Genomic DNA, 71854 nt, shown 5'->3' with positions numbered 1-71854 from the left:
ATTAATATAGCCTCTGTGTGTTTATTTGGGGCTAAACAGCTGTGGGACCAGGTGGGACAGAAAACCACAGCTCACATCAATCACACAAACATGAATCTATGACATTCATTTATATACCAACCAGAAAACATAAGAAGATATGGGACTCATTGGCAATAGCAAGCAAGAATATCCCCACAAGAAATATTCAAGAACTATGTGAAGAAAACAACAAACTCTTACAACATCATGTGCTGTGCTCCCACACAGGAAATTTCCGTGTGGAGAAGATGCTCAAGCTTTTCATTTTTCTAGCATTATTTGGTAATGTCAAGTTAGCCAAGTCAAAATTCCAGCTAGGATTTTTAAATGTACCTTGATGATTTATCATATTTGTACTGAAGATTTGAAAAAAATGTATTAAATGTGTTTTAAAGCAAAACCTGAAAAAAAAATCAAAACAAACCATGCCATTATAATGCTTGAAATTGTGTGACATTGATGTGGAGACAGTCAAACAGATAGTAAAATTGTTAATAACATGCTTTTGCATAAGGGAATTTAGTCAGAAATGACTGTGTTTTTTCAAAGATGTCTGCTTCTTATTTGGGAAAGAAATGAAAGTTAGATTCTGATTTCTAAAGAATAGGAAACAAACCCCAGAGACAAATGTAAAAAAAGAAACCTCTGGATAAATAATTAAGAAAATACTGATGCAATAAAAAGCTTTTCTTACCGAAAGACAAAAATCCATAACTATGAAAATAGTTTTATACCTAGAAACTCAAACTTCTATACCCATGGCATATTTAACAAGCTATAAATCAAACCAACATAATAAATTCCTATGTAAAAATCATTTATAACATATCAAACAAAGGATTAAGACTTAAAATATTTGATCTGTAACAAAAGTGTGACAGAAAGTGAAGTATATGAACTGACCAACCAGTTTATAAAATGATATTCAGTTAGATAAGTAGCCAGAGAAACTTTAGATCATGAGATAGTCTTCAGTCATAAGAAAAGGTTGGGTCTATTCAGAACCAGGCATGCATTACACAGTCAGTGGAGAGAAACCATGTGCTTTCCTAGGGAATAACTTTTATGCATATAAGCCCCATTTGCCCATTGATTCCTTTGCAAGAAGTAGTTGCACATATTCCTGAGCAAAACTGTATCTCAGCCCATGAGTGAGTGAGAGTTTAGGTGCAACTATGTGGAGTCTACCTCGAAGTAGCTTTCAGGAGGCCAATATTTTTGCATTAATTTTTCACATCTGAAGTGAAAAATAAGAGCCCATGGAGACTGCTCAGTGGGTAAAGACTCACTGCCAAGCCTGACAACCTGAGTTCAATCCCTGGGACCCACATGGTAGAAGGAGAGAACCGATTCCTGCAAGTTGTTCACTGACCGCCACAGCATGTAGTGTGACATGTGCCTGGGCACGCAAAGCAAATAAATAAATACATGTAAAATCAAAACAACAAAACAAAAACTTGGTAAATGAGAATAGGATATTGCCTTCTAGAAGCTAGTACAGGAGCTGGCACATAGGCAGTTTGGCATTAGTAGTGAACATTCTGAAGTGGTTCCACATAGATATTCAATATGTGAAAGGACTCTATTATTGTGGGAAACCCATACTAACCAAACACACACACACACACACACACACACACACACACACACACACCTTTTTAATGAGATATATTTATAGTGACACAGCAAAGTGGTTTTTTTTTGTTTGTTTGTTTTTTGCTGTTGAATTACTCATATGAGTGTTTATGTCATAGGATGCAAATATTTGGGGTACTTTTTTTTAGGTGGTTAGTTTTCCCCCCTTTTAAAATTGTTTTATTTTAAAATTTCTATTCATTTTACATACCAACCACAGTTTTCCCTTCCCCCTCCTCCACGCTCCATTCACTCCTTAAGAAAGGGAAAGGCCTCCCATGGGAGTCAACAGAGCCTGGCACATAAAGTTAAGCCAGAACCAAGCCTCATCAAGGTTGAGCAAGGCATCCTACTATAGGGAATGGGCTCCAAAAAGCTGGCTCATACACCAGGGATAGACCCTGGTCCCACTGCCAGGGGCCCCATAAACAGACAAAGATACACAACTGTCACCCACAGGCAGAGAGCCTAGTTCAGTCCCATGCAGGCTCCCCAGCTGTCTGCCCAGAGTCCATAACAAACGCCCATAAACTCATATCAGCTGTCTCTGTGGGCTTCCCTCTCATGATCCTGATCACCTTGATCCCTCTTTCTTCGATTGAACTTCTGAAGCTCAGCCCAGAGTGTGGCTGTGGATCTCTGTATCTGCTTCCATCCGACACTGGATGAAAATTCTATGATGACAATTAGGGTAGTCACCAATCTGATTACAGGAGAAGGCTAGTAGAGTCCTCTAAACTATTGCTAGCAGTCTTAGCTGGGGTCACCCTTTTGGATTCCTGGCAATTTCCCTAGCACCAGGTTTTTCCCCAACCCCTAATGGCTCCTTCCATCAAGATAGCTTTTATTGCTCTCCCTCTCCATTCGTCCCCCAACTCAACCATCCTGATCCCCCATGTTTTCATCCCCATTCCCAAACCTCTACTACCCCCATCCCCAGTTTACCCAGGAGATCTCATACATTTCCCCTTCCTAGGGCAATCTATTGGTCCCTCTTAGGCTCCTCCTTATTACCTAGCTTCTTTGGGGCTGTGGATTGTAGACTGATGATCCTTTGCTTTACATATAGTATCCAACTTATGAGTGAGTACAAACCATGTTTGTCTTTCTGGCTCTGGGTTATCTCACTCAGAATGATTTTTTTTTCCTGGTTCCAGCCATTTGCTTGCAAATTTCATGATGTCATTGTATTTTGCAGCTGAGTGATACTCCATTGTATAAATGCACATGTTCTTTATCCATTCTTTGGTAGAGGGAAATCTAGGTTGCTTCTAGGCCCTAGCTATTATGAATAATGTTGCTATGAACATAGTTGAGCAAGTGTCATTGTGGTATGATTAAGCATCCCTTGGGTATATATGCCCAGGAGTGGTCTTGAGGTAGATTGATTTCTTCTTTTCTGAGAAACTGCCATACCGATTTCCAAAGTGGCTGTACAAGTTTGCACTCCCACCAGCAGTGGAGGAGTGTTCCCCTTTCTCCATATCCTCTCTAGCATAAGCTGTCATTTGTGTTTTTGATCTTAGCCATTTTGACAGGAGTAAGATGATATCTAAGAGTGGTTTTGATTTTCATTTTTCTGATGACTAAGGATGTTGAGTAATTTCTTAAATGTCTTTTGGCCATTTGATATTCTTCTGTTGAGAATTTTCTTTTTAGATCTGTACCCCATTTTTAAATAGGATGATTTGGTATTTTGATATCTAGTCTCTCTTGAGTTCTTTATATATTTTGGAGATCAGCCCTCTTGTCAGATGTGGGGTTGGTGAAGATCTTTTCCCATTCTTTAGGGTGACATTTTGTCTTATTTTTGTCTTATTTACCATGTCCTTGGCCTTACAAAAGCTTTTCAGTTTTAGGAGGTACCATTTAGGCACAGGAAAGTTTTAGCCAACAAAGCCCTTACTAGATTTGGATAGTTTTCACGGCAAAGGGTAGAGACAATGTAAGCAAGCATATTTTAAAACTTCAACTCATTCTAGGGTAAAACTTCTGCATTCAGTATGGCTCCAGGGATAGACCTGACTAGGGACAATAGAGGAATGAGGAAATGACAGACAAATGAACACAGAAAAGCTAGGTTTGAGTGGACTAGGCACTCTTATGGAGAAACCAAGGTATCCCAGTGTATTTATTATGCAGAGTTGAATAGATAGGTAATTGTATACAGCTGCACAAGAAGGGAGGCCTTACCGTATGCAGCTGGATCAAGGAGACAGATCTTGGTAGGAGCAGTCTATATGCAGGAGCAGTTGTTAGGCCATAAATATCCAAAGGGAAAAAGCTACTGTGGAATTTTCTGCACACACTGTTGGCATCCACACATGGACCATAATGCAAGACTCTGCCATTTTCCCACGGGTCTAAGACTAAGGGTCCTTCACATGGTTGTGCCTATGTCAACAACACACATTCACTCAGGACTTCATTCATTCACTGTAGTTCTCTGCTCTCCACATACAACATACACACCCATTTGCACAAAACCAATCTCTCCTCACTGGAAAACACTCGAAGTCACATAAATAAGGGCTTGAATACTCAATCATATTACAGAGAAGAATGTGGATGCTTGAAAATAAGTAATATGCCAAATCTGGGAAATCTAGGAAGCTGTTGCTTTGCTAAACGGTCACATTGTTAAACTGCCTTCTACAATCTATTTTTATAGGTTAGTGTTCCTCTAACCTTGGCTAGAGAAGCTTCCCTCTTCAGTGGCCATCATTGAAAACAGGGAACTTACTGTATCTATGGACCTCCCCACAGCTAATGAGATTACCACTGAACCTCAACAAGGTGGGATAACTCTCTTCTTCTTCTTCTTCTTCTTCTTCTTCTTCTTCTTCCTCCTCCTCCTCCTCCTCCTCCTCCTCCTCCTCCTTTCTTCTTTCTTCTTTCTTCTTCTTCTTCTTCTTCTTCAATACATGGTTTCTCTGTGTAGCTCTGGCTATCCTGGAATTTTTTCTGTAGACTAGGTTGGACTTGAACTCACAGAGATCTGCCTGCCTCTTCCTCCTCTTCCTCCCGAGGGCTGGGATTAAAAGTGTCTTCCCCCACCCCTGCTTGAGGGATAACTCGATTGCACTGGTGAAATCCAGACACTGTGTGATTCTGTGCTAAAGACACTGGGTCCTTCACAGTGCTCTTGGACATTCAGATTCACAAGTAGTTCTCTCCTTCTCTCTCTCTCTTTCCTTTCCTCCCTTCCTTCAGACTCCCCTCCCTCCTCTTTTTAACTTAAGCAGCCTTTAATGAAATTTGTGCATGAGATGCCCCTACTCCTGCACCATTTCTCTCTTGTGTTTGCCGGTCTCCTTTCCTACTGTTGAGACTTGGTTTTCCTTTCCAGGATCTTTTTGTGGTCTTTGTCCAGCTTTAGCCTGGTGATAGCCATCTTGCCCGGGTGGATGCCTATAGACAGTTGTGCCATTAGCTACCTCCCCACCACTGCACTCATTCCGTGTAGATGGCATATTTCTCCCTGTACACTTGGACCACTTCGCCAATCTGCTAGCCTTCATAGTGTCCTTGGTCAACCTGAACTTCATCATCCTTTCAAATGGACATAGATCAAATGTTGCACTTCTATTTCAGCTCTCTGGAAAGAGGGGAGGAAGACATGATGTTTCTCTGAATGTGGGAAGGTGCGCTGAAATGCTTTTTGCGATTGGTTCTTGTTTCAGTCAGAAGTCACAAAGGGGTTGAATTTCATTTTGGCCTCTGTGATTCAGCCATGGCCACCAGGTTTAGTTCCTTATAAATTAATTCCCCCCCTTATAGTATAGGTAACATTATTCTTCTCATTGAAATGACTATGTCTGGTGGGCTTTTAGAAGCATCTTCCAGTGGCTAAAACTGTGTGATTATAAAAATTCTAGTGTATGGAAGTTTTCAACATTGTAAAGATGGAGAAGTCCCTGGACTCCACATTCTAGTTGTGTCTTAGGAATGTGAGCACATGTGTACCAGGAGTGTTCAGCTTTCAAAGCTAAGATTTAGGCTTGATGGGTAAAGGCATAGGATATCTTTGGGTTCCTGCCAATTAGGAAAGAGAAAAGGAAGGTGGGAAGAATTCTTAGGGTCGTGGTCGTGGTTAGAGAAACCAGTGTCCAAAAACATTTGAGAACCATTTTGCCTTCATTCAACCGCATTATTTAGATAACCTTCTCTTTATGTGGAAATGTGTTTGAAAAGCTAAACTCCAAAGTCAACAAGCTGAGAATCTTTCGAGGCTAGTGAAGTGGGATGCACAGACAGTTTACTGCTCCACAGAGAACAGAACATGTGAAATTGAATAGAACTAATTCCATGGCAAGGAATGATAGGCAAAGTGAAAAAAAGAAATCAGGCATTGCCATGGCAAACAAAAACCCCGAATGTAAATCTCAGTTCAGAACTGCCTACAATATTCGAGCTATCTGTAAACATACTCGGTCGCATTCCAGTATTGTGCCCTTAATAAAGAGGGATATCAATTCTCTGAAGTGACTGGGTTTTTAATTTATTATGTGCTATTTTCCTACAATACTGAGCTTCCAGGCAAGATTTGCTGACTGGTACAATAGCAGCATGAAAGCTGTGAGGGTAACCAACTGATTTTGTTTTGGATTTGAGGCCTGCAGGAGGGAATTTACACTTGGTGAGAACTCTGTGGCTTGGGATGCCATAGACCCCAGTGGGAAATCTAGGAAGCTGTTGCTTTGCTAAACGGTCACATTGTTAAACTGCCTTCTACAATCTATTTTTATAGGTTAGTGTTCCTCTCAAACTTGGCTAGAGAAGCTTCCCTCTTCAGTGGCCAACAGTCAATGCAGAGTCTCATAACTAGTCAAAGGGTTAAAGTGAGTGAGTGCTGAGTAGGTTCGTATCATCACCTATCCACTGGGAAGGTTCACGGGACATCACGGGAGAAGAGGTGGGAGGTACCTAAGAGCCAGAGGATGGGGGAGAGTGCAGTGAAATTCTGCCTTTTAGATATGGCATGGCTACTGCACTCATGAGCTCACAACAGCTCAGGTTACCTGCACAAGATCAACAACAGGATCACTATATCCTGTCAGGCATCACTAATGGGACTCAGTGTTTCAAAAGGAAGGAGTATGGGGCATGAAGCAGAGGGGGATGCCTTATTGGTATCTGGGAGAGGACATGATTGAGACACATTGTTTACATGTGTGAAATTGTAAAACCAAAAACAACAACAAAAAACCAAACCAATCAACAAACAATCCCCCCCCAAATATATTATATGTTATTTGATGCCAAAGATGTATAATTATATTAAGGTCAGAATGTAATATTTTTGTTGTTGTTGTTGTAAAGAAAGCCCAAGTCTCTTTCATTCTAATTCACTGTAGGGTACTGACATCATCCAAAGTCGAAACGTTTCTCTGTGGTCGCATCCCTAACAGCCTCATGTCTGCCTCACTGGATGCCAGTGACCCACTGTTAACCCACAGAGCAAGGACACAGAGGCTAGCAAACATAACCTGTGTGTGACCTGTGCTTGATCAAGCTTGTTTTTGTAGGCGTCGCAAATGTTATGGTTATCAAGGGGGTGATTTAGTGACCATTAATCTCATTGAGTTGCTTGCCAAATGCTTGCCTACCTCTGTGGAGGAATAGAGGAAAAACTAAAATAAATATCATGATTGCACAACCAGACCACCAACCACAAAAGCATTCGAACTATACGTTACCTGCCAGTTAAGGCTAACACAGTAGACCCAGCAGCAAGCTTCTGAAGCTTCCTGGGCTTCGTTGGCCTACCTGTGGTGTGTCTTCTCTGTTTCTTAAATTTTAACAAACACAGGTCCTAAATTTGAAACTGTTTCCAGGCACCTGGCTCAAACATTGACAGGTACTTAGGGCTCTTAACTCTGGGGCAGGAACTGATTTGCAACCATAATGCAAACATAACCAACACGATGGTATACTTCAATCACGGCCAGAACAAGGAAACTTGTACTGCCATCACCTCAAACATAGTTCTTTTGAGTGAGAAGCATCCATGATTCTTTCTATTGGTTCCTTTGAAGTATTAATTAATTATTGTCAGGCACTGGAACCTTGCTGTGCAGAACATTAAAGATTCTTCCTGTCCACTGTCTGTTATATTGTGTGAAATCTTTCCACTTATGATGTTTTATGCACATTATTTTTACCATATTCTATGTATGTATACTTTTCTTGTATTCAAGACATTTGTATATTGATACAATTTGGGATATTTATCATACTTCCCTTTATAGTTCTACCTCTTGTCTTGACATTTCTACTCTAGCTTTATTTTAGGGATTTACATGTATGTATATGTAAATAGTTATATTGTTTAAGTATTTGTTCCTGCTTTACTCAGGGGAGTTTTAATCAATCTTTTAGCTAAATTTCTGAGTATTACAGATTATCTTCACTCATGTTTCCTGTACCTATGAGATTAGTCAGATATAGACATGCAGAACATGACATTTAAATGTTTTAATATTAGTACTCCATTGACATGAGACACTGTTGCTCCTGACAGCACCTTGCACTTTCCCGAAAATATGTTGGACACTGTTGTTGCTCCTGCTAATGGCCTATTGGGCAAAGAATTGCCCCCACCTTGACCACTGATTTGGACATGCAGTCCTATGTGCTTGCAGGAGACAAATATAGAAGACTGCTTGACCTTGCCAAGTCAGGGTAAGACACCCATTCTACCTCCCTGTTGTTGTTGTTGTGGTCTGTCAAGTTCTCTTGGCCTTAGCCAAAACTGGGTGTACCAACATTGCTGTGAGACCTAGGGTGACTGTCCAGGTGGCTTGCTGTTTCTGTCCTTGCTGCACCTTTTGGAAGTTATCCATACGCACTTCCTGTCTACTCTAGTATCGTTATTTTCTTTCTCAGGTCTTGATGAGGTTGAAGATTAAACTATCACAACTATTATTCTCTCTTCCTAGTTAGATATATTAGGTACTAGACTTACGTTTTCCAGCTTAGGAGAACTCTATTGTAAACTCCATTATGCCTTCACCCTAGGACTAGATATGTAGGTCATTTTGTTCTCGATTTTCCTTTTCTTAGAGCACACTTGTTATTCACTGTTTTGTATATAGTTTTGTATTAAGCCTAAATCTTTTCTTTAGACTAAAAGGGGAATTGTAGTGAGATAGTTCTTCTGTGGCACTGACCACGCCCATTGGGGGGGTGGAGCCATGGGCGGAAGTGACCTGTGGAAGGAAGTCGGAGGGAGAGCCGGGAAAAGCTCTCTTGCTGGCGTGACTCGGACAGGAGAGGATCGGGTTGAATTTCCTGGTGTTCATCTGTCTAGGTTGTAAGTTATTTCTCCCTGAATAAACATCTATTTGGCCTATTTGTTTATCCTGATCCCCTGTCCCTCTCTAACTGCCCACCTCCATCATTTCTCCATCTCTTCTCTATGTGGTGCTTGGAATGAGAATCCAGCTGGTGGTGCTGCCTAGGGAGGTTTAGGAATTGTGGCCTTGATGCTGGAAGTGTGTCACTGGAGAGAGTTTTGAGAACTTAAAAGAGTCAGACCATTACTAATTTGACTGCTCTCTTTTTGTGCTTGTGGTTCAAGATGTGTGCTCCATGTGACGATGATGGACTCATCCCTTTGGAACCATCATCCCAAACAAACCTTCCCTTTTATACTTTGCCTCAGTCTTAGTGTCTTATCACAGCAACAGAAAAGTACCTAAAACACTCTAGTGGCCACCACATGCTCTCTGTATCTATGACGTCAGCATGCTTAGCGTCTGATTTAACTGAGGACTTTCAGCATTTGTCTTCCTGTGCCTGATTCCTTTTATTTAACATGAGACTTCTAGCTTCATTCATGTTGCTATAAAGGACAGGATTTCATTCATCATGTGTGTGGTAGCACGTGTCTGCAATCCTGGCACTCTGAAAGCTGAGGAAGTAAGACCAAGAGTTCAAAGCCAGCTTAGGCTACATAATGAGTATCGCCTGGGTTACACAACAAGACTCTGTCTCAAAACAGGACATACATATAAGTACACATACGTGCATGCATACAGATATCTATATCTGCTAATTACACATGTATGTATACAATGTATGTATATATGCCCCATTTTCTTTATGCATTTATCCACGGAGAGATATCTAGGCTGATTGCACATCATGGCTATTGTGGAAGAAAGCAGCTTCAATGAACACAGGGGTGCAGAAGCTCTGAATCTGATTATCTCCTCTTAGATATATAATTAGGGGAACTGCCGGATCATGTTGCTGCTCTATTTCTAGATGTGTGAGGAGCCCATCATTTTCATATCTGTGCTAATTTGTGTTCCCACCAATAGTGAATGGGAGTCCCTCTACCTTCATGCACTTCCGGCACACACGGGAACTCTTGAGTCTCCAAATCCCTCTTTTTGTCTTCTTTCCTTCATGGGACTTCCTTTGTACCATGTACCCAGTCTGAATCCCAAAAGCCAGCCCTCACCATTCCACTTGTCTACCAGGGACTCCTACTGCCTTGACCTGCTCAGTGTAGCTACTCACAGCTTCCCCGAGTCATGCTGGCGATGAACCACCATCTCCTGCCTTGGCTTTTGTAATGTTCTCCTGTCTCTCTGCTTCCATCCTGCCCTCTATGCATTCATTTCATATAAGACCCGGGGTAAATCGTTCGTGTGCACACCCCGGGTTTCTTAGTTACCTCTTAGCTGTGTTTTAAATGCTGGGCTCAATGTGTCAACGGTCTACTTAGCTTAAAGCTAGTATCTTATCTCTGGATTACTTTAAGTTTAAAAAAAAAAAAGGCTCTTGATTAAGTGGCAAGTGGTTGACAGCGTCTGTCACTGCTTTAGCAGATTAGAATCTGGAGGGTGAAGTCAGACATTGAGACTAGGTGCCAAATCCTTCTAGAAAAGATCTTGAAAGTCACACATCTGTCACAAGGTTTTGACTGATATAGAAAAGTGTCCTACAAAATCAATCTAGGCCCACTACCCACTATGCAAACAGCTTGCTTTTGTTCAACATCAGTCACCTTTTTTTTAAAAAAAAATAATTCAGTTTTATTTATTATTGAATTGAGGGGAGGAACATGCACCACAGTGTGTGTGCGTGTGTGTGTGTGTGGGGGGTCTGAAGCTCACCTACGAGAGTCAATTCTGTCCTTCCACCATGTGGGTGCCATGGATGTAACACGTCTTCAAGAATTTGTGGCAAGCCATCTCAGGGACACTACAGCAAACAACTAATTAAGCCATGGTTAAGGCCAAAATATGTGGCCTTGGAGTTTAATGTTAAGTCTCTCACCCCCAAACTGGAACTCTGTTCCTCATGGAGCTCCTTATAGTTCATTTGCACAGAGCATGATTTAGGAGAAGTCACCCAGACCATATCTTTAGCCCAATTTAAAATTCTGTTTAATCCCTGAAGATGTCTGTAAGATATATCTTTTGAGCTATGTAACCCCAAAGCCACCTAAATCATGTGGCTAGCTACTGTTGAGACATTCAGGCAAGTCTGTCTCGATTCCCAAGCTTAAAATCTACAGTATGTATAATCACTTTCTCAACAAATCTTAAACTTGGCTTCATACATTTTAAACTTAAGCAAAGACAAGCACCCGTTACACATGAATGAAGAGCACTTCAGGAGTACTAGAACACCCCAGGCTACGGCTAGCATTGTCTGCCTGGATGTTGCCGAATTCTATTCCCCCAGCACAGGAGTACTCTGGCACTTGATAGTCATCAATGTTGGTTAAATACACTCACAAGCCAACTCCTTGGTGAACATTTCAGCCAATCAGGTGATTTAGGGATGCAAGAGACCGGTCAGAGGTGCTACCATTGTTTGATTTTGGGGCGTCTCAACAAACCAAGTCCAGCCATTTGCCTCCAAAAAAAAAATCAAATGGAAAAAAATAACAGCGAAGAAAGGAATTTATTCAATACGGCTCCATTGGGAAAAGACGGGTGGGGGGGCAAGTGTGCTCAGCTCCACTGGTAAGGGACAGATGACACACTGTATCTATCTCTGTGAGAGCCCACTTGTACTTCATATTGTGAAAAAGAATCTGCATGTTTCTTTGTTCTGAGTTAATCTGTAACCCAGATGTGGTGTCTTGATTCCAGAGGGATGCAGGGATTTGAGATTCAGTGACCTTGGTGTATCTGACACACCTCCCCTTTGACCCGGCTGGGTCTGGTTCTGTGTGTTCCTGGAGAAGCCTTTATAAGGGTAAATTCCCTTAGTCATTACAGGACTGTTTCTACATAGTGGGACAGCTTTGGTCCATCATAGGACAACATGACCAATAGTTTTTACCATGCATGGACATTGCGTCTGCATGGCTACTCTTGGAATCTTGATGGGGAGAAAAAGCTCTCTCACACCTCATGTATTTTTAAGACAAGGTTTTATGTACTGTAGGCTAGTTTTGAACTTGCTATGTAATTGAGGATGACCTTGAGTTGTCCTGAAGACACCTCCCCACCCAGTGCTAGGAGTACAGGTACCCACAGTCTTGCCCAACTAACATGGCACTGAGTATCAAACCCAGGGCTTGGTGCATACAAGACAAGCATTCTGCTCAACAAGCTTTGGTATTTATTATTTATTGACACATCCCTGCTACGTAGCCCAGGTCAGACTGAATTCTCTGTTCCCCTGACTTGCCCTTCCTGTGTTAAGATTACAGAAATGTACTACCAGGTTAAGTGTCTTGTCACTAACATATCTTAAGAGATCAAACAAAGTTAGTCTGATCTTGGTGTTTTCAGCCATAAACGAGGAAAGAGAGGTAAGTTTAATCGAGGATTAATCCACCTTGTATTACCAGTTTTTAGGTATACACTGAACATATGCAGAGCTGCTCAAGAATCTGACCCAAAGTTTGAAGGAGAGATAAGAAATGAAGGCGGAGATTGCCAAGCTTGGCGCCTGCTGTTAGCCAGCCACCCGCGGAGCCCAACGCCAGCCTCTTAGCCCTTAGTCACTGATGCACCCCTAGATCCGAGGCCTTCCGCGCCTGCGCGCTTCGGGAGCGTGGGAACGCGCGCGCGGTGCGCCCTCTGGCGGCGGTGGCGCGCGCTGCACCCGGCGCGCGCAGGAGCGAAGACGCCGGGCCGCGGGCCTCTCTGGGGATGGCGGGTGACTTGCCGCGCTTCCTGCTGGCGCTGCCGCCCGAGAGCGGACCCGAGGCGGTGCGGACGCGGGTGCAGGAGCAGGACTTACAGCAGTGGGGTCTGACGGGTGAGCCGGCCGGCGAGGCGGGGGCGGGCGGGAGCCGGGAAAGCGCCGGGCGGGACGGGCCCACGCGGGGACGGACCCGGCAGCTGGAGCGCCCCGGCCACTTTAACTCCTCCCAGTTGGCGTTTCCCCGCCAACTGTGCATGCGCACTCACTTGTTGCAGCTCCATAATTAACCCTCAAGGCTGCGTCGGACGTCGTGCTTCCCAAAGTTTGTCCTGTGGTTCCCCCACCCCCACTCCGTGCTTTCGTGTTAATACCACTTGCCCTCACGAGCTCCAGATGTGCAGACCCCAGGTGTGCAGACTCCAGATGGACCCGGAGTCGCCGCTTCCCGGGAGCTCATTCTATTCAGCGCCCCCAGCTCCCTCTCCTTACGTATTTGCAGGGAACGTAGTGCTGGTTTAACGGAAAGTCAGAATGGCTCACCGAGTCGACCATGTGGTCGTTACGTTTTGCGGTCGAGAGCAGACTAACTGTGAGGTGTGGGGTGCAGAGGAGCAAAATAAATACCGGCCCCGGGACCCAGTTTCTTAACTAGCAGATAGGTGCGTTTGAAAGAATACAGAAGCGTTCACTTAACACGGTTTGCCAAGTACCAGGAAAATGTGAGGGTTTGTTTTGTAAAGGCAACAGAAGGTGCCTTTCTGCTAGGCAGTGGCACACATCTGGAGCAGGCGGATTACATAATAGAGAGACCCTGTATTTATTTATTTATTTATTTATTTATTTATTTATTTATTTATTTTTAAATGCGTTTCTTTTGGCTTACAGAAGGACTGATGCAGATGATGAGGGTGAAGAGAAAGGTGACTCCTAGAGTCCTGCAGATCAAGCAGTTCACAATCAGGGTTTCCCCTGTATATTCAACTTTTAAAGTTTTACTTTTGAGATTATAATTATAACAATTCTCTTCCACTTTCTTCCCTCCAAACATTCCCATACTCTTCCCTGCTCTCCTTCAAATTCATGTTCTCTTCCCCCCCCACTTAGTTGCTATTGTATGCACATAATATATACAATATTGCTAAATAGTATTTGTTCTGTTTAATGTTACTTGTATGTTTTCAGTGCTGACCGTTTTCAGGGCATTGGACAACTAGTTGGTGTGCCTATTGTTCTCTGTGCAGGGTTGAAGCCTCTTGGGCTCCTCTGTCCATTTGACCAGTTCGTTGGTATCATCTCATGTTTAGGCAGTCATGTTGGTGAGACTGTAGCTGTAACTTCTGGTGTTGCTAGGAGACACAATTTCACCGTACAGTCCCCCATCCACTGGCTCTTACAGTCTTTCTAACCCCTCTTCCACAATGTTCTTCCAGTCTTAGTGTGGGAGCCTTTTATAGATGTATCCATTGGGAGCTGGATTCCACAAATGTACAGCTTGATGGGTTGTGGTTTTCTGTGTTGGTCTCAAGTCTGTTGCAAAGAGAAGTTCCCTTGATGAGACATGAGGACTGCACTTACCTGTAGGTACAAGGACAGATGTTGATAGATCGATAGGGATTATTCTGGCTTAGTAAATTAGTGGATATACATTCTCCAATAACCGTGACTTCATTAGTAGAGAGTAGTTAGCTTGGTTTCCAGTACCAGGCATGGTCTCCTTCTTGTTGAGCAGGTTAGAGAGCTGTTGGTTACCACCAAGGTATGCATGCCACTACTGTGTCCTTAGGGTTGTTATATGCTGCTTGTTGATGTGCTTCAGAGGTGGCCTAGCTGGGTAAGACTGTTGTTGCATTCCGCAGTTGGAAGTTTGCATGGTGCCTTCTGGTACTGTGAAAGCCAGTCCTGAAGGGACATTCAGGTCAGTTCCAGTTCAGGGGTCCCTGGGTCCTGTTTCTGAAGTGCATGGTGTCTCCAAAAATAGAGATGTACCTTCTACCTTTGGTAGGCAACCAAGGTCAACAGCAGTGGACTGTGTGTTTGGGAATCTCTTGGAAAGAGGGCTTCTCATGTCTGGTATTGGGGCTTTTGTCAGGTGGTCTTTGGCCCTGGGAGGGAGCATTGTCAGTCCAGATGAGGCTTGCTAAAGCTACATATGTATATTTATACCCATAATTAAGTGTATTATGGGTCTGTTTTGTTTTTACATAGTTAATATTATGATTCTTTGTGGCTTTTTCGGATACATTTATTGTTTTTATATCCTCCTCTCTCCTTCTGGGAAGTTAGCCAGGTTTCCAGTGCCAGGCTTGTATTCCATCTTGTTGAGCAGGTCTCCCCTCACCCTCCAAAAACCTCCCCTGCGTTACCTTTCCCCTTATCTGTGTACTAAATCTAGCTTTGTGGACTGGCCTTTGTTTGTTCAGCATATCTTGATTAATGTTTGTCTGTGTATCTGCCTATTCGCTTGCCAGTGGCCTTGGGAATGATTCTTTGAAATATGCAGAAGGCCCAGAAATGCCAGCTGCATGTAACACACCAAGAGGGGCATATATATCTGTAGATACATTCTTGTTGAAAGAAGTGAGCAGACAGGAGCTTGCAGGTTTGAACCAATGGGATAGAGTTGTAAGTGCAGAAGCACGTGCTGGGTATCTGCTTATGAATGGTTAGCACAGGAAAAGAAGGAAACAGATAGATTGAGCCAATACTCAATATTAAAATTTACAGTTGTTTTCTGTTTGCCAGAATAAGTGCAGTATTCTGAGTTGTCAATCCATTGAAAACATTTCTGGCCTTTCCTTCCAGTATGTGTTCATGAAATAATTTATGCCCACAAAAAAGAAATTTTTGTACACAATCCTCTTGCTGCCAGCATGTCAGTCTCTTGTCTACATACACATTTATTATCTGTGTATGATCTCTGCCTCTGCCCTCCACCCCGTGGTTAGGGAGGCTCAACCCTGGGGTTCCATGTAGATATGTTGTTGAAATCATGATATTGGATGATTTCTTATATTAATCCATAGTTTAGGCAGACCTTCTTGGGTATTAGGTTATTTTTAATTTTTGCTTTCATAGGTAATGCTGATAGATATTTCACAGCCAAATATTTGTTATAGTTATGGATTTAATATATTAGATTTTTTAATTATTTTATGTGTATGAGTGTGTTGCCTGCTTATATGTGTATGCACATGTGTGCCTAGTGCCATGGAGATGAGAAGAGGTCATTGGATCTCCTGGAACTGGAGTTACAGGTAGTTGTGAGCCACCATGTGGGTGCTGGGAATCCCAGGTCCTCTGCAAAAGCAACAAGTGTTTTTAACCCCTGAGCCAACTCTCCTGGCCATAGTTATGGACTTTTAAATCTTCCAGATAGTGTATCTAGAAAACAGAGGGCAAAATATTTGTACATTTCCTTACATTGAGCAAAACTGGTTATTTTCAATTTGGGAAGTTAAAATGGCTATTTTATTGCGTACCAGAATTTTTTTATGTGGTTACTAGTAATGATGGGCATTTGGTTGTTTATCTTTGCATTCAAAAGGCACCTTAGGGACATTTTTGGGGTGATAATGTGCAGACCAACTTTTTTGTTGTTGTTTATTTGTTTGGTTGTTCTGTTGCTTTGGTCTTCTGCCTAAGAGCGAGGGAGAGACTCACCCAGACCCTAGAGGTTAGGAAATAGCATGTGTTTCTCGATTCCTGTGGTTCTGTCATGGCATGATTGCATGAAAGCAAGCACATGATTTGGAGCAGGACTGCCGCAGGCAGCTTGGGTGGCGTTGATGTGTTCTGCCGGTTTCTCTCATGACTGTTACCTGTGGGTTTTGGTTAGGGTGTGGAGCACCTATGTTGGCATGGATTAAGGCGGGAGGGAGGTGGTTGGTTTTTGGAGCTGCCAATGCAATGACCTGTTTTTTGTTTTGTTTTCTGGCTTCCTGTTCATGGAGGTAGACACACTGATGGTGGGTCAGTTCTGTCGTGCTGGTACTGCATTCTACCCAGATGCTAACCATAAGACCACTCCTCCATCCCTGCAAATATTTTATGGTGACCTAATTCTCTGTATCAAACTTGTTTCTGTTTAAACTACTTAGAATAATTTCTGTCTTTGCATTTGACTCTTAAATGTTAGTGCTGTTGTCTGTGTAGATTATTTTATGTCATTTTTAAAAAATTAAACTTTTAGGGATCAGAGAGACAGCCTACAGTTACGAGTGTGTACTACTCTTGCAGAAGACCAAGTTTTCCAAGCACAGACAGCGCAGCAGCTTCCAACAGACTATTATTCCAGTTCCGTGTGTCTGACACCCTCGTCTGGCCTTTCCAGACATCTGCACTCACATGTACATAACCAGACACAGCCACACACACATACACACATGTAAAGAGTACGTTTTTTCCTCCCGCCGCCTGGTCTTGTCCCACCGCCGTGCCAGCCCCAATTTGATATAATTTTGTTGGCCCATTACTAGTTTTTTATTGGCTAGCTCTGTGTTAATTATTAACCCATTTCTATGTATTTTCACGTGGTCTTACTGAGAGCGGAGGAATGGCGGTTCTGTTCTGTCCAGACTCTCCATCTTGACCCCTCCTTCCTACTTCCTCTTTCCTCCTCATCTCCTAGTCCCTCCTATCTCCTTTCCTACTGGCCAACAGTGCTTTATTCATTAACGAGTATGAGAAACATATATACATAATGGCATCTCCCATCATCCACATACACACACACGCACACACACACACACACACACACACACAATTAAAACCAAATCTTTTTTAAATAGGAAAATTAAACTATTATATTACAGCAGTCACAGAGTCAGTCACATGCAGTAGCAGGAAACAACACAGGAGCTTCTCCTGTGGACTCCATCTTGTTTTCCCCAGTGTTACCAACTTTGCAAAATAAGATGTGAGTTAGGCGTTGATATCCACCTACAGTCAAGGTCCAGAACCGTAAGCCCCTCCAGCTGCCTGCTGACGGCCCCACTTACCGTAAGCCCCTCCAGCTGCCTGCTGATGGCCCCACTTGTTTTCTTACCACCATTGTCTTGATCCTTTGCAACCACTGTCTTCTGCCTTCTAGTTTGTCTCCCCCTCCCTCCCCCACCTCCCACCTGCCCCTCCCTCTCTCCTTCCCTTCCTGCCCTCCCCCTCCCTCCTTTCCTCCCTTCTCCCCCCTCCCTCTTCTTCCCCAGTGCTGGGGATTGAACCTATGATTTTGCTGACATGGGCATGCACTCTGCCACTAAGCTACCTCCTAGTCCAGTCTTTTCTGTTTCTATAATTTTGTCTTAAGTGACGTATAACTCCTGTCGAATGGTGTATAATCTCTAGAGGTTGACTTTCCCCACTATTCTATTTGATTTTTCTTCTTGGTGAGAAGCATGGATTTCCCACAGGCTGTTTGCCATCTATACACGGAAATTATGTGAATTGTTCTAGATGTTTTGCTTTTAGCCTCCTGCCTCTAGGGTTGAAAGCATTTGTTTGCTGTTTTGATGTGAAGATAAGTTTTTATTGTGACAAACACTGGGGAGTGCTGTGCCTGGGTCATGGGCTGGTTGCATGTTTAAAGGAAGCGTCTGTGCCACTGTTTGTATAACTGCCCCCTCCATTCTAATAGTGGTGGTGATATCTACGGTGGTTTAAACATGAATGTCCCTATTGCTTTTCTCTTTGTCCTGCCCCCCAACCCCCCCACCCCCCCACCCCCGTTTGTTTTTGTTTGGATTTTCAAGGCAGGGTTTCTCATATAACAGGTCTGGCTGGCTGTCTTGGAACTCACTTTGTAGACCAGGCTGGCTTTGAGCTCACAGAGATCTGCCTGCTTCTACCTCCTGAGTGCTGGGATTAAAGGCGTGCACCACAGCTACACAGCTTATTTTTGCCCAGTTCTTAACTTGATTATTTTTTTTTCACTTGACATTTGAGTTCTTTTTTATTCTAAATAATAAGATTTTTCTTTCAGATATATGGGTTTGTAAGACAATTATTTTGCTCAGACTTAATCAGATTTATCTTACTATAGCTTTTTGCTTACTTATTTGTGGTGTGAAATGTAAGAATTTGGGCTGTCAAGATGGCTCAGTGGGTAAAGGTACTTGCATATACAGACCTAATGGCCCAAGTTCAGTTCCTGGATGCCACAAGAAGTAAGGGACTGGCCCTAAGAGTTGTCCTATAAGTATTCTACCACTCATGTGTTTGTGCTCACACACACACACACACACACACACACACACACACACACAAACACATATATGTACACATATACATAACTTACAAAGGAAAAAAAGAATTTGTGGTGGTCTCTTTACAGATCCTAAAAACTTTTTGTCATTCCCCTCCCCATTTTTATAATTTTACATTTGAACCTGTGATCCATTTTTGACTTAATTTTTGTTCCATAAGGAGTTAATAGAGTTCTGTTTTAGTTCAGATTAGTGTAGTTCTCTCCCTTGAGACTCATGCAGTGGATTATTTAGAAGCTTTATGAGTGTTTAGTTTCCAGGATTTCCGAAGCTCCCTTCTTACATTTCCATCCGCGGGTTCCAATTTGACTGCATTGTGAGCAGCTCCTGCACATCTCCTGAGGCTTGTCCGATGGCTTGCGGTGTGGTGTGAGTTCCATAGCACTGAAGAGAATGATCAGCACTGTTGGGTGTCAGGGGGCCTGAGGTCCCATTTGGAGGCGCTTTGGGAAACACATTCCCTTGTTCTTTCTGGCATCCAGAGGCTGACCCTGGCTTGCTGGGAATGCCTGTGCTCCACCCATATAGCCAGCATCTTTGCATCTCTTGGCTTCTTCTTCTGCATCATTGCTAGTGCTCAAGTGTTTCTCCTTTTGATTTGGTCTGACAGTTAGGGTGGGTCCTCCCACCCCAATTAACTTAATCTAGAAAAACCCTCACAGACATTCCCAGAGAGGTGGCTCCAAGGCGATTCTATGTCTTTTCAAGTTGACAGTACAGACCAAAGCACTTTATATGATAAAAGTTACGATGCCTTCTTCTCCTGTTTGAAAGTTTTTAAGTCTTCTAATGATCTGCAGGGATAATAGTCTCAAAATGAAAGCTTTTCAAACAAGCTTTTAGCTATATACCCTGGAGGCTTCCGCAGGGCTGCCCTCTTCTCTCTTATTTAAACTTTGAATTTGCCCAGACACCCTCGTTTGCCAAAGTGTACATTTTCCATATTCCTGGAACTCTTTTATCTCTGGATTCTCACTGTAAATCTGACTGCAATCAGCAAGCAGAATCCATGCCACAGCTTAAATGCTGGGCCGTGTTGAAATTCCCTAGTAAGAACTTTAATCCGTTACTTTTGAATTCAGCCTCTGGACCCTGACAGAACAGAGCTGGGTTGATTTCCCAGCATGCACCAGGTAGAGTCCTGTCCCCCCTGAAACATCCATACCCTGACCTGCACTCCTGAATTCCTGCACTCTTCTGGATGCCCAGCAGCATCCTCCTTACAGTATACTCGGGCTCTTTAGACCACAGCTCTTAACCTCCCTCCTGCAAACGAGTTCTACAAACAGCAAGCCCAGATGGGTCATAGCAGTGACCCCATTTTCAACATTAGTTGCTTTTCTTATCTCTGTGACAAAATATCTGATAAAAGTAATTTAAGGAGGAAGGACAGACTTACCCTGAATTATGATACAGATATAAAGTTCATTTCGGGAAGCATGGTAGTCCGAGCAGGTCCCAGAGATGGCAGTAGGAGATTTGAGGCCGCACATGGTATGTGGTAGGTGAGCTTGGGTCAGAGGTGGAACCAGGCTATAACCCTCAGGGTCTGCTTCCTAGTGCCTGCCTCCACTCCCTCCATAGGCCACACCCCCTCAAGCTTCCACAACCTACCTGAGTGAAAAAAAAGAAATAAAAAAGGAAGGGCATGGCTGCTCCTAGGTATGGAGGAGGAGAAGGTTTATTGTAGGTGACAGGGAGAGCATAGGCAGAGGCAGGGACATCTGGGAGAGTCCAGAGTGGTCATGACCCTGAGCCTGACCATGTGAGGAGAGGGTGTGAAGAGCCAGCCTGCCTAGTTTGTAAAGACAAACTAGGTTCATTCCTGTTTATGATTAAAATTCTGTTTCTCAAGGATTGGGCTACGCTCTACCTGTAACCTTAACTACAAATGTCTCCGTACTGCCTATTCTAGGAATGGCAATCATGTCTTTGTTTCAAAAAGTTGTTTATAAGCATCTTGCAATCCCACCTTTTTTTTTTTTTTTTTTTCAAAAGGTTATAGAACTATCTGTTGTGATAACTACCTTATTATGCCCACCTTGCAGCCATGTCTGTCTCAGGTGGGACTAACTTGTTGTGTTTATGTTCTGCTCCTGTAACTCTCGCCTATCTTGCCCATCAAATCCCCCATTTGGAAAACCCCCTACCCCTGAACTATAAAATCCTGGTCTTCCTCATAACTAGCGCTGACCTCTCATATCCACCTTAGGGGGAGGCAGCCCACATATAGGAATAAAAAACCAGGATGATTTGGGTTAGTGGTCTTCTTCCTCCCTCTTGGGATTAACGGGGAGGTAAGAGTAGCTGCTGACCAAGAGGGGCAGCCTGGGCCAAGAGACAGGCCAAGAGAGTAGATGAAGCAACCAGGTAACCCACATGGCTGATTATATAGCAGGGGAAAGGGCAACCCAGCCCTGGGCTGGAGAATTAGGGTAGGGGCTTGGGCATGCCAACCAGGAGGGCCCTGTGATGGTGTGCCCTTTGTCGATGAGTTGCTTTGGTAATGTTCACTTCCGGGAGTGAGTAGTAGTGGAGGGAGTCTCGGGCAGCAGAGGTCAAAACCTTAGGCTTCTGTCAGAGGGTTGGGTGGGTGACAATGACAGCGTGCTTTCGGAGTTTGAATGAATGATAGGTGGTAGCCCGAGTCTGCATAAAAGGTAGCCAGTGGGAGGTGAGCAAGCGCTACAACTGGTCAGGTTTGGCTTGTGGGAGACGAGGCCGTCTTTGAACCTGAAGCCTGATGAATTTCAGCTCTTTGGACCGCTTCTGTTTTCTATTTCTAGGGATTCATCTACGCTCTTATCAGCTGGAGGGAGTCAATTGGCTGGTCCAGTGCTTCCATTACCAAAATGGCTGTATCCTGGGAGATGAGATGGGCCTGGGGAAGACCTGCCAGGTACCCTACCGCTGCCGTTGAGCGAGCAGAGTTCACCTCCACACGGTTCATGGTTACCCTCGCCCCCTCATTGCAGCAGTGTGGGTTTCTTACCAGGATGTGAAATACATAAAGGAACGTGACAAGAGATTGAGGTCTTCTTTGAGTTGCTTTTTCTAGTTTGGGTTTTAAAACTTGTGCCACTGCTCTTGTTTGACCGGTTTTGTTGTTTTATTTTTTAAACATGTGTCTGGGAGACACATGCTGATGCCTCAATTAGGAGAACATTTGATGGGCCTGGGCCAGGGCTTTTCTCTGTTGAAAAGAAATTTACCTGCCCTAGTGTCAAGTTGGCTTTGACTTCCTTAGCAGTACTTTATGCGGTACCTGCTTTCTGGATCTGTCTCCAGATAGTATAGGGTGAGGGTAGTACCCTGTGGTTTCCAAATTCACTTAGACAACAGATGGCCTCGACCTGGAAAGTCAGATGTGATAGGCATTGTTAGGCAGGTGGATTATTGATATTGACGTATCTGTCAGGATGATCAGCCTTGGGTTGACATGTCATTCGTGGGTTTGGGTTGATAGAGAGTCCAGTTACATCATACCACATGGTTAATCACATGGGTTTCCTAATCTATAGAATATTATTACAGTCAGTGTTGTTGATATACACGGCAAAGGCCAGCCGATTGAAAACCATGGTGATGGGCATTTCCCAATCCAGAGAGGTTTCACAAGTGACCACTAGGAACAGTCAGGGGTCTTATCAATCCTGTTAGAAGCTAACCACCTCCTTCCAAAACTCACGATATTTATACAGACCTCAGTCTGAAGTCATGCATAGGCTAGCCTGGTCTTAGGTTGGAGACTACCTCATTTAAGGCAGGCACACCTTGCTCATCAATCTCAGAGTTACTCAGAGAGCGGCATGACCTCTGGAGAGGGTACCCTGGCTGCCTTAAGGACCCAAACTTGACAGACTCTTGGGTCACTGAAGGACCCTTCATGTGTCACCTTTGTTTCAGTCATTGGCTCTGTCCATTGACCCCATTCAGCACACATTCTCCTTGTCTTTCAGACTTTAACTTTCCCTAAATATGTCACCTCCAAATCTGGTTTGGTAAAAGTTTGTTTAGAATTTATGCATTTAGCCGGATGTTGGTGGCATACGCCCTTAATCCCAGCACTCAGAGGCAGAGGCAGGTGCATCTCTGTGGGTTCGAGACCAGCCTGGTCTACAGAGCTAATTGTAGGACAGGCTCCAAAGCCACAGAGAAACCCTGACTCAAAAACCAAAACAGAATTTATGTATTTATATCATGAAGGTCATATTGGGCTGAAGGGCCCTTATAAAATGTCTGGTGCTCACACTGGTTGAGTGCCACCCTTATAGAATGAGTGTTCAGTTTTCTGGAAGAGTTTATGCAATATTAATGTTTTTTCTTCGTTTAAGGTTTCTCAGAACCCTCCTGGGCCTACAGACTTGCTATGTTGCCTTCTCTGGTGGATAGTGATAGACAGAAACTTTCTCAAGTGCCATCTTGAGGGCAGCTAAAGAGATCTGCTTGATGCAGCCAAGTCACTCTGAGAAGCTTGCCCTGTGCAGCTTGCGCTGAGAGGTCCAGTCACATAAATCATTTTAAAAGGACACTGTTTCTGTTGTAGACTGATATATCTTATAAACCAGTTGTCTCTCATCACAGCATTCCAACCATAGTCTCGAACAGCAGTGAACATATAGTTCATACAGTTTGAATTTTGTCAGTCTGATAACTGCCATTGTAATTTTGCATTTTATATTTTGCAAACAACCCAATTTAATTAAATGTTTTATAGGTGAGGAAAGAGGGATCCATATTGTGCTATGTAAATGAATCTTGAAAAATCTTTGGCATGTAGCTTTCTCAGGGTTTTGATTTATGTTTACAGTGCCCCACTCCCCAACACCTCAGCATTTGGGCACGGCTCATGTACCCTCATGTCTTTATTTTTCCTGTGCAGTGTGGCATCTTTCAGAACTCATACAGGAGTGTCCTGAAGGAAGCCTTTGGACTTTACAAAGCAAGGAGTCATCCTTTGTTATATGACTGGGAGCAGACTCTGACTGAGTACATGTAGGAGGGAGGAAAGCTGTAGGGAAAGAGGGGAGGGGTTTAGGACGGAGGACATCACAGACAGCCACCACGTGTGGGCCATTCTCGCAGTCATGTCTTGGCACAGCTGGTATTTTATTTTAGAGTATTGCTGAGCTGACCTCGTCCACCAGGTGCCTCGTTTTCTTTGATTTCTATTCTTTCCTGGCTTTTTTCTCTGCATTAGAGGTTCAGTTACATAAATAACAATCCTCACGGCTTGGTAACTACTTTAGTAACTGAGTGCCTTAAATCTCTTTGGCAAGTTTACCGAGGCTTCCTTGATTCCCTCAAGGAAAGGCAAATCCCTAACACAGAAAAGAGCATACATAATTTCATTGTAAAACAAGTCACATGTAGAGGTGCGTCTGTGTGCATGTGTACATGTGTATGTGTGTTCTGGTGGCTGTGAGGACTTTGTGGTTATTTTTCGTGAGGAAATGGGATCAGAACTGACGTCTTTTTCTGTGTTCCAGACAATCGCTCTCCTCATTTACTTGGTGGGAAGACTGAACGACGAAGGGCCGTTTCTGATTCTTTGTCCCTTGTCTGTTCTGAGCAACTGGAAGGAAGAGCTGGAGAGGTACAGAGTAAATTAGATGAAGTTTTACTCTTTGCCCTGGTTAAGAAATTCTGGCTGGTGTAGAAAAGATGATAAAACAATAGTGTCTTATACAGTTAATGAGTCTATTCTAGAAAGGCCTGAAATGAAGCAAGGTAGGTAGACACTGGGTATCCAGCATAAGAGAATCCAGGTGTTATGGCTACTGTTTGACAGTTTAAAGGTCGGTACTCATTTTCAGTAAGGTTTAATGGACGGAAGGAGAGCCATCCTTCTCACTGATGTAAGAAGTGACTAATGTGGGAAAAGTTTCTGTCAACACAAGGCTTTTAGACATGCCACTATGGGTGAATGTTTACATCAGAGCCTCACCTGAGCTTGGCTGTGACCCTAGGCTTGATTTGGAGACCCCGGGACTCTTTCTGCATGGCCTCCCAGGGTCTGCACAGTGAAGTGTGTTTTCCAGGTAACCCACACTGTCCTGTGGCTCTGACATTGCTCTGCTCATCTCTTTTTCTGCCCCAGATTTGCTCCAGGTCTTTCCTGTGTGACATATGCAGGTGACAAGGAGGAAAGAGCCCGCCTTCAGCAAGACCTCCAACAGGGGCCTCATTTTCACGTGCTGCTGACTACCTACGAGGTAACATCCGCTTCTCCGGCAAGAACCCCTGACCTGGGCGGAAGAAGTTGTTAAGACCACTACAATTCTATTTAGACAGGGTGTCCTTTCGGGGTCTGGGGGGAGGGAGGTGACACTTCATCACATTCTCAAAGAGACTTTGTGATCGTAAGGTAAAGGATCATGGGACTTCATGCTGGTTAGTTTCCTTCCCTCTCATTCCTGCTGCGTCATGGGGCGTGGCACTTGAGCTGTCTCTTGGTAGATGAATGGAAGTGGTGAAGGAAAGGGGCTCCTGTGTGGTAACTGAAGCACAGGGATGGAGGACACTTAGTGTCTTAGTTAGGGTTTCTATTGCTGTGTTAAACGCCATGAGCAAAATAACATGGGAAGAAAAGGGTTTATTCTTCACTGAGGGAAGTCAGGGCGAGAAATCAAGGCAGGAGCTGATGCAGAGGCCATGGAGGGGTGCTGCCTACTGGCTTGCTCCACCCACTTTCTTACAGAACCCAGGACCAACAGCCCAGGGATGGCATCACCCACAGTAAGCTAGGCCCGCCCCCAACATATCAATCATCAATCAAGAAAACGCCCATAGACTCTCCCCAGGCCTATCTGGTGGGGTCAGTTTCTTAACTAAGGTTCTCTCCTTCCAAATGACTGGCTTGTGTGAGGTTGACTTAGAACTAGCCAGCACACTTAGCTACAATCTCCTCTTAAGTTCTTGTTGAACAAAGACTTGGGTCCTGTTAGGAGACCTTCCCCTTAGCCAGACTCCCTTTTGTTTGGACTTAGGAAGGATGCTCAGAGCTTTGTAAGGCAGGACTGGACTGCTCTAATTGGAGAGAGAAACTAAGACAGGGAGTAGCTTGTTGGCACTGGCGTTTCCTGGCACTGACCTTTTTAACTTGTCTCCCTTTCTTTTTCAGATTTGCTTGAAAGATGCCTCGTTTCTAAAATCGTGAGTAGGCTGTACGGCCCTAGGAACTGCAGCATGAACCGTGAAGTCACGTGTTCCGTTCATACTGTGATAGTCTACCCTACTCCTGCCTGTGTCTTTTCTTGAAGTATTGATGGCTAACGTAGATTTTAGGACTTCTCATTAGTCTTTTGTTTCATTTAAGTGAGCATGTTATCTTTCCCACGAGAGGAATGTATGCTTTCCTCTTTTCCTTTCTATTTTAATGCAGTTTTATTTGGTGAGGGCACTAGAGATTAAAACCAGGGATTTGGTTATGCCAGGCAAGTGTCCTATCACTTCTCTTTTTTTTAAGTGGTCTGTCTGCCTGCTTGTCTGCCCTCTCTCTCTCTGTGTGTGTGTATGTGTGTGTGTGCGTGCGTGCGTGCGTGTGTGTGTGTGTGTGTGTGTGTGTGTGTGTGTGTGTGTAAGTTGATTCTCTGTCTCCCACTGTTTTGTTTATTCTCTTCTTCCTGGCACTATGTGGCACACTCCAGACTAGCTGACCCTCAGAGTCTGCCAGATTCTTGTCTCTCTATGGCCTGTTTTACTGTAGGAGTGTTAGGGTCACAAATGCACTACCGTATGTATCGGCTTCTCACATGGGTTGCAGGGATCAAACTCGGGCCACTGGGCTTGTGCATGAGGGCTCTCCCCTGCCGAGTCAGCCTCTCACCACTCTAACGAGTGTTGGTCTGCCTCTGGAAATTGGAAACTGGGAGAACGCCCAGCGGGACCGGGGAGGTTGGTTTGAGAGCAGACCCTACAAAGACAAAGTCCGGTTAGGGAGTGAGAAATCTACCAAGGGACGGGGACGGGAGAGGTAGCTCAGTGGTTAGAGTGCTTGCTGCCTTTCAGCAGATCTGAAAGAGCATATACATATGTGCTCTATTACGGAAAGTTGCTCTTGCTACTGTGCAGCAAATCACGCTCTGCATGGTGTCAGCAAAGCAGGAGATACGGGGCCTGGTCCCCTTCAGCACTTCTTACTTAAATCCCGCCTTTTTGTCTGTTGTGGCGCAGCTGTCGCTTTAATTTTTCTTAGGGCTTTGACTCTCATTTCTGCCTTCTGAGCCTGACCAAGTCACCTGACCTTTCGAAGCTTTCATCTCCCCATTGGCCCGATCCTGTCTGTTCCTTGTGTTCTTTTGTGCTAAATACCCAGAGCTGCAAGTTCAGTGCCTGGCACGTGGTTATAAATGTTTCTGCTTTCTCTCTGGCTTTGGCTCCTTCCTTCCTGCCATCTTTTCTGCCTGAGGGGGAAGCCCCTGGGATGTAACCCCGTGTGCAGCTGTTGTCCGTGCACATGGCTGTGTCTCAGTGGGAAGGAAGGGGATTCAGACGTGTTTCTAAGGCCGGACTTGTGGTTAGCCTGTCTAACAGTACTTGTAGCCTCATAGCGAGGTGGCTGTGAGACATGAATGAGTCGCACAAAGCTGAAAGTGGATTTTCTCTCACAGCTTCTCTTGGAGTGTTCTTGCTGTGGACGAAGCTCATAGATTGAAAAACCAGAGCTCCCTGCTGCATAGGACACTTTCAGAGGTAAATTCACAGGGTAGCCTAGGCTTTCTTCTAACTGCCTGCTGTTAGAGATAATCTTTTAAAGAGTGGTTTTAGTGTTACAACAAAATTGAGCAGAGGATGCAGAGATGTCCCGTGTGTGTGTGTGTGTGTGTGTGTGTGTGTGTGTGTGTGTGTGTGTGTGTGGTCGTGTCGTCCCCGTGCGCCCCCCCCCATTCATTTCTTCCCCTAATTTACCAACTTTCCATTGGAACAGTGAATTTTCCATTGGAACAGTGTATCTGTGAATTTGTTGCAGGTGTCAGGACAGTGTTGACATTGTCACCGAGAATCTGTAACGCAGAGGAAGTCTGTAGTGTCAGAGCTTTTCAAAAACTATTAAAAAAAATAGTTTAGGCCTGAATAGTATAGATTTAGTTGAAACTTTTCTTTTTTAGTCAGATTACTGCAGGGCTAAATGAACATTCATGCGGCGTACCAGGAAGTATGTAGTATCTTTCATTCTGTCTTTCATAAGATAATGTTTGGAAACATTTCGGCTCTCTTTGGATCATATTGGGTTTCTTTACAGAGTCAGCCTCACCATAAATCTCTGTTTGTGGTAGCAGACATATTGGGCATATTGTGCCTCTCCTATATTTACCCATTTGAAGAATGTAATTACTCACAGGAAGACCAACTCCATGCCATCTCATATCACCTTCATCCTCTATGGTCTTTGTCTGTTATAAAATGTGATACATTGTTCTCATTCTCCCTTGGCTTCTCCCACTATTCTGGAAGCATGGGAATTATTTATTTTTTTCTGAGGTGCCCATGGATAGTGGACTCTCTTTCTCCCAATTGGAAGCTGTGTTCATTCATGAGACTACACATTAGGTTTTCTGGTGATTAAGTTTGGTAATAAATCACTTGTATTTGAACGGAAACCTTTGATCTGAGTTCTGTAGTCACCGGCGTACAAGTTACAGTGTAGGAGTTTGAGAGCAGATACATTTTCTAGATTGCTGTCCCCTCATGGGGCATCCTCCCTGTTACTCTCTGGTGCCACTACCTTCTTTTTAGGGACCCTTAGCAGTGTCTCCTTCCCAAGAGGTTTTTATTTTAGTCCATGTGCTGCTTTAGCGCTGTGCCACGGGCTGGGTCATAATGAACAGACATGTACTCATCACCGTCCTGAAGGCTGGGAAGCCAGATCGAGGTTTTAGGGACTGTGTTATGTGGCGGATGGGCCAGAGAAAGAAGCGAAAGCTAGCTCACTGGTCCTTTGAAGAGGCCCTTGATCCCCTTCCAGAGGAGCCCCTGTGCCTCGTACCTCTTGGTACTTTGGAGGGAGCACATTCGCGTCCTAGCAGCTGTCATATGCTAGGTGTCTCTCCTTGACAGAGAAGGCTTCGTAAACTCCTGTGCCGATTTACTGATGTACGGAGTGAGAAGAGACGGGTGCAGGGACCGTGGCTTGTGGGTTGGAAATGGGGAGACTGAGTTTTGTTGTCATCTTCAGAGCCTACGCGTATTATTCATCAGGAAACCAAGGCTCAGAGGGATGGAGCGGGAAAATTGCTCTGGGGCATGTCAGTATTCTTTTTTAGGTGAGGTTTGGATTGTAGATCACTAGGTGCTTGAACAGAAAATACATTTATGTAGGTGAGGCATGCTGACACAGATCTTTAACCCCAGCATTTGGGAGGCAGAAGCAGGCAGCTCTCTATGAGTTTGAGGCCAGCCTGGTCTACAGAGTGAGTTCCAGGCCAGTGAGACATGCCCTCCCCCTCCCCAAAGGAAGCAAAAAGCCAAGCAACCAAACAAAACCATTTTTTTTTTATTGGACTGAGAGGTGGGAAGGAGAGATTCTGTCGGTTTTCTCCCTTGATACTGTCTGTGAGACTTGCAAGTGACCTGAATGTGAAAATGGGAGTTTGTTCTGGGATTTATGTTTCATACTTACAGTGCTTGTACAACCAAAGCTGCCATAAAAATCTATGCGGAACAATACTTAATATATGATAAGGTGTGTGCTAATACAGCATTTTATATGCAAGCCTTATAAAGTACTATAAAGACAGATTGTCTCTGATTTGCTTTTAGTTGTAAGTTTTGATACCAAAGTGGACAGTGCTTAGTCCACTTTGTTTCTGAAAATTTCAAGAAATCCCTTCTGTTTGGGGCTGTCATGTGGCACAGAGTCCAGAAATGCCATAAAGTTTTACAAAAGGCACTGTTGTAGTATTGATCTTGCATCTTACCTGCAGGGGAGGGGCCTGGTATGTTAGCGTTTTGCTTCTTCAGCTCCGTGTGCATGCGCACACTTGTCTCGGTTGCTTCGTATGCTTTCCCATGTAGCCTGTGATTTAACTCTGCAAGATCAAGTAACAGCAACACGGGTGACTGCTCTGAAACACGTGTGCCGGAAGTGACGTGACTTACATACATCCTTATAGCACTGTCTTTTTGTAGGACCACTTTCTGCTTCTTAGAGCTGAAACCAGAGTCATTTCCTTCATCAAGTAAAACACACAGCCTGCCCCCGAGCCTCCTGGCGTCCTGCCCTGTTGGTCGTTCCCACTGCACCGTGCTTCTCTCTGTTGGGCAGCCCCCAGTCTTTGTTCCCGCCGTGGGGGACTTTTCATTTTGTTGGTTTGTGTTTAAGTTCTCAGTGGTCTTCCGTCTCCTGCTCACTGGAACCCCCATCCAGAACAGCCTCCAGGAGCTCTACTCCCTCCTCAGTGTCGTGGAGCCTGATCTCTTCTGCAGGGAGCAGGTGGAAGACTTTGTTCATCGTTACCAGGACATCGAGAAAGAGTCCAAATCAGGCAGGTTTCTCTTCCTATCATCCCCAGGAGGGCTTGGCACCCAGACTGCCTTCCCGTCTAACAGCTGTAGATAGAAGACAGACAACCAGAAGCCCAGAGAGGTAAAGAGCCATAAACAAAAGGCTGGTGCTAGATACCCTGTTGTCTTCATTGGTCAGCCTGTGCTCGACTCTCTGGGACTCATAGTTAATTTTTGGAAGAGGTAGGAGGTGCCTAGTACAGGACCATACTGTCATTGGGTGTTCCTTTTTAACCATGCACCCTAACTAAGAGTCTTAAAGAGAGATGAGATATAGAAGTGTGTGTGTATGTGTGTGTGCGTGTGTGGTGGCAGGGGCTGGTGGTGGTGGTGGGTGGGCTTCATCATTCTTGTGTGGGTGGCAGCTTTTGCTTGTACCTTTGCCCCTCTGTCTCATAGGATTATGTGACTATTCCTGTGATATTACTAGGATGCTTATACAGGATTTTGCTTTTGTATGCATGAGTAAGTATGAGTTGGAGGGGTGTTTCATAGTAAAACGCCCCAGACTATGGGCTAAAGATTTTCCCCACGTAACTCCCATGGTTAGAGTTGCCAGAGAAGTTTCAGATATCCAGTCAAGTATTACTTGGTCATACTGTACTAAAACGTCGTTTGTTGTTATGTGAAATTGCAGTGTATCTGGTTACTTGTCCTGCGTGTTTTATTTTCTGTATCTGGCAATCTTGACGTGGAGTGTAATTCTGATTTAGAATGGGTTTTTGACATTCAAGATACCTATCGAGGGAACAAACGATTTGAGGTCAAATGAACCAGATTTGGCCGGGAGGTGGTGGCACAGGCCTTGAAACCCAGCACTCAGTCTCAAAAAACAAAACAAACAGACAAACAAACAGAACCCCCTAGTTTTGAATGGTAACAGTATTGGCCTTCAGCTCTTTGGCTTGGATCAAAGGTTTGGCACTGGGAGCTGTACTTGACTCTGACTCTGCTGTTAAAATGGGCGATTACTTGCCTACCTTTCTATGCACTAAAGCTGGTCAATATGGAGAGTGCAAAAAACACCCCAGGAAATAGAGAGCCTCTGGAAAACAGGATGGTTAGTAAGACTATAGAGTTCTTAAGTGTTCCCAGTTCCTGGGTTCAGGGCTAGTGACAGGTGGAGAAGGAGCTGGGACCCAGGGAAAGGACAAACATCGTGCTACTTATGGCTCAACTTGGGTTTTTTATGTTGCAGAGCAGTGCACATTCAGTGGAAAATGTGTGTGAACTTTGACCTGCTGTTGACACCTAGCATTTGTACAGGTTTTTGAGGTACAGTGTAGTGTTTTGAATTGTGCATACATTGGGTAGTGATTAGCTCAGGTAATTGGCATGTCATTGGTTGAACTTTTACCATTTCTTGATGATGAATGCTTTCGAATGCTTTTTTTTTTTTTTCTACCACAGCACATGTGTATGAAGTTGTCAAAGAAGAAATCCTGGAAAGGTTTATAATTGCTTCCTCTTCCTACTTTGAGCTATGTAACACAGCACTATTTTATATGTTTAAATGCTCAGTATCAGTAGTTGTTACAGAAATGTAAATCAAGGCCACAGTGAGGGCTGGAAATTGCACTCAGTGGTTAAGAGCTCTGGCTGCTTTTCCAGAGACCTGGGTTGGCTTCCCAGCACCCACATGGCAGGTCTGACCTCTGTAGGCATTTCACACACATGGTACTTTTTCATACATGCCACACTAGTACACGTAAAATTAAAATAACTGTAAATATATAAAAAAAAGACACGGAGGCACCTACCATTCACCCCAGTGGAGTGGCTCTTATCCTCCTCGCTGTGGTGGGGTGAATATAAACTAGTGTAAACAGTACTGCTGAGGTCCTCAGAAAGCTGAAACTGTAACTGCCTACATATAGCCATCCAAAGTGGTTCCAAAGGGAATTAAACTGACCCCACATGCCACACTCTTCATAGTAGCCAAGACAGAGCTAAGCTAAGTGCCCACCATAGGTGACCCGGTAAAGACCACATGCTGGGGGATATTGTGTGGTGGTAAAATCCATGAAGGAAGTCTCTCTCTTTTCCTGGGGGAGATGACATAAGATTTTCTCTCGTCAGGCTGAGCAGCATTACCACTCATAGCTTCCCAGTCAGCCGAGAGAGTGAGACTTCACGGTGCTCCAAGTTACCAGAACTGCTTGACTAGAGCTGTCAGAGAATTATTTCTCTCTCTCTCTCCCTTTCTCTCTCTCTCTCTGTATATACACTGTAGCACACATGTGGAGGTCAGAGGACATCTTGTGGGAGTCCGTTTTGTCCTCCTACCATGTTGGTTCTAGGGGTCAAGCTCTGCACACACCTTTACCCACTGACTGTCTTGTTAGCTCTCAGCACTGAATTTATTTTTTTTTTTAATTTTAGTAAATTGGGTTTATTTTGCCCAACTAAAGTCTAATGAAGTGTTTAGAGCATTTTAAAGGTTTGTTAGATTAAGTATAATAAGCATATTTCTCAACTAACAATTTTTAACTTGGGATGAGTTTACAGGGACATAAATCCTGTTGGAAGTCCAGGAGTGTGTGTAATATGAAAAATCACTGCCCTGACTCAGAATTCAGACTGTATGCTTTTTAGTTATTAAATACATCGATTCTACACTATTTGTTTTTTTTTTTTTTTTTTTCTTATGCAGCAAATGAGCTACATAGACTGTTGCAGCCATTTCTCCTAAGGCGGGTCAAAGCTCAGGTAGCCACAGAGCTTCCCAAGAAGACAGAGGTGGTCATATACCATGGCATGTCAGCACTACAAAAAAAGTACTACAAGGCCATCTTGATGAAAGACCTAGGTATGGGCGTGTGTCTTCTGAGAAGCTGGATGAGTGTGGTTTTCTAGGAAGTGCTCAACAGTCAGACGCCCTCCCTCTGTACAAGGAGGGGGTGGAGTTCTGGAATCTATTGAGTCTCAGGTTGGCTGTAGTGTGTGGCAGGGGCTCTCAGACAGCTTCCTTTTTTCCTCCGGCCATATCTGCTCACTGCCTTGAAGCAAGCACTTCTGAGCCCCCAATCCTGCCCTCTCTCTTTCCAGCCCATTGGATACTTAATGAGCTGCAAAGGACAGTTGACTCAAATTCACCGGGAGGAATTGGGAGTGAGAAGGGAGAGGCAGCAGAATGATTTCCATTCTGTAGTTGTCCCTCGACTCCCTAACAGTTACAGTGGGAAGTTTAGAGGTCTGAAAAAAAAAAAGGGTGACCATGTTCGCTACGTTTAGTGCTCCTTCTTAAAGAGATGGCTAAGCAGATCTCACCAGGTGTCCAGTCCAGTCTGGGCAGTTACATAGGTTTGAGGTGCCAATGATTAAATGTCGGAGGCTGTGGAGTTGCTCTGCTAATCCATATTTCTTCCTGTTGTTTTTACGATTTCAGATGCGTTTGAGAATGAGATGGCAAAGAAAGTCAAACTGCAGAACGTCCTAACGCAGCTTCGGAAGTGTGTGGACCATCCATATCTGTTTGATGGTGAGGGAGGCAGGTCACCGTCCCTCTCCATTACTGTTTTTGTGAACAGTCTGGGGGTGCCCTCCACCATGTCATTGTCCGTGCTCAGTCTGTTGTGTCGGTGTTATTTGACACATCTACTCAGATTTTAAGTTCTTCTTAATATCCTTTGAGGTTATAAGTTTCTTCTCTTTTACTCCAAGATCTGGTCACGACCTTGTGCTGTGTTTGTCCCGTCTCTATTCTCCTAGGAGGTGACTTGTTTTTCTCAGGGTCTCGATGGTTTTGGAGATCAAAACCAGTAGCTCTACAGAGTCATCGTCGGGTTTGTCTGAGTGTGCCCTCACATTTCATGTGTCCCTGTCCCGAGCCCACTCAGGCACCACTTCACCACCACCAAGGATGGCCGGGAGCTTGCTGGGTAGAGCTGACTGGCCTCTAATCCACTTGCCTCTGAGTTGTAAGTGCTGGTATTAAAGGCCTGTGCCAGCACACCCAGCTAAACTGGGAATTTAAAAACATGCTCTGATTGAAAGTTCAGGGACAACTCGAGGACTTCTGGGCATGAAGCTTCCATCATAGGAAGGCGTAGCGCAGAGGTTTGTTACAGTCGGGTGGGTTCCTAATGCTGGAATTGTTTAAACAATTCACAGCATCTTCATTCGATGCACATTAGGGCATTGTCTTCACGAATGGAATGTGTAGATTTTAAAGGAAGCCCTGTAGGCAGTTCTGACTGCCTTAGAGTGTGCATGCCACCTCTGAACTCAGAGAGCCCAGACTCCAGTTTGGGTTTTCTTGACTGTTAACATCAAGGTGGGTTTGCCCCTTAGGTTTTTGTTTGCTTGTTTGTTTTGTTTTGTTTTGTTCTTTTGGGGTATGCTTGCCTTTGTGATTGGTGTCAAGAAGTATTGGGGTCATCATACAAACACATAATCATAAAATTCCTCAACCACACACGAGCCTGGCACATTATCCCGTGTAAGCAGTATGGGGCTCCTTTATTGGTGGCCAACAGTCAACGTTTCTCCTCAGGGAATCTGCTCCCAGCAGGACACACCAGTGGAAATGGGTTCCTTCTTTCCTAGGTGTGGAACCGGAGCCCTTTGAAGTTGGAGAGCACCTGATTGAGGCTAGTGGGAAGCTCCACCTGCTGGACAGACTGCTGGCGTTTCTGTATTCAGGGTAGGCAATGGGTTGACATCTGCTGTTCTCAGCTAGTAACCGTTAAAACTAAATGGCGAAGAGCTGGCAGATTTCTCTAGAAGGATCCAAGTTTTCTTTCTTTAGGACCTTGATTAAGGTTCCACTCTCTGTGCAATGATGCTCCTAGCCCTGCCAACCCCACCAACACCCCTCCACAGTCATCTTTTTCCATACAGCCATTAGGATCCCAATTCAGCATTGGCAGTGTCCTCCTCTGATAGGCTGTCTGACTCATCAGTATTTGGCCTCCTTACCACTCCAGCTTTCCTGTTCCTCCACACACACACACACACACACACACACACACACACACTCACACACACACTTGGGGCTAAGTGTTCCAGGAGCTCTCCCTAACTGTTGTTCTGAAGCATATTGCACACAGAGACCAGGCTAATTCTCTTGATGAGAATTTTGTCTTGATGGCATTGTGCTTCTTTGTTCATGAAATTTTTAAAGTAGTTAATAGGAGCTCTAGGCTTGACTTCATTCATTCTTTGCTATTGTTGTTTATTCATTTTTTTTTTTTTTAAAGACAGTATTTTCTGTGTAGCTCTAGGGGCCTGGAACTATTAAGTACACATCAATGTAGACAGACCCTGTTGGTCTTGAACTTGAGATGTCTTCCTGCCTCTGCCTCCCAAATGCTGGGATATCAGGCATGAACGACCACACCTTTGTTTGTTTTTGAGATGGGGTATCACTTTGATTTCATTTTTTTATGCATATGGTATGTATGTGAGAGAGAGAGAGAGAGACATACAGAGACATACATACATAATACATATATACACCGGAAGAGAACTTCAGGTGTCATCATAAATACTGTCCACACCCTTTGAAACAAGGTCTCTTAATAGCCTGGAGCTCACCAGTTAGGCTGGACTAGTTATCCAGCAAGCCTAGGGATGATCCTGCCTTTGCTTCCCTAGAGCCGAGATGCTAGGAACCCAACATTTTTTAACATGGGTTCTAGAGATCAAACTCAGGTCCTCATACTTGTGAGGCAACCAAGCACTTTACTGACTGAGACAAACTCCCCACCCTATCCCCAGCCCCTTAACTTCATTTTTTTAAAACTTTATTTGTTTTATGTGTTGGGGGTTTTGCCTGCATGTATGTCAGTGTCAATATACTACGTATGCGCAGTACCTACAGAGGCCAGAAGAGGGCATCATATCCCCTGGAATTGGAGTTAATGTTAGTTGTGAGTTGCCATTTGGGTTCTGGGAATTGAACCCAGGTCCTCCAGAATAGAGTAGTCAGTGCTCTGGCCCCGAACTCACAGAGATCCACCTGCCTTTGCCTCCCGAGTGCTGGGATTAAAGGCATGTGCCATCACCGGCCGGCTCTTCCTTCTTAATCCATCATTTTATGTTGTCCTTTTTCTTCTTTCATCATATATTTTGGGAGATGAGATGCCATTTGTTCCTTTCTAAAGTAATACTTCTCAGAATTTTCAGTGAAATAGCTATAAATGGTACTGACTTTCTCCCCAAGTAAGATTAGTGGTAGGTGACTGACCATGGCTTTCAAGGTCGTGTGTGTGTGTGTGTGTGTGTGTGTGTGTGTGTGTGTGTGACTGTGTGTGACTGACCATGGCTTTCTAGGTCTTGTATGTGTGTGTGTGCATGTATGTTTGAATTTTGCATTTTACTCTTTATATGTATGTATTTAGCTCCCTTTTCACATGAAAGCTAGTATTTCTTTCAGTTGACTGAGTTGACATTCCAGTGAGTTCTCTGGCTCTTCTGGAGTTTTTCATAGCCTGTGATGCATTGACAAATGCCCCTGGGAATTTCTCCATTGTAGTTTAAGAACTGCCACTTCAAAGGGGACAGTGCTGGTAGTTTACTTACATTCTTGACATAAAATACTTAAAGAGTTTCTGAGGAAGTCTTCAAATTATATTTATATTTTAGCATTGGATTCTTTTTTTTAATTTTTTTTTTTTTGCCAAAGAATTTTGCTTGAGGGTAATACACCTTAAATATTACTAGAATTGTTACTTTCTCCTTTTTTTTCTTACCAGGGGCCATCGGGTTTTACTTTTCTCCCAAATGACCCAGATGTTGGATATTCTACAGGACTATATGGATTACAGAGGTGACTCCCCTTGTCCACTATGTCACCTAAGTCATTTGTAGCTGTAACGGTCACATGTGTAACATGAGTCACATGTGTAATATATGTAACAGTGAGTCATATGACCTGTGGGGATTGCAGAGGAAAATTATGTCACAGCCTTATTCAGAGTCAAAAGTTGAGATGTGTGGACTAATACCTGGGGGCATGGAGAGGTACATGGGCAGAAATGAGCAGCCACATTCCCACAGTTACATTGTTTCTGGTTATGGGCTCCAGGGCAAATGCCATGGAAACGTTATTTGTATAACAGACAGGTTTCAATGACAAGAACTTTGGAGTCATAAAACAACCATCGTAGCAGCTGAGCACTTACTCAGACTCACTAGACAGGTGGGATATCCGATATCCCGCAGATCAAATGGGGAGAAGCGAGGCCAATCATTTCTATTTAGCAGTAGGGAGTGCGGTTATTACCTGAGTACTGTTTGTTTACTGTGTAATAAACGGATGTGAGATAATTGGGGGAAACTGTACCTTTGGATGATCTCAAGCTCTCGGACCTTTCCGTTTAAGTCTGGACTAAACCTCAGAGCTGTACTTGATGTTCCTCAAATACTATGGGAAATGTAGGCCGGTCACCCTTGCAGGGTTCAATTTAGAGCTGTCTGGGTCTGGAGTATAACGACAGGTGGGAGACCCTCCGGCTCCAGAGAAGCCAGACACTGGGTCACCAGACACAGTCCCTCACATTCCCATACTTATGCTTGCGTCTCATCAAATGCAGTCTGCCATAGAGCGAGCTTTCAGGATTGCTTGGGAATGGTCCAAACTACATATTAACGTTACTTCAACCATGTTTAAGAGTATGAATGTGTTATGATGTGTTCTTTGTAGAATGGTAGCTTTGCCCAGCTTAAATTTAGACCCGCCCCCATGGGAATTATTAGAAGTAGGGCTTTTGCCTGTATATGAAAAGGGTAAAACTGATGTCTTCTTTTGGATTGACTAACTCTTTTGTTTCTCAGAATCCTTGAAAAAGAATTAAGGTTGCCCATTTTCTCCTCTTTGTCAAGGCTATAGCTATGAGCGTGTGGACGGCTCTGTGAGAGGAGAAGAGAGACACCTGGCCATTAAGAACTTTGGAAAACAGCCCATTTTTGTTTTTCTCCTGAGCACCCGGGCAGGTAGGCCACACGGGTCTTGACGAAAGCAGAGCGTCCCAACGATTAGTGCATTTCGCCTAGTTCTCTGAAAGGCAACGTTATTACCAAGGAGTTAAGAAGGAGGAAGTTGAGGCCATTGACATGGTGGATTGTGGGACTGGACTTCTAAAAGCTTGGTGATTTTTTTTTTTTTTTTTTAATGTTTCCTATCCAAGCTATGATCTCAAGGACCTTCAGCTGAAGTCTTGCATTCTTAGAAACTGTCCTAACACGTGTTGACTCCTGGCCTGGGAATGTCCTGAGAGATTTCTGTGGGGAGTTTTATTTATACTCAAGGGGTGCAGATCCCCATTTGGGGAATGGGATAACCTCTTTGCTAGTTGCCTTCCTCCAGAAATACTTGTCTAACATAGCAAAAGCTTAATGAACATTTAATTGCTTTAAAATGTGATTATAGTAAAATTGCTAATAAAAGTTTTGACAATGTCTATATATAACTTCAGTCATAAATATTATCTATCACATTTGTCGTATGTTATCAGTAAGAGGGTGATTTTTTTTAATGTGTTATTAAACATTTTGATATTAGCTTTTTGAAATGATTTCTTTTTTAAGGTTCTGGATCATCCTTAAATTGCTTTTTAACTCATAGGCTTAGTTTCATTATTTTGTTTTTTTTAAGAAAACTTTTTATTTATCTGCATATGACTGTTTGTTTCTATGCGTATCATATACATGCTGGTGCCCTTGGAGGCAAGAAGAGGGTATCAGATCCCCTGGAGCTGGAGTTACAGGTCATAGTGAGCCACCAGATATGGGTTTGGGGAACAAAATCCACGTTCTGTGCAAGAGCAGTGCATGCTCTTAGCCAGCTCCCCAGCCCCTCGTTATTCTTCTTTCTTATAAAGTGGAATCCTCCTGGAATAGATGTGGTGAATACAGAGATATGTGTTCCTCTATTAAAGGGAGATCAGCATCTCAGTGAAAAAGCTTCAGTCTTATTAGGAAGCATTCATTGAGTGTCTAGTGTGATAAGGGCATATAAAAGGACACTAGATACGATCCTTGGTAAGGGGATTATTTTGCCAGCCTTTGCCTTATCTGTCCAATAAAGAATAATGCATAATGTAATCAGATTCTCTCAGCCTCCCTCTCTCAGCCCTACACGCATGTCATCATCTGTCTCTAGTAGTCTCAGAAGAAACGCAGAGTCAGGTCAAATGTAGTATCAGAAGGCAAACAGTCAGTTCTACTTGTGATATTTCAAAGATTTCATCACTTCCGTACTCACAGGACAGCCTTTTGTTTGAAATGCCTGAAGTTAAGAAGGACGGGCCATCCACATTAGTTAATTTCCCTGGAGGACCCTGAGCAGATCCTGGGGGAGCAGAAGCTCTGGGCATTGCCTTTTCCAGAAGCATCCTATGGGGCTTGCTGTTGTGTTTCTGCTGCAGTTCTGCAGCATTCTCATGTGTTCAAGATTGTATGTGAATGAATCATATTGCCACCAGGGGGCAATGGTAGCTCATGAATATATCTCCAACAGTTATAAGCAGAGCTTGTTAAAAAGGTACCACTCATGGGCTGGAGCATAGCTCATGCACACTCTTGTGTAGCCTCTTCCCCAAAGAAACGGGGAGTCACCCTTTGGGAAGAGCTGCATTTTGATAGCCAAGACCCAGGAAAGATGGCATACATTTCAGCATAGTGTGGATCCTAACCACTAGACTACAAGGGGTGATACTGCAAATTTCTAAATGAGACAGGTACCTGGGAGGTGTTAGAGTGTAGTCAACAAAACAGGCTCTGGAGCTGGTGTGATGGAAAAGCCTGGCTGCTTAGCAAGTTCAGTAAAAGGGACTGCTCCAGCCCATAAGGCAGCGGTCATCCTAGGCAACGCAGTAGGACCCCTTTCAAAAAAGGAAGGGAGGGAGCGAGGGAGGGAAGAAGGAAGGAAAACTACAGTAGCAACCACCACAAAAGCCCAGAAAACGTACCAGCAGGTTCGAGAGCCAGCCATGGGAGACTGAATCTTAGCTCCTTTGCCTCCTAACAGTGCAAATTCAAATAAGTGTTTCACTTCTCTGTGTTTCCATCTCAGTATCAGGTGATGAGTAGTCAGAGCCAATGAGGTTGTTGTGCAAGGTGTTGGTCTGTATAAAATGCTCAAACCCTTGCCTCGCAACTGACAGATAAAGCATAAGTGTACTAGCCCTGTGAGGTAACCCAGTACCAATCAGTAATCAGTTCTTATCAGCTCTTCGTTCCAGATTTAATTTTATATGAAAGCTTAAACTGTTCCCGCCTGGCGTGTCTTGAGACCTGGCTGGGCATCAGTGGCTCCTCTGAGAAAGTAGTCTTTAATTCCAGCTCTTGGAACAAGCCCCTGTCAGGCTCCCTTGTTTCAACGGTATTCGCTGATGCCCCTGGCAAGAGCCAGTCCATTTTGTATTAGTTTTCACATTAATCAAGGAGAAGGCTGTAATTTGCCTTCATGGTTCTTTTAATTCCTGAGACCGGTGGCTGCGTCTCACCCCTTTTCCTGTTGCACAAAAGAAAACCCAGAAAATTGCTGCAGGAGGTGCTGGCTTTGGTTTTGTCATGCTGGGTCCGGTCGGGGTGGACACAGTTACAGAACGCCTGACTAAGAGCAGGAAAGGCGGTCTCCCGTCCTGCCCAGCAGCAGCAGCACCACCCACCCCTCCTTTGTCAATGAGAGTCAGAGATCTTGCCACTGAGTCTGGCCTGCAAGTGTGGGTAAGGGCTCTTCCCTTACGAATGCCCGCACAGGATGTGCCGTGCCCACAGCTCTTTTCCAAAGGAGCATGTGCCCATTTCTTTGTAGACTGTCCTAGGCAAAATGCAGTCAAGTGCTTTAGATCTGGGAGAGTGGAGACTGCTTCACACTCCTAAAGTTTAGCATCTTCCTTTGCTGCTGACTTCTTCCAAGTCAGGCAGGCAGCAGGAAGTTAAGGGAGCAAGTGTGACCATGCCAGGCTCTAGAGTTGCACATGAGTGTCTGTCTGTCTGTCTGTCTGTCTGTCTTCAGTTCACTAGTGTAGCCCTGTCTGAGCTATCTTTATTCTCCCAGTCCTTGTGTGTGCCTGGGATGACTCTCTCTTGCCTTACTTGCAGGTGGAGTGGGCATGAACTTAACGGCAGCAGATACTGTTATTTTTGTCGACAGTGACTTTAATCCTCAGAATGACTTGCAGGCAGCTGCCAGAGCTCATCGAATTGGCCAGAACAAGTGAGTGAGTCCAGCATCACAGATTTTCCACCTCCTTGGTTTGCTAGACACTCCTTGGTTGGGAAGGAGGGAGGATCATAGTCCTAGTGACAGCACCAAACAGCAATTGAGAGACCCCGGTATGAGCCCAGCTTTGCTGCTGGCTCCCACAGTGTCATTGGCTGGGTGGCACTGTAGTCCAGACTCATTTTGTTGCGCAAAAAACCAAATTATGAAGAGTTAAACAGAATCTATAGAAGCTGTTCCCTGAATTCAGGGAACTAGAACCCACCTTACTAAAAATGAACAGAATAACTGGCCAAGGCTAACATGAAATGAACTCAGTGGTGTTTTGATTTGTCTTATATTGCTTTGTTTGGATATTTTTTTTAAAACTTATTGGTGTTTTGCTTGTATATTGTTTCCAATGTTTTTATGGGTTTTATTTGTGTTTATGTATGTTTCTTGTATTCTGTTTTTTGTTGTTGTTTTGGGTTTTTTTGGTTTTTTTTTTTGTTTTGCTTTCTATTTTATTGCGAGACAAAGAAAGCCTGGAGTTGGAGGGGTGGGGAGGACCTGGGAGGAGAAACAGTGATTAGACTATTTTCTATGAGTCAAAATGCGGGATGTTCTTCTGTATATATGTTTCTCTTATTGGTTGATGAATAAAACACTGTTTGGCCAATTGAGGCAGGAAGATAGGCTGGACTAGGAGATGAGAAGAATTCTGGGAAAGGTAGTCAGAGAGAGACCTCAAGAGATGCCATATAGCAGAGGAAGGAATAACAGGTCTTGAACCACATGGAAAGGCATAGATTAATAGAAATGGGTTAACAATTAAGACAGAGCTAGCCAATAAGAAGCCCTAGCCATTGGCCAACAGTTTTATAATTAATGTAGCATCTGGGTGCTTATTTGGGGCTGGAAGGCGGTGGGACCTGGCAAGATAAGAAACTCTAGCAACAGATGTTATAGAAATTTGCAAAAAGTCATGTGTTTGTCTTGGGCGTAAGGATAATAAGCACCTAAGAGGTTTTTCTTGGCTACAGGTGACATGTCACAGTTCAGGTCACCTCACCATCCTTTCATTCACTATTTGGAAAGAAACAGGGACAACCAGAGGCCAGCTCTCTCTTGCAAGTGCTCGAACTTCCTTGCAGGTGTCCTTACCTGGTGTGTCCTTCCCTGGCATCATATGCACTCACCACACCACTGTTATTTGACTTGTACACAGGTCTGTTAAAGTCATTCGGCTGATCGGCCGAGACACCGTGGAAGAAATTGTATACAGGAAGGCAGCCTCCAAATTGCAGCTTACCAACATGGTCATAGAAGGGGGCCATTTCACTCTAGGAACCCAGAGACCGTCCTCTGTGGCCGACTTCCAGGTTAGAATCTGTTCTTACCCATAAGTTCATCATGATCTGTTCCTGCTTTGCTGCTGCTATGTGCAGGGGACTGTAGGAGTCAAAATTAGGCACAATAGATGTAGAGTAAAAATGGAGACAGTTGCTGTGCTGTCTATGTTGGATTTAAATACAAGCCTCATTACTCCAAACATTACCTCAGGGATCTTCCTTTGCTTAAAATGAGGTTTCCGTTAGTTATGTCTGAGGATGCTGAGAAAATTAGAGAATTAGAAAACAAACGAAAAGTTGATCATAGCAGGCTATTCTGTACCTCTGTCTTAGTTTCGTTTCTTCTTGCTTTGACAAAACACCAGACAAAATCAACTTGAAGACGGGTGTATTTTAGCTCACAGTTCAAACCCAACGTGGCCAGGAAGTCAAATCGGCAGGAGCTTGAAGCAGCTGGTGACATCACATCCACAGTGAAAAGGCAGGGAGCCATGCATGTTTGGGCCCAGCGCACTCTTTCCTTTTTATACAGTCCAGGAGCCACACCCAGAAAGTGGCTTCCCATCTCATTTAACCTAATCAGCATGAGCTCTTCCAGTGTGCCTGGAGGCATGTGTCTGGATGCTGTCCTCCAGCATAGGCAGACCCTTATCATAAACAGTGGGCTTTCTTTGGGTTTTGGTACCAGATGCAAAGCCAGTTGCGTTAGTTATATATAACAATGTTAAATATAAACATACCCAGATATTGTGCTTCAATGAGCTATGTAAGGAGTTTGCATATTATTACAGCCTACCCTAAAGGCTTCCAAGTTACGAAGGAGATGATCTAGAGGTAAGCAGTTCAGTACAAAAGGGAAAGATGCAAGTGAACCTGAGCTATTGTTTGGGAATATGCAGAGTTGGGAGCTTCCGGGGAGCTCTAGGAAATGCCTGCTGTTGTCATAGTGAGTGGATGAGGGGCTCAGGGAGAGTTGAAGGATGGAAACTGAAGCGTCTGACCAGGTATTGGTGCGGGGTCATTGCCACAGTAGTGTCCACAGAGCACTGTGGTGAGAAAACAGATTGGCAGGGAAGTAGGCCGGTGGTGGGATTAAGAGGTTTAGCAGTGAGAGTTGGGAAAATAGCTGAATCTGACTTCTCTTGCTTTTTCTGGAAAAGCTTGTGATGGTGAGTTGGTGAGAAATGCTATAGGAAATGCTTGAAATTACCGTTACTCTTAAAAAAAAAAAAATACAGAACATCAGACTCGTATCCATATTGTATTGTTACAGAGAGTGTCAGAGTCAATAACTCGGATAATCCTTTATCACCATCTGCTTAGCCATCACCCAGCTGTTAAAAGCCTGCTTGGTGTCAGCTGTGATGGACAGCAAGTGCAGGCTGTCTATCAGAGAAGGAATGTCGTAGCATTAGCAGTTCACCCACAGACCCGTGGCTGTGTTTTCATCAGAACTAATTGGACTTCTTCTTTCCATTCAAGTTAAGCGAGATACTTAAATTCGGCCTGGATAAGCTGCTGTCCTCTGAGGGGAGCACTGTGGATGAAGTAGACCTGAGATCCATCCTGGGAGAAACCAAAGATGGCCAGTGGGTCCCTGATGCTTTGCCTGCAGCAGCAGAAGTAGGAAACAGAGAACAGGAGGAAGGAAGTGAGTTGGGAACCAGATCTTACTTCCCATGTGATCCATTTTGAGTTGATGTTTGTGCAGGGTGGGAGATGTGGATCCTGTTTTATTCTGCAACGTCTGGTTTCCCCAGCACGCTTTGCTAAAGAGACTTTTTTCCTCCAAAGTGTTTTTGACCTTTGTCAGAATGAGGTACCTGGAACTGTACAGGCTTCTTTCTGGGACCACGTTTGTGTTCTGTGGGTCCACGCTTGTGCCATGCTGCTTTTGTAACTGTGGCTCTGCAGTATGATTTGAATTTGAGTATTTTGACACCTTTAGCATCCTTTCTGCTAAGGATGTGTGTGTGTACGCGTGCACGGACGTGGATATGTGGGACGAGAGAAGAAGGCATTAAGTGTTTTCTGTTTTACCCTCAGCCTTATTCCTTCAAGGCATGGTCTCTCCTTGAATTCAGAGCTCACTTTTTCCATCTCGGCTGGCCTCTAGCAAGGCCCAGCAGTTCTCTCTGTGTCCCCAACAGCGCTTGAGTTCCAGGCATGCAGGGGACCTTGCCCAGCTTGTTTGTAAATGCTGGGATCCCATGCTTGAATGTAGTGTTCTGTTTTAGGATGTATTCAGTTTTATTTCATGCGTTTGGGTGTCTTACCACTTGCTTGTGGAGGTCAGACAAGGGCATTGGATCCCCCTGGTTGTGAGCTGCTGCTGTGCGGGTGCTGGGGATCAATGCTGGGTCCTCTGGAAGAGTAGCAACTGCTCTTAACCCCTGCGCCATCTTTCTAGCACATAGTGTTGGCCTTGTCTGCCATCTTTGATACTTCTTCTTCTGGTTGAGTGCTTTAGTGAAGCTTTCTGTTGTGTTTTTATTTGGTACATTGAGATTCTCATTTTCAACATGTCTGTTTTCTGTTTCAAAATCTCTTTCCTCAATTTTTAAAGAATTTATATTGCTGCTTTTCTCCTCCGTTCCGAAACTTTCCCTCTGTGCTGCTGACTGCTCCAGGTCCTGAATTCATCTTTCGGGTCACTGATCATTTTTACCAGAAAACCTTTGCAGTCTTTGTCTGGTATTTTCCTGAGTTCAGTAGCGGAGCCGTGATTGTTAGGAGAGTCGTGTTGCCTTGCTTATTCATGTCTCTCGTTTCTGTGTTCAGATCTCTCCGGCCATGAAGTAGTAGATGACTAATAGGTAACGTCAGAGTTTGATCTGTCAGCTGTCAAAACTCTAAGGTAATCTCAGTTGATGAGCTCTGTCCTGGGCCACCAAGGACAGGGCTGTCTTTCCCTGTGTACTTCCCAGGCTGACCCGCCTTCTGCCATCCCCCACATGCGCAGTCAGTGTCTGGCCCTCCTGCTTGCCACAGACACCTCCCAGGGCCTTCCCTCATCTGGGCTGTGGCAGGCCACATTGAAGCTCCCCCATCTATCACCTGTACATGCTCCTTGATCTCAGACCTGTGGATTAGTTCCTTTCTTTTTTTTTAATCAGTAGAGTCTTAAGATGGCATTCAGGCTGCTGCCTTCTAAGTCCTACAGTGTGACAGAATGGGCTTTTTCTTTGAGGCTGCTCTGCGGGCTGGAGGAATTGCTGTCTCTTCAAAGCCTGCAGTTGGATTTGAGGCTTCTGAGGACTGTGGGCTTGTCCCCAGGGTCTGCTAGCTTACCTTCATGAAGGGGCTTCTGCCTTTCCCGCCTTTGCTGGCTTCCTCACCTGCCAGGGCCTGCCCACTGCCCAATGAGGCTCTACTGCATTGCTTTCTTCTTCCTGCTCTTTTCTGGGAATTTCCAAAGCTCCTCCTCTATTTCTATCTTTGGGATAGTCTTTCCCCTTCTTGTGACCGCATCACACAGAGGCATCCTCTAGTTCGCCCACCATCTTACCCCAGAGTGAGTTTTCTAAAGATGTATTCATTTTGACTTTATGTACGTGACTGTCTGCATGTATGTGCACTCAACACATGCATGCAGTGCCTGAGGAGGTCACAAGGTCCCCTGGAACTCTGGCTTTGGAGTTGTTCACTGCCCCGGGGGGATGTTGGGGACTGAAGCAGATCCCCTGTGAGATCAGCAGGCGTTCTGAAGTGTTGAGCCTTCACCCAGCCCTGCCCAGTTTCGCCTTTTAAATCCAATGACTGCTGATGAACAGTGCAGGCTGTGTTGTGTACTTGACATGTATGTAGATGGTTTTGTGCCCCCCCCCCAAATTTGGTCAGTGTTCTGAATTTTTGAATTGAAATGTTGGTTTGTTTGTGGTCTCATGTATCCCAGGCTGGGCTCAAATTCATTGGAAGCTAAGGATCACAAGCTTGAAATTCTGATCCTCCGAACCTACAGCCGGTGCTGGGATCATAGGCATGTGCCACCATGCTGGTGTGTGGGGCGCTGGGGACTGGCTGCAGGGTTTTGTGTATGCTGGACAAATTCTCTGCCTGCTGTGCTATGTCCCTGGCCCCCTGGAGTGTTTGGTGTAAAGAATGCTCTCCGGTGTGTCATGGCTGTTGTCAATGACTGTTTTCCTAAAGTAGCAGCGATGAGAAGTCGTGTTGCTGGCTCACCTGCCTCCTGCCTGAGAACTGGGCCTTTATAAAGTGGTGCGTCCTGTTCTGGGTGTCAGGTGGGCACCTGCTTTTGTCACCCTCCTTTGTTTCTCCAGATGCTGACTGCCCATCACTTGCTTTCTCCTTCCCTTTGCTGTAACACGGCAAGAAGGGGAAAGTCATTCCCTGCACAGACACACAGCGCGCGGTGCCTTCCAAAAATGCCTGGCTACGTGTACTTTCCAGTCCCTTTCTCCTTAGTAGCCATTGCTCTGGTGCCCCAGGTTTTAGCTCACCCTCACTACCCCTGTCAGGTACTGTTAGAATCCTGCAGCTTGTTTGTCCAGTGTGTGTCTGGCATTCCAGTGTGTGAGCATTGGTTTGGGTGCCCGTTTCTCTGTTCGCCTGCAAATGGGAGTTTGTAGTATTTCCTGACTTCTCATTCCGTGGTAGGCATGGGCTAGTGAGATTTTTGTGGGTTATGGGGAGAAATTAGAATTCAGGCAGCTGGTCACTTCCGGTGACACTGCTCTTTGAAATTTGTCACGTTTTGTCTTTAGATTCCGAATGATAGCGGCTCATTCCTATTCTTCATATGCTTCCTGTTCTCCGCTTTAATAGTATTCTGCTGTCATTTCAAGGGCGTGGCCTTGTCCTTGACTCGTTTTTGAGAACAGTTGTTACAGGTTCGGGGTGTATGCTACAGGAAGGTGCATGTGTGGTATTGCTTCTTTTTCCTTCCCGTTGCTTTTCTTCCTCCTTTTTCGTCTTAATTTTGTCTTGGAACCTTTCTTTCTCACTGGTAGTTTCCTAGAAATCCCTGGTGTCCCGAGGCTAGCAGGCAGCTCTGGGGAGCAGGTAGGTGCTCCTGGGGCCCCACTCCAGCGTTGTGTTTGGTGAGCCAGATCTAGCCCTGAGGGAACGAGCCTTCGCCTTCCTGCATACTCAGGTTTGAAGTCTTCAGCTGGCCAGCAGCGTCAGAGACAAATTCTCTAATATCATCCATGGAAGCGTGAGGGTCAAAATAAACCCACTGAAGAGCAGGGTGTATCAGAGGTTGTTTGCAGCGTTTTTGATGTTCCGTATTCTGGTAGGGCACCCCCCCCCCCATCCCATCCCCGCCTGTGGCACTCTGCACTGGTAAATCCTGAGCTCTTGTTGAGAGGGTCTGTTCTCCCGGCTAACATGGCTGAGCACCTGGCCTCCACTTCCACGGTTCCTGTTTATCTGTTGCTGTTCCTTCCAGCCCCTTTCCATTCTCGGGAGAGTGCTGAACTGTTGCCTCATATCTCTTTCTTAAAATCCCGTTACTGTCTACCCAGAGGGTTCAGGTGATGGGGAGGCAGATGCATGTGGCCATGTTTTTAAGTTCTATTTGATTGCCGTAAATACCAAAGCTTGCATCCATTTCTCCACTCACTTAGACTAATTTCAGTTTAATTTTTTTTTTTCGACATTTACCAGGACAAAATAAAATTGCAGTGTTTTCAGAAAGATCATTACACTTCTAAGTCAGTCTGACTAGTAAAACAAATTACATAATTTTAGACAGGCCAACTGCCGGGGCGGGGGGGGGGGGGGATCCCCCATAGAATTAGCATTTGGAAACTTGTCTTTGATGAGTGGGTCTAGGCTCCCTGTGCAGTAGGTGGCTGAGCTGGCAGCATACCTGTGAGGGTGGAGGGCTGTGGTTCTCAGCCTTCCTAATGCTACAACCCTTTAATACAGTTCCTCGTGTTGTGGTGACCCCCCCTCCCCACACCTGCAACCACCACAATATTTCCATTGCTACTTCATAGCTGGTTTTGCTACTGAATGAATTAATTGTACTGTAAATGTCTGATATGGAGGATATCTGCTATGCAAACCCCAGGGCAGGGTCTTGACCCACAGGTTGAGAACCACTGGTCTAGGGTATGCTTTCTGCCTCCTCTTGGCTGCTGTGAGGGTGCACGGGTTTTTTTTTTTTTTTTTTTTTCTTTTTCTATTAATTTTTAATTTAGATTAAAAACAGTCTTATTTTACACACCAGTCCCAGTTCCCTCTCCCGAGGGTGCACAGTTTCAAACAACATCGGTGGGTATGAAAGACTAGTCATTAGCACAGCCCCAGTGAAAAGCCCAGACATGATTGGTTTATCTGGAATGCCAGGGCTTTTGAAAGGCACGTTTATGTTAGAAGTTAGAATTTCATGGTGTATGTAGCTACATATGTTGATGGTGTTTTGACACTTCTCAGATCTTTATTTTCTTTTCCACTTGTTGATAGAGCATCTCACTGAAAGCCCCCTGCTGATTTAATTAGCAAATGCCAATTAGAATTACAGCTGGTTAGAGTTTGGTACAAGTGTGAAGCAATTGATCTCCTGGGAATGAAAATGTTTTGCTTTCATACTCTCCGGGGAAAACATACTTATAGCTGACTTCACAATGCTCTGGAAATACATTACTTGGTAACATGTGCTACTAAGTGCACTTTAGTTCCTGGTCATTCTGGTCTGTGGTTGCTTGCCCTGGATGATTCTCACTGGATCGCTGGTCTCGGCTGTTCGCCCATCCTCACTGAGCCTTTGCCTTTATCTGTAAGGCCTTATGAATGTGTGCTCTACAGCTCCCAGCACCCGTGTTGGGTAACTCACAACTGTGTGGAGCTTCAGCTCTAGGGGACTTGACAGCCTCTTCTGGTACCCACAGGCACAGTACTCATGTGCATATACCCACACCCAGGCACGCACGTGGATGCACATAATTAAAATAAAATCACAAAGTGATCTCACAGAATGAGTGCACTTTTCTCTGCACAGTCAGTCATCGACTGAATAAAGCACTCTGGCCTCAGAGTCAGAATGCTCCTTCATCATTCAGCTGCGGAAACCGAGGAGTTCTTCTGTCCCTGTGCAAGCTTGGTTAACCAGGGAGCAGGATAGGGAGCAGGGGAGAGGCAGGAAGGTGCAGGGTGGGAGCTTCTGCTCTCGTCCATCCCTGTGCAAGCTCAGTTAGCCAGGGAGCAGGGGAGAGGCAGGAAGGTGCAGCGAGGGAGTTTCTGCACTATAAACGCAGGGATCATTTCTGTGATGCTTCATTTTCTCAAATGACATGCCATTTGTTTCTTTACCGTAGAAAAGTGGGGAACAGGCTGAATATTAAATGTGTGCTTGACATTAGAAAGTGGGATTTATTATGGAATCATAAAGTCCGTGAGATTCATGCTGAGGAGCAGAGTAAGATAAACGAGTGGCTGGAGACTCAGCGGGGTGAAGGGGATGCACCAACCCCATTATGAACCATGTTCTGTCCTGTGAAAAGGGCGTTAGGACTCCAGTGTGCAGCCTAAAGGTGTTCATGACAGGAATGAAGCACTGTGGTAACAGGCTGGTTTGGGCTCGTTTGTAGAGTGTGGACTATTTCCTTGTTCACCTCCATAGCTGCTTTGAGTAGCATTGATCTGTTTCCCTGTCTGACACTCCTCTCTTTGGTTTTGTGTTTTTAGAAAACCATATGTACCTATTTGAAGGCAAAGATTACTCTAAAGAGCCCAGTAAGGAAGACAGAAAGTCATTTGAACAGCTGGTGAATCTTCAGAAAGCTCTTCTAGAGAAATCGAGTGATGGGGGCCGGTCTCTCCGAAATAAAGGCAGCGTGAGCAACATTGCATTTCTATAAAACCATAAACCCCTCCCAACTGTTGTTATCCTAAGAAAACAAAGAGTGATGCTGGGGTCACTTTGTCCTCTTAGGATGGGTTGTTAAGAAACAAGTATGTGTTGATTGAATATAATAAGGGGGCTGAACTTTAGTGTAGAAACTGTGAAATGTTCGAAAAGCATTGGTCAGGCTGGGGAGGGCTGGAGAGATGACTCACTGGTTAGGAGCCATTACTCTTCTCAAGAGGACCCAAATGGCAGCTCACATCCTTGTGTAACTCCAGTTCTGGGGTACCCAACCCTCTCTTCTGACCTCCACAGGCTCCGGCACACACATGGTGCACATCCATATGTGCAAGTAAAACACTCACACATAAAGTCTAAAGTAAATAAAAATTTAAAAGACATCAGGGGACTGGCAGGATGGTTCAGAAGGGAAAGCACTTGCTGTGCAAGCCTGATAACCCACGTTTGATTCCAAGAGCCCATGGTAGAAGGGGAGAACTGGCCCCATGACATCCCCCACACACACACAAATAATAAATGAAATGAAAACTTAATTTAAAAAACTGAAGAAATTGAGCACAGTGGTGTGCACCTATAATCCCAGCACTTGGGACCCGGAGGCAGAATATCAGGAGTTCAAGACCAGACTAGCTCCATAGCAAGTTCAAGGCTAGCCTAGACTACATGAGACTCTGCCTCCGAACATACATTAAGATGGTAAGTATAGTATATGACTTCATGCAAATAAAAGCAGCTCTTGGTCCTCTAAGCCACCCCTGATGGGATCACATTGTTACAAGAAAATACCATGTCTGCTATTGGCATTTGTCATAATTAAGAGGATAGCAGTCATAAACAGCACTTCACATATGTTCTCCAGAGCTGTCATTAAGTTCTGAGGCTGCTGAAGCTGACCTGATTCAAATAGGAACCATGTGATGCATTTGTAAAGAGTTGCATTAAAGTCATTTAAACTAGCTGGGTGTTAGTGGTGCACGCCTGTAATCCCAGCACACAGGAGGCAGAGGCAAGCAGATATCTGTGAGTTCAAGGCCAGCCTGATCTACAGAGTGAGTTCCAGAACAGGCTCCAAAGCAACAGAGAAACCCTGTCTTGACCCCTCCCCCAAATTGTTTAAACTAAAAATGGCTTCCTACAAGCTATGACTTCAACCAAGAAGGGTTACCTGGAAATACCTTGTTCCTCATGAAATGACTGTGAAGGCCTCTACCAGCCTTAGCAGTGCATTGGCCCAGTTTAGTGGCCAGTGGGCATGGTGCCCGTGAGGTGTCACGGGAATCAGTAAAGTACGGTGGCTTACAGTCGGTGCCCACCGCACAGGCAGGGTGGAGGTTGGTGTTTCCCTTGTGTTTTGCACAGAGTGCTTTAGATGCAGCTTGCAGTGGAGCAGGCAGGCCCTGACTCCCTGACTGTGTTCTTCATCTCCCTAAGGTCCTTATCCCAGGCCTGGCAGAAGGGCCCATCAAAAGGAAGAAGGTTCTGAGCCCAGAAGAGCTGGAGGACAGACGGAAGAAAAGACAGGAAGCAGCAGCCAAGAGAAAGAGACTCATGGAGGAGAGGAGGAAGGAGAAGGAGGAAGCTGAACACAGGAAGAAGTGAGTCTGTGTTATACCATCCTGGAGCGGGGTGGGGGTGTTGTGTAGGCAGCCCACAGCTGACATGGCTGTAAAGCCAGAAACCCGTGATCACTCCAGCAGTTCTTACTGGAGTCAGTGTAATTTTAAAGATTACATGTTTTACATTTAGTCCTCAGTGCCAAGTGCCCCATTGCATTATGATGAACAAGAATTTATTTATTGTGTGTGTGTGTGTGTGTGTGTGTGTGTGTGCGTGCATGAGCTATGGCACACACACATACACACATGAGGAGGCCAGAGGACAACTCAGGGAGTGTCTTCTCTGCCTTCGTCCCGTGGGTTGCTGGGATTGTTCTTTACTATCTTGCTGGCCCTGAAACAGGAATTTTAAAAGATTTTATTGTAGCTATGTGATAAGGCGTCATTTATTTGAACAGTCCCTTTCAGGTAGGGTCTTACAAACAGACATTGGGTGGCTTCTCATAAGTGTAGCAGGAAGGCGGTTAGGCCAGTCAGTAAAACTTGGGTGGTGGGAGGTGCTATTCACAGTTCCACTTGTCACTGTCCAAGGGATCATTAATTGCCTCCTTCTCTCGTCTCCTGAAGGATGGCCTGGTGGGAATCCAACAGTTACCAGTCCTCCTGCCTGCCCTCGGAGGACAGCGAGCCTGAGGACCTTGGGGACGGAGAAGATGAGACTTCTGGCGAGCTAGATGATGAAGACCTAGACTCAAGCTCCATCAGATATGTTAGCGGTGACGTCACCCACCCACAGGCCGGTGCAGAGGATGCTGTCATTGTGCACTGTGTAGGTAAGAAAAGTCTAGTCTTTGTGATGCCAAGAAGTTGGAAGGATAAAGTCCAATGTGACTCAAGAGTGAAGATCCCAGTGCGGCATCATTTGGTCAGGGGGCGTGGCTTTTAGTAGTGAGGCTGACTCTGTCCTTTACTGGGTTGAATAGGCTCTTGGTGTCAGCTTTATCTTCTGCACAGCGTACTTAGGAGGGTGAAAGAGGTGACATTTGAAAAATAAATACATCTTACAAGGAAAAGCAGTGCTCCCCTGTGACCTTTTTATGACAGTCGCACCATAACTTCCTTCACCTGGAATCCTCTTTCCCCAACCATCACTGGGTGCTGGGCAGATGTCTGCTTCTCAGAGTGCTCTCCCCTGGCCCCTAGGCTAAGCAGTCTCCATCATCACTTCCTGTCTTACTCTATCCTGTGCTCCTTTGTCATCACCCGGCGTGTTAACATATGCTTGTTTATTTGACTATCTCATTGCATTAGAAAATTAGCTTCATGGAGCAAGGACTTACGTTATTGTTCCCTGGCATAAGCCAGGTGCTTAGAAAAGTGCTTGACATGTAAGATATATGAGCCAATATGTGTAGAACAAATGAGTATAAACACACGGTTTAACCAGCTGTGCACTGAGTCCTGCTGTTCCTCCTCCTTACTGTGTGTGGGTGTGCCCTGTCGGCTTACCGCGCCCACTCCATTATGTCCTCTACTCTGTTCTTCACCCTGAACCTCGCCTCCAGCCAGCACAGATGTACCAGAGCTCCCCCTCCTTCAGAACACTTAGCTTCTGAGGTTCCTGTTTGGACCCTTCCTGACACAGTAACCAAGTACACCTTCTAGAATATTCTTCAGAGAGTAGATAGTCCTCCTCTAGGAAGTCATTCCCCCACAAGCCTATTTTGCATGCCTTTGGTTTTCTGAGCCTTGCCTCCCACAGACGGACATTTTCTCTCTCCCGTCAGATGATTCTGGCCGCTGGGGCAGAGGTGGCTTATTCACAGCTCTGGAAGCACGATCAGCCGAACCAAGAAAAATATATGAGCTGGCTGGGAAAATGAAAGGTAAGAAGTGAAGAGACGGAGAGGGTCAAGGGCAGCATAGGACAGGAGAGGACACTTAACGTTCTGCATCAGATGGGTTAGCAAGCTCTGCAGGACAGAGGAGAGCTGCTTGGAGCCTGGCTTCTGCCAGCAGTGTAACTCTGAGGCAGCTCAACCTCAGAGCCTGTTTTCTCGTCCATAATTTGTGGCTGACACTCCCCTACCTTCTTTAAGGCTACAGTAAGGATAGTGGATCCAAGTGTTCTGCCTGAAGATCTTGTCCCTGTTCATCCCTGTTCATCCATATCCATAGAGGAACATGAGGCCTAGTAGACACTTTCAAAGTGTTCATGACAGCTCAGGTGCCAAGGGGAAGAGGATGTCTTTTGAGTCCACCCCAGCTGGGACTACCACACTCCCTGAAGGCAGAACTAAGGTTGCTTGAGGGCATTAGTGGTGGCCCCAGGATGGGAGAAAGCGCTTTCTTTGTAAGTGCAGCAGCCCCAGCCCCAGCGTGGCAGCAGGAGGGCAAGCTTTTTTGTCTCCCCTGAGATGCCTGAGAGGGAAAGAGGGAGGGCGGGAGGATCGAACACCTGCCAGGGTGGGGAGGAAGGGGTGGACACAGGGTGGCCCCCAGCTCTGGTGACACAGATTGCTGAGGGTCCTTCCAGATCCGGACACTGATCTGGGAGCCTGGGTGAGTGGGGTGAGAGGTGTGGACGGAGGAGACCCTGTGTAAAGTCCTGGATTGTGATCCCGAGGGGTGAATGAGGTTACAATGACAGAGCCTGGGGAGCAGCCAGGGATTTTTAAAGCACCCATCACATGAGGTCAGGTGTCATGTGAGGATCGGAGTTCAAAACTCAGATTAGAAATACCTACTTTGTACAAGAAAAGAGAGGGCATGAAGAAGGCAGATCACAATATCGAGACACTGAAGTAAGAGTGAGAATCGGGAATACTGCTGGATTTTACCCCTACCGGTGGCCACATCACGTTGGAACATTTGGGGGGTGTGAAGAGTCCACTGTGGCTTCACAGACTTACAGTATCATGGCCAGTGGAACTGGAGATGGACCGTGTCATCATCCCTGAAGAGGGTTGACTCGGGGCCCGGCAGAGTGGATGAGCCTGTGCTAGAGCTACCAGGGACAGCTCAGGAGGGTGAGCACAGCCTGGAAAGATGAGTTGAATTCAGATTGTTGTTAGAGGTGGCAGTAGAACCCTCCTGACAGTCTCATTCTTTTCTGTGTCTTTGTCACACTTACTGTTCCCAGCATCTGATGACTGAAGGACCTAGGCAGTTACACAGCCCCAAGCAGCCCAGGGTAGAGCCGCTGTCCAAGGAGGAAAGGGAAGTTGCATTTTAAAAGGAAGCTTAGCCACATCATAGAGACCTTTTGGGAAGTAATCTGCTGGATTGGGAGAATGGTATGGTATAGCAGGGCTGCTGGTGTCTTAGAAGGCCTGAAACGATCGGGGTATGTGAGATATTTATCATTTTTGTTTTATCATTTTGGTTTGAACAAAAAATTCAAACTGGGTCTGTAAAGCCCACAGCTAAATTGGCCCATTTGTCTCGAGCATCAGCTTGACTTGATTTGGACGATAGGGAAATATACAGAGAGAAACAGGAGAGTGCAGTGTGTGAGTGATTTAAGACAAACAGGAGACTCCTAAGGATTCTCCAGCGCATCCACCCTATCCCTCTGCCTTTGGAATCACCGTGATGGCCACAGGGGTACTAGGCTGGTAATGAGTGAGGACCACTGAGTTCAGAGAACATGAGAGTGCAGGAAGGAAGGAGCTTGAGTGCCAGGCTAAGATGATGACAGGCCAGGAGATGAAAAACAGCTGTGAAAAATCAGAGGGAGGTCAAGCGCAAAACCTAATTGGAGCAAGCCATGTTGGCTCCCGCCTGAAGTCCTGGCATTGGGGAGGTCAAGACAGGGTGATTGCTGTAAGTTCAAGGATAGCCTGAGCTACACAGTGAGACCATATTTCAAAAGGCAAGAAGGTAACAAAAAATGTGATGGGGTTCAGAAAATGAACAGGTAAGGAAGATTCAGAACAGCCCTTCAGTGAACTTAATGGTCTTTTGTCTCTCTTTAAAACCTCAGACTTGAGTTTGGGAGGTGTCCTTTTATTTCCTATTGATGATAAAGAGTCGCGAGAAAAAAGGCAAGATCTGGTGAGTGAAAAACCTGTTGCGTATCAGAACTAAAGCTTGGCTCGTAAGAGCTTCTCTTGAAACCTCCACCCCTCAAGTGCCTACTGCCCAGCCTCTGCGTATCGTAGCACAGTAGCTTGTTAGAGCTGCCACACCTGTGGCACAGACTGGATTGGCTTCAGCCTTGGAAACATATTGCAAGTGTTGCTGGAGACTGTATGAGCACACGGGACAACAGTGGGTTGGCTTCTCTAGTGGCTTTTCTTCTCAGCTTGTACATGACCACTACCTTCTCACCGTGTCCTCACAGTCTTTCTTCAGGGTTTCTGTGTATACACGTCCTTGATGTCTTTCTTTGTGTTCTTGTTTCCGTGTGTGTGTGTGTGTGTGTGTGTGTGTGTGTGTGTGTGTCTGTGTGTGTCTGTGTGTGTCTGTGTGTGTCTGTGTGTGTCTGTGCGCCCGCACGCGCGCGCGCGCGCGCATGCACATTTGTTGTGTACTTGCCTGTACATGTGTGTTGGTTTAGAGGACAATTTGCAGGTGTGTGTTCTCCCTCTCCACCATGTGGGTCTTAGAGATCAAACGGGGGTCATAGGTAGCCAGCCCCTTCTGTTTCTTTTTACCATTTGTACTCTACACAGTGCTGGCTCATAGAACATGCTTAGAAACATTTCCTGAGTAGAATAAGAAATGATGATGCACGATTCTGGAGGTTTATCACTTGTGTTTATAAAAGACATTTGTGTGAAGGATTATACTTTCTAGCCGGCAGAATACAGGAAGTGCCTCCCTGCTTTGCATCTTAAATATTTCCTGCGTGCCTGTTGTTTGGAATGTCTATAGTGAGCTTTATTTTTTTTTACCACATCCACCTGATTGTCTCTGAGGCTCAAATCTACATTTGCATGTCGAGCCAGATCCTTGCTGACTTAGAAAAAGAGTTAGAAAGTGAGGCTGAGAGACTCTCACACTCAAAGATCTAGTGGTCTGTATGGCTGACAGCAAAGTGTTTTCTGTTTCTTCACTCAGTAATTTCTAAAACACTGCACAGAGTGGGCGGAGGGGGACAACTGTGCCTGTGCATAAGAAACAGAATCCAGTGACTCAGCTGGTGGCGGTGAATGTGGCAGTGGTAGGACACTTGCCTAGCTTGCACCGGTTTAATCCCCAGCACCACAAAAGAAAGCAGAGTGCCCACAGTAGACAGCAGCTTGCAGCAGTTCCCTTGATGACCTCTGGGAGGCACTGTCTTCACAGGCTGTTAGGACAGAGACAGGATGACTCTAGTCCTGGGCAGGGTGGGGGGTGAGGGGTCAGAGCTGATGAGTACCAGCTAGAGGACTGAAATCTAAAACTCCTGACATCGTATCAGCTGAGATTCCAAACAGTTCTCTTTTCCCTGGAGAACATTTAGGAAAGTCCATATCTTTGAACCTATCTTAAAACAAGGAAGAAAAGCCTTTATACATTATCATGAAATAAGACGGGCCAGTCGTGTAGTACATTGTAGGATACTGCTGCCAGCCAGCATCCAGGGACAGAGCTCAGCCCAGGTCCTCTGTAACAGTCTCCTCTGTAGCCTGCTGTCTTGCTGCCAGTGTGACTGCCTTGTACCTTGTTTACTGGTTGTTCTTTCTAGTTGGCCTTGATTGTGGCTCAGCACCGCGATCGCTCCAATGTCCTGTCTGGCATTAAGATGGAGGCTCTAGAAGTGGGCCTCAAGAAGTTATTTTTAGCAGCAAAGAAAAAGAAAGGTAAGCCCCTCCTTCTGCCCAGGATGGGAAGACTTTCTGTCCAGACATGTGACTTTTGAAGGGAGGCAAGAAATATTAAGATTCCCCTTGGTTTGCACAGTAAAAGTGAACCAGGTCTCACCCACATCGTGTGTGTTCACATAGCCTTTTCCTTGTGAACTGTGTCCATCCAATGGGCATTGTTGTCATGGTACACAGATTAGGAGGCGGTCTCTGGCTTCCTTGTCACCCATAGTAACTCACAGTTCTTTTCTGAAAGAGTTTAGCCTGTCCCAGCCTAGTGTATCTCAGTGTTTGTGGAATTTTTTGACTTTTTGGAGAATTTATATTTGTTGTAATTAATGATTCACCCATTTGTCATAATCTGTGTCTATCATATTTACTTACTTCTAGAACCTGTGGGTTCTTGTGTCCCACAGAAAATCTTACTCTTCCTCTCTTTTGTTTCCTCCCCAGAACTTTTTGACATTATAATTGCATGAGATCATCAATAATTGGTCTTTTCTTTATATATTTTTCACTAATTATCAGAATATTTTCTTTGCAATAGCAAGTGTTCATCTTCCACGAATTGGACACGCTACAAAGGGTTTTAACTGGTACGGCACCGAAAGACTCATTCGGAAACATCTGGCTGCAAGAGGCATCCCAACATACATGTATCCTTTTGTGGTCTGAATAGTGTATTCTCCTTTGCTAAGGAGGAAAATTGTGCTGCATTTCCTGACATTGCTACTTAGTCCGAGGCTATGTCTTCTGCTGTGTTCTTCACTCTGTCCCTCTTCAGTGAGACACAACTAAGAATAACTTTCTAGCTTGGGTAATCTAGAATATACACCCAAGGAAATAAGTATGCCCAAGCATTTCTGGGATATATGGTGGCTGGGTGTGGTGGTGTATACCTTTAATCCTGGCACTCAGGTGGCAGAGGCAGGCAGATCTCTGAGTTCAAGGCCAGCCTGTCTGCTGCCTACAGAGTGAGTTCCAGTACAGCCAGGGCTACAGAGAAACCCTGCCTTGAACAATTAATAATGATGGTGATGATGATAAAAGGATAGTAGGGGAGAGTTAATTGAACAATTGCCATTTGAATTTGATCTCTTGTCACTTCTCTCAAGACCCTTCAGGTCTGCAGTGGAGGCCTAATTCTAGGAACTTCATTCTGCTCACTACAATAAGTTAACTCGAACAAGTGAAGTCTTTTATTTTAGAGCCTTTGAGGTATTCTTCTTTGTGTTTTGTTTTGATTATGGTGCTGGGGATCGAACCTGGGTCTTTCACGTGCTTGGAAAACACACCCCACTAGCTGCATCCCCATTCCTTTTTGAAGCATTAAGGCAGTGAAATCATGAGCTTTAAGTCGCCATTTACATTTGCTACACTGATATTTTTTTCTCAGCATTTTTGTACTGTAAACTGCATCCAGAATGGCTAGAAACAGAATTAACCTCCAGGCTCTGGAAACTCCATCTTACCCAGATCCTTGCTGAACTATGTGTACTCCGTGTGGTCCCTAAAGCATTTATGTCCCTATAAAACCTTAATAAAGAAGTCACGTTTTATGTGCTTGCACAATGTCAAGAATTTTAGTGCACCACACAACAATGACAGTTGCAAGTTCTAAGAATAGTAGAAGTGTTTCTAATATGAAGAAAAGGTGTTAAGACATCTGACCTCTGGAGTGTTTTTATAGTGATTACCTGAGAACTAGTAGTTGGGTAAAGTTGAGTTTGAGTGATGAGATGTGTCTTCCTTAAGCATCTTTGCAGATACTACTTTCCTAGAAAGAAGTAAGGCTGCATCTCCCTCCTCAGCACGGCATAGGATCCAATTTTCAGCAACCAGCTAGTAAATCCATGGCCCAGAGTGACTGTTAGTTTTCAGGAAACAAGGCTGTCTTTGGCTGCATTCCCTACTCTGGAACCTCTGGATAGTCTTTTTCTGAATTCTAATTTTGTTCCCCTGGAATTGTTACTGTGATCCAGTCCCTGTGATACAGGAATGCACAGCTTATTTGGGGAAGCCCCTTGGCTTCAGATTACATAACTTTGTATAAAAATAAATTTCCTATCATTAATAGTACATTGTTGGTTTTTTTTCAACCCCTGAATCTAGTTTTATTACCCTCCACCAGTCTGATTTATAGAAGGAAGGGCTGGCTGTGTCATTAAGGAAAGCTGAGTGGTGACAGGACAGACAGGGAGGCCACAACAGCCAACTCCTGCCTTCAGAGATACCACTGGGGCTGAGGACAGGCTCTTCATCCACACCACAGGGGTTCCCTTGCCCTTCTTTACATTGCAGTATAGGGATTTGAAGAACAGATAGAGAAAATGTGGTATATCACAGGAATAGGACATTATTCATCCATAAAGAAGAATGGAATTTTAGCATTTTCTGCAAAGTGGATGGAACTGGGAGTGATTGTATTAAATAAACAATGCACAAGAAGATAAACACCACAGTATTCTCTGTCATGAGTAGAAGCTACAGAACACCAAACCTGACAGTAGAGGAGTGGTTACAGATAATTAGGCTATATACAGCTAAATTTGATTAGTGCACCCTATGTACATGTATATAAAAGCACACTGAACCCCATTAACATGTCAGCTAATATGTGTTGCATTAAAAAATACCTCTATGTATTAATCCACAGATGTGAGGAGAAAGACCAAATTATGGCCAACTCAAATCAAGCTTTATTTGTATACATAGGGGCTAGCCAGTGGCTTTCTCCCCCAAAGATGGATTCAAGAGATCAGCCCTGAGCCAGTTTCTCAAACCCTTTTTATATGGCAGAACCTTGGGGTAGGGGTTTTGCAAGCAAGGTAGTTACAGAAGTGAGATGTGGCAGTTAGGAAAGTCTCTCCTGGTACAGAACATGTCTGGGAGCAGATAGCTGTGGGTTACAGTTAAACTGCCAGGTCAGAGTAGGTCAGATTCCAGGGAACAGTAACTTAAGTGAACTAGAGTATCAAAACGGCCCTTGTCTATAGAATGGAGACGGGCTGGTTTCTCTCAGGTCTTGTAAGTGTATAGTAAACACACTGGTATATCAACTAGTCCCTTGCTTAGGAACTAAGGACTTTGAAAATGACCCTTCCCCATTTGTTTTCCATATCACATGAAACAATTTGAGACACACAAATGTTTGTTGAGATAGTAAAGAAATAACTAGCTCTCACTATGAGAGGAGTGTTTGACTTCTGCCATGACTAATAAGCTGGAAATAGCTTAAACACTTAATAAAAACCTGAAAAATTTAGAACCTTGTCATTTTCTTTGTGATTCCTGACTAGCAACACTCATTTAAAACTTCTCTCAATGTTTCATTAACATCAATGGCAAAAGTGAAGAGTCACAATCATGCTAAAAACAGATGGCCGGCCAACCCAATGAAGGTTGTAACAGCATTACTGGTTACAAGGTAAAGCTTAGCTGAAAATCCAGTAAGAAAAGATCAGTTAAAACTAAGATCTTTACCAGCCAGAAAGCAAGCCACCCCTCCTTTATTCCCAAAGACTATACACCTAAGTTTCTTTCCCATTAAAAACTTTTTAATTATAAAATCTTAAAAAACCTTTAGATTTGCATTTCCTTTCCAGTAATGTGTGAATTTAAATGTTCTCCATATTTAATTTTTATTTCACACTCACACCTACATATACACAAATGCAAAAACAGACATACACACATACATAGTCTTAGACACACACATGCACATTTCCACATGTACACCAACACATTCTTTTCTTATTTTACATATTGCTCCCAGTTTCCTCTCCCTCCCTCCCTCCCTCCCTCCCATACCCCCACCACCCTCCCATTCCATTCCCCACCCCACTCCACAAGGAGGATGATGGCTTCCAGGAGGGATCAACAAAATCTGTCAAGTCATTTGCATGCCTCTAGGTTAGGGAAGTATCCCTCCATGGGGAATGTGCTCCCAAAGTCCTTTCATGCACCAGGGATACATCCTGGTTCCACTGTCAGAGGCCCCTTAGACTGTCCAGGCCTCCTAACTGAGACCCACATTCAGGGGGTCTGAGTCAGTCCCATGCTGGATTCCGAGCTATCAGTCTGGGGGTCCATTAGCTCCTGTTCAGGTCAGTAGCCTCTGTGGGTTTCTGTAGCCTGGTCTTGTCCTCCCTCTCTGCATCTGGATTCCAGTTCGGCTCAGTGTTTAGCTGTGGGTATCTGCTTCTGTTTCCATCATCTACTAGATGAGGGCCCTATGATGGTGGATAAGTTAGTCATCAATCTCATTATCAGGGAAAGGTATCCTTTCCACTGTCGCTCAGATTGTTAGTTGGGGTCATTCTTGTAGGTCTCTGGACATTTCTCTAGAGTCAGTTTTCTCCCCTGACTCAATCTTCCTAGTCCCACATGCTTTCCTCTCCTCCTCTTCTCTTTCTCTTAACTCCTTCTCCACTCACTTCCCCCACCCACTCCCAGTATGGGGAGATCTTGTTTCTTTCCCCTTCTGTAAGGGACCTTGTGTGAATCTCTTAGGTTCCTCCTTGTATCCTAGTTTCTCTGGCGGTGTGAATTATAGACTGGTGATCCTTTGCTCTATGTCTAAAATCCATACATGAGTGAGTTCATACCATGTTCCTCTTTTTGTGACTGGGTTACCTCACTCAGGATGGTTTCTTCAAGTTTCATACACATGCCTACGAATTTCAAGATTCCATTGTTTTTTTTCCCACAGAGTAGTATTCCATTATGTAAATGTACCACATCTTTATCCATTCTTCAGTTGAGGATCATTTAGGTTGCTTTCAGGTTCACACCAACACATTCTTATGCACACATGCAGGAACACATTCACATGCACACACTCATGCACTCACACACACACACATACTCTAAACATGCACTTGCACACTCCTCATGTACAAGGGTTTTACTTTTTCTCCCGTGAGAGAATCAGTAGAAAGGATACCATTGACTTCTGAGTCACTGAGTCCAAAGAGTATTTGGGGGGTTTCACCATGGCCTTCCAGTAGAGTTCATGACTGTGACTTTCTTGCCTGTTGAATCACTCTCATTTTGGCTTCTGTGAAAAAATAATCTCAGGTTCTCTTCTATCATGTTTACACATTTTTATAACGTCACATTCTTCTTTATACCCAGCTTCCTGGAGTTCCTATGACCAAATGTCATAGACCAGGTGGCTTAAACAACAGCCTGTACAAGTCCAAGGTCAAGGTATTGGCAGAGTAGCTTCTTCTGGGCTCTGTTTGCAGATCACATCACACATCGCCTTGTCACACAGCTTTCCTCTCTACATGTTCCTGATTGTCCCTCTGTTCAGTGGAATTGTGTCTGGGGATTTCCCAAACCTAAAGACATCCAAATAGGAAGAATCTAAAACCACAAATAGACATGACCACTTAAGAACCTCTCCATGGCATGTTCTGGTCAATATGTGAAAATTAAGCAAATAAACACAACAACAGCTATCAGAAGAAAATGTCAACTCACACATAAGGAAACATCAGATCTTTCATCAGCAACTCTAAAAACCAGGAAAGCATGAACTAATGATATATTACAAGCCCTGAAAGTAAATAACCAACCCAACAAAGTTATCTATTAAAATTGTTGGAGAAATCAAAAGTAAAATATTTTAAAATAAGCATAAGGGGCTGGAGCTATGGCTAAGTGGTTAAGAACACTGACCACTCTTCCAAAAGACTTGGGTTTATTACCAGCACCTATCCAATGGCTCACATTTGTCCATAACTCCGGTTCCCAAGGACCCAGTGCCCTTTTCTGGCCTCAGGCACAGGTGCATGTAGACATATATTCAGACAAAACATCCATACACATAAAAATAATTAAAAATATCATAAGTTAAGGCAATTACTAAAGGAGTACTGTACACAGAAGAAAAAGGATTTCATCCATGAGAACAATGAAAAGAGCCTCCATCACATGAGAAGAATGAACAGAAGTCAGATGGGAAGGAATCCCATCCAACACAGCCAATCGGAAAACCTCCATTACTACCAGGAGAAGAACTACCAATGAGCCAGCCCACCAGATGAACAACAACATGAGGACCATCAGTAATTGCAAACCTCTCTCAATATTCAATATAACCTTGACTGCAAGCACCCTTAACTCACAAAAGACACAGATTGATTGGATTGAAAAACTAAATCCAATAACATGATGTCATCATCAAAGCTGAACTTGGGAAACACACAAGTACTTGGGAGATTGAACAATATGCTTTTGATTGAACAGTGGGTCATTGAAGGAGAGGATCTTAAAAATTGCTAAAAATCAAATGAAAGCACAATCTGTCAGAACCTTTGGGCTATAACTAGGTCAGTCCCAAGAGAGAAGTTTATAGCTGTATGATGATCAGAGAGATTTGAAACAACCTAGTGGTATACCTCAGGCTCTAGTAAAGATTACGGCAGCAATGAATGAAACAGATGAATGTGTAGAATTAATCACAGAGCTGTTTCTTTGAAAAGATAAATGATGACAGACCCAGAGCTAAACTAACTGAATGAAAGAGAAGACCAAAATTAGTAAATTTAGAGGTGAAAGGGGAATTGTGGGCTTGGGAAATGGCTCGGTGACTGCTTGTTCTGTAACTCTGAGAATGTGAGCTCAAATCCTCAGCCTCCATGTAGAATAGCAGCCACAGCTGAGCATACTGGTTAACTGGGGTGTGGAGACAAGCAGACCCAGAGAACTTGCCGGCCAGCCAGTCTAGCTCAAAGCATTGAGATTAGCACCAATGAGAAACCCTGTCTCAAGGCACTAAGGTAGAGCAGAATAGAGGAAGCTACCCAGTGCCCTGCTCTGACCTGTGTGTGTGTGTGTGTGTGTGTGTGTGTGTGTGTGTGTGTGTGTGTGCTCGTTTACATGCTTTGCTAGTATTTCTTCCTAGGGGAGATATAAACAATGTCTAACCTCCTCCTAAGGTTCCAGTGACAAACAGGTACAATTGCATTCTGGGAAACCAGTGAGTGTATTGGATTTACAGGGAATAGGAATAAACCACCAAGGAGGGGAAAGACCCCCATAATGAAAACATTAAGTCACTGAAAAAAGTAAGCAAAGAAGACACTAATCAGTGGTATTCAACATAGGGGTATAGCTGCTGTAGGGGGTCACGTGGAATATCCTGCACATCAGATGTTTGCTTTATGATGCATAACCATCACAAAATTAGTTGTGAAGTGGCAAAATAATTTTATGGTTGGAGTCACCACAGAATGAGGGACTGTATTAAAGAGTTATAGCATTAGGAAGACTAAGAACACTGTTCTAGACAATGCTAAGAACTTTCACGTTCCTGGATTGGCTGAATATTGTGAAAATGGCACTCTACCCAGACTTACCTATGGATAGTTGTGATCCCTATCAAAAATCTAATAAAATCCTTCACGAAATTAGAGAAAGATCCTAGAGTTCATATGGACGGACATACAGCCGCCATACCAATCTTAAGTAGAAAGAACTGTACCAAAGTTGTCATAGAACTGATGTCAGACTGTACTTAGCAGGTTGTTATGACACACAACTTTAATCCCAATGCTTAGGAGGCAGAGGCAGACAATCACTGTGAGTTTGAGGCTATCCTGGTCTACATAACAAGTTCCAGGCCAACCAGGGCTGCATAGTAAGATCAAATCTCAACAAAACTACACTGCAGAGTCATAGTGATAGAGATAATATACTACTCGGGGGGGGGGGGGGAACAGGCATCTAAAAGTTGGTAAATGGAACAACGGAGAAAATAAATACCCAGAAATAACCCCATATAGCTGTGGCTACCTAATTTTTGACAAAGTTGCCAAAACATGCCAGAAACAAGACGGTCTATTAAGTAAATGGTGCTTGCAAGACTGTATTTCCACATGCAGAAGAAGGAGTTTAGATTAATATCTCTCACCCTTAAGAAAGCCATTTCAAAGTGGACCAAAGAGCTTGATTTAAAACTGTAAATGCTGAGCCAGGCATGGTAGCACACACCTTTAATCCCAGCATTTGAGAGCCAGAGGCAGGCAGATCTCTGTGAGTTCAAAGCCAGGCTGGTCTAACAAATTGAGTTCCAGGACAGCTAGAGCTGTTACACAGAGAAACCCTGTCTCAAAAACAAAACAAACGGCCCTGTAAATGCTGAAACAGCTAGAGGAAAACAGGAGAAACACCTCTACACCCCTCTCTCTCTCTCTCTCTCTCTATGGATCTATCTGTCTGTCTATCTACACACACACACACACACACACACACACACACACACACACTGCCTTTGAGTAGAACTTCAATAGCAAAGGATTGACAGATGAGATTACATGACATTAAAATAAAATGTTTCTACATAGCAGCAAGGGACACTATCAGCAGAGCAAAGTCTTCAGAATGGAAAAGACATCTTTTCCAACTATATTTAAGATGGAGTTAATACCTAAAACAACTGAAGTGTAGCAAAATTAAATACCAAGACTGCCAATCAGGAAATGGGACAATTAACTGAAGAGACAGTTTGTAAGAGCTACAAATAGCCAGTATTTATAAAGTGTTCAATATCCTTAGCTATCAGAAAATTGCAAGCTAAAACTGTGTTGAGGGGGCTGGGAAGGCGGCTCAATAGTCATCCAAGCACAAGGACCTAAATTCAATTCTCAGGACAAAAACATTAGAAAACAAAAAGAAATCTATCTTTATAATTTACCAGTCATCCGAACATCAATCAAATTTATCTACCAACTGAGTGTATTTCTCTAGATTTTTGAAAAAACTATTATTTTTAATGTATTCCTTGAGAATTTCATGTAAGTATACAGTAAATTATGATTATATCTACCTACTGTTTCTCCTTTCCACCTCCCCTGGATCCCTTCAACACAAACCCTCCCAATTTCATGTTCTTTTCTTTTTTAATGTTCCTTGAAATCCACTTAGTGCTGTCCGTATGTGCATAGCAAATGGGCATGGGGTCATCCACTGGGGCAGCGGCAACCCACTCCTGGTCACACCCAATGGACTAGCCTGACTTCATCTTAAGATGAGAAACCATCATATTACAAGGTCAAACTAAGTTCATTCTTGTTTTCTGTAAAATTTGGATTTGACGAGGCCTTGACTCATTTTCTATAATTTGACATGTCCCCATACCCTGTACCCTAACCTCCACCCTGATAAGATGCTCTGCCCAATAATTTTAAAATGTTCAGCCAAGTTCCCGTGTAATCAAAATTCCTCTGGGGATTCCCCAACTCCTGAAACTGGCCTCATCTTGTAGCTTTGGGGGCTGTATAAGCCCCACTGTTTCCTGTTCAATGCTATTCTCTCAAACCCCACTTTGGGTAGATAGCCCTGTCTGACAGAAAATAAAGCTTGCTTAATTTGACCAAAGAATTTGGGTCATGGTTTTCAGTGGGGTTAGAAAAAATGGCTCTCCCTCCCCCAGCAGCCATCCGCTGCCAATAGCATCTCAGCGGTGGGTGAGTCCTCATTGTACCAGCCCTCACGCATGCCTGAATTCTGGCTCCCTCGATCTTCTGCAGGACTTGTGAAGGTAATCACAGCTTTGTTGAGTGCATGACTTTACATGGCCATGCCATGTTCTAATGACAGCATTTCACAGCACTCCTCACCGTTTTCCAGCTGCTGGGCTCCTTCTATCCCCTGTGCCAGATTATTTCCTGAGCCTTTGGGGGTGGGGCTGATATAGATGTCTCCCACTTAGGACTGAACACAACAGTAATTTATTCTCAGTACTTTAACCAATTATTTGTCTCTTTACTAACCATTGCCCACTGCAAAAAGTTCTTTAAGATTGATAGCAACACAGATATATCTGTCTCAACATAAATATTTAGGATGAAATTTGACAGCATGACCATTTAGCAAAAGGCAATAGTAAGTCCTCCACTAGGGCCTAGAACCTCTACAATCATGGGCTTTTGACCAGGCATACAATATGGATTATGGTTTCCCTCCTATGAAGCAATTCTCAACTCCAATCAGAAAGCAGCTTGGTTACCCCTATAACCCTGATACCACTGTTACACTAGTGGGATCTTCTTACTTAGAAAGTTGGTATTGTTGAATATAGGGTCCAGTGCTAAGTAAGACCATTGATGTCTTTTCTCCTTCAGAGGCCTGTATGGCACCTTCTAGAAGTATGACCACTCAGGAGATAGGAAATCCATGGTCAGTTCAAGATTGATTTCTTTATGTCCTGTAACCAAAAGTGTGTGATGTCTTAAGCAATAAGATCTAATCACCTAGTTATCGTGGGCAGCTAAGATCAATGGCAATAGCTTGTTGTTTTGGAAACCTCTGATGCCTCCCTGACTAATAACTCATAGTGATGTATTCCATGCCTGGCAATGAAATTTTCATTTGATAACCCATGTCTTCTGGGAGCAGCTCTGTCTACCTATGCAGGGTACTTCTGTTTAAACTCCATGTGTGTGTGAGTGTGTGTGTGTGTGAGAGAGAGAGAGAGAGTGTGTGCATGTGTGTGTGTGCTCGCATGTGCGCACGCGAATGTATTGTTATCTTCAGTCATAGTTAACCCACTCCCTACCACATCCTCTGTGACATTTCCTAACCCCTACTTAACCCTTTAACTCCCAGTATTCTTTGCCCTCATCTTTCATATCACATGTATTCTATCCCCTTCCATGTTTAAGGGAACAATTTCCCCAATCATTATACATATCTTTTTTATTTACAACTATAGAAAAACTTTTGTTACTCATCTTTAGTGCATCTTTCTTAAGACATCATCCTTTCCTCATTTTCACGTTTTATCAGTTTGGTATTTTTTGCAGTAATTCTGGGGGCAGAGATGCTGGTTCCTAGTTAGTACTCAGTGCAGCCATACCATCTGCTAACATTAGACATTTCCACACCAGTTAGTAAAGGCTGAAGCACGGCAACCCATTAGTGAAATAAATGTGCACGGTTACGTGTCACTGGAATTTGCAGTTGTTTGCTCTGAAGCAAAGTTTACTAACACAGACAGTGAAAAAACAGACATTTCATTGAAGTAATTATAGATGCTAGTATATTTAAAAAATAGAGTATCTGTTTGGGTAAGTGGTGCCATACCTATAATCTCAGCACGTGGGAGATGGTGAACTCAAATTCAGACTCAGCTACCAAGTGAAACACTGTCCCAAAGAGAAGGGAGAGAAGGACAGAGAGAGAATGAGGGTGAGCAGAAAGAGTGAAGGAGCGAAGCATAACATGTGTTAGACATACTCTGGGATTTGGATTTGCATCAGTGAAAAATAGCACAGGTGTCAAACATCACTGCATTAGATGAGAAGCCACTGCTCTTATATAATACTAATGCAGAATACAAGAGACGGAGAATGGTAACCAGACAAAGTAGAATCCCTCATAGCAAAACATTAGGAATGTTGCCTCACATTTACAGAAGGTGTAAGGCATACCTAATTGTTATTAACATTTTTGCATGTGTAGCTGCAGGTTTAAGTAGCTTTATCATCGTACAATATTGCAATTAGCTCTTCTACTACTAACATTGTATTAGCACTGTAGATTTTTTAAAGAACTTCAACAAACTAAGAATCATTTATTTCTAAAAAAGTGAAAACATTAAATCATTGATGCATCCTAAACAAGATGAAATAAGTGTGCCTTGCTGCTATTAATATTTTTCTGAGGAAGCTTTGAAGCTGCTTCCATTATGTCAGGAACAAAACAAAGAATCCTGTTAATATACTATGTCCTCTGTGATTTTGGACCATCCTAGAGGCTTGTGCCACCACTGCCTGGCTCTATAATATAATTTGGACTTGATATTATTCCTTCTGTAGCATTGTCTTTTCTGCTATTAATTGATGTAGCTATTTTGTGCCTTCTAAATCCACAGTTTGAAAATATGTAATATTTATACATTTGATTTTGAATTATATACAAAAGTTGCAACATTGTCTCAGCTTTGTGGGGCCTATAAATGATGTATTAGCAGTGAATAAGTGTTTCTAAATATTTCCCTCTAAAAGGCTTCAGAAGACAATTTGAAATGTCTTACAATGGCCTCATTCTGAATTTGAACATCAAAATAAATAATGGTAGCAAAGAATTATTGCCTACTTAAAAATATCCTTTTTTGTGTCACCAATAATAGATGAGATATTAAAAGATCCCTTCAGAAACATTTTTGTTTCTGAAACACAAAACTACCATTCTTTGAAAATCATATAAATAAGCAAATCAAGCAAAAATTATAAATGCTACATAACAAGTTCCAGGTCAACCAGGGCTACATAGTGAGACATTTTCTCAAAAATAGTCATCAATTGTCATTAAAACTCAAAATGTCATTAAAACTAATTGTCTCAAAATTTAAAAGTAACAGAAATAAAATTATCTACCAATGAAATTACTACTAATTACTTGTTAGTTACAAAGCAGGAGATGGGAATTTTGTAGTTTAATAATCTAGCAGGCATGACGATTGTCACACAGGACCAACAAGAGAAGGGGAGCTGAGGTGTCGCTAAGCATCACAGATGAATGCTTTCCAAACTTAAGGCTGGGGAATTCTCAGAGCAGGAAGAGAGAATAAGATACCTTGATGAGAACTGTCATACAAACTGCTCCACAAACCCATAATGGCAAGAACCATACTGTCTGCTGTTGCTCCCAAATCTCCCGTCCATGATGTCTGTCCTATTTAGCTTTAACTATACAGCCTTGGCACATTGTAGAGCATTCAGGGAAGGGAGTCTCAACTGGGGGACTGTCTAGATCACACTTGCCTTTGGGAATGTCTCTGGGGAAATGTCTTGATTATTAATTGACACAGGAGGACTTAGATCACTGTGGACAGCACAATTCCAAGGGCTATCTAATCATGAGCCTGTGTGGAAGCCAGCAAACCTGCATTCCTGCCCTGATCTCCCTCATTGATGGACTGTAACCCTAATATGAAGAAGGCCTTTCCCACCTCTAAGTTGCTTTTGGTCATGGTATGTTATCACAACCACAGAATGAAACTATAACAGCAGAGGAGCATAAACCAGTTTCAGGAGATCAGGAGAAATGAACAACGCTCTAATGAGGGACCAGAGCCAGAGGAAGGAAAGAATATACAAACATTCAGAAAAGGTCATTTATCACCACAACTTGCCCAAAAAAAAAAAAGACAAATAAAGACAAATAACAGCTTGAACACAAAAAGACTATATCTCCAAATATTAAACAAACAAACAAACAAACAAGAAACTGTTGTGAGGTAAGCCCACCAGAAGCCATAACATGGACACTCTTAAAGCCCAAAACAAAGTCTTTATTGCCAGCCAACAGATGCACAGGGAACTTGCCCAAATCATGCAGCCCCAAACCTTCCAGCTCTTTGTCTTTTATGGTCAAAAACTACACCCTGGTTGTCACACTTCAGTTGGCATCCAGTTCATCCACCTCAGCAATACCTCAAATACTTCTGCATCTCCTGTTGTCCCTGAGTGATAACCATCATGTCTATTGGGCTAAAATAAGTCCCTCCTTAATTTGCTTTGGTTATACACCTGTTACAGCAACAAGAAATGTAAGTAACATATAAAACTGGTACTAAGGAGGGGGGGTGCTGTTGCTGCGGTAAACACAATTATG

The 71854-nt window shown here is 44.1% G+C and overlaps 1 protein-coding gene across 1 annotated transcript; it reads left to right on the top strand.

Moving 5' to 3' along the window:
* The first annotated feature begins 12722 nt into the window (after positions 1 to 12722).
* On the top strand, positions 12723 to 60301 carry Chd1l (chromodomain helicase DNA binding protein 1 like). Its single transcript, XM_051199333.1, has 23 exons — positions 12723 to 12891; positions 21821 to 21933; positions 24524 to 24630; positions 25135 to 25249; positions 26158 to 26189; positions 27647 to 27728; positions 30358 to 30520; positions 33193 to 33348; positions 33928 to 34020; positions 35088 to 35184; positions 37238 to 37311; positions 38367 to 38477; positions 41592 to 41706; positions 42920 to 43073; positions 44526 to 44694; positions 50697 to 50845; positions 52309 to 52472; positions 53061 to 53266; positions 54221 to 54319; positions 56419 to 56489; positions 58108 to 58222; positions 58773 to 58881; positions 59992 to 60301. Exons 1-23 carry the CDS (start codon positions 12783 to 12785, stop codon positions 60014 to 60016), a joined length of 2628 nt encoding a protein of 875 aa, XP_051055290.1. The 5' UTR covers positions 12723 to 12782; the 3' UTR covers positions 60017 to 60301.
* Positions 60302 to 71854: the final 11553 nt, after the last annotated feature.

This window comes from Phodopus roborovskii, unplaced genomic scaffold (assembly GCF_943737965.1).
Source record: "Phodopus roborovskii unplaced genomic scaffold, PHOROB, whole genome shotgun sequence".
NCBI lineage: Eukaryota > Metazoa > Chordata > Mammalia > Rodentia > Cricetidae > Phodopus > Phodopus roborovskii.
The sequence above is the reverse complement of the archived record's forward strand: the minus strand, read 5'-3'. Positions and strand labels throughout refer to the sequence as shown.

Bases quoted from the DNA above. Each gene is read 5' to 3' on its own strand.
- Chd1l (XM_051199333.1), top strand. From the start codon at position 12,783: ATGGCGGGTGACTTGCCGCGCTTCCTGCTGGCGCTGCCGCCCGAGAGC. The intron at 37,312-38,366 runs GTGACTCCCCTT...CTCTTTGTCAAG, and splicing joins GGACTATATGGATTACAGAG to GCTATAGCTATGAGCGTGTG. The intron at 53,267-54,220 runs GTAAGAAAAGTC...CTCTCCCGTCAG, and splicing joins TGTCATTGTGCACTGTGTAG to ATGATTCTGGCCGCTGGGGC.